The following is a 72,089-nucleotide window of genomic DNA, read 5'->3' on the forward strand; positions in this document are numbered from 1 at the left end:
ATAAATATATATATATATTATAATAATATATGAAATAATTTATATATTATATATGTATGTATATATTACATATATATTATTCCATTATATATATAAACTATATTACTATAATATATATACTAATATTATATAATATAAATTATATTATATTATAATATATATATAATATATATATATATATATATATATCATTCATATCATATCATATCATATCATATCATATGTTATCAAATGTACAAAATTGCGTTAGTCAGTATTTGTCTAATTTTGATCTAACTTTACGTAGATATACCAGTACATGCATACACTTTATGAATGAATGTGTATGCCTCCTTAACTTCAAATTAGGCTACAATGAAATGTGTTGTGTTGAAGATTTTAGTGAATTATAATGATAATTTTTTAAGGAAAGAGGAAAAATATCGAAATCTAATTCTGCATGCAGACTGAAATAATTCGGGCAGACTTCATAAGGTCTCCTAATTGTGCAAGCAATTAGCCTTATAGATTCATGGAACAAAGAAGGAAAAATGATTATAGGCCTGTTAAAGTCAGCTTAAGGTACTCATTTGCGATATCATTAAAGTTGGATATCATCAGTTCGGAAAAGGGTGAGGAATGGTCTTATGTATTTAATGTGGGTTGTTGCATTATTTTGCTGTGAACCGAATTTCGGTTCAAAAGGTTATGAATTTTGTTGTTATTTTTATTGTCATCGATTTTTCTGTGATGCTAAAGATTATGCGTTGTTTCAATTTGGACAAAAAATTTCAATGAATTTAGGTTTCTCCTGAATTATAAGGGTCTTATTCTACGGCCATTAATGATGAAATTCCATTGATATGCTTACAGCTTCGAACCGGTTGGGACTCGAAAGGGAGAAAGAGATTCATTTTTTCTGGCCGACAGAAAATTGAAGACGCAAAGATTCTGAAAACTAAAATGCTTTCAAGATTATTTTATGGAATAAGAAGTTAAAGCTTTTTCTTTTTGTGATAAACGGTTTCATCTCTATCCTTAATAATTCAACACTAGAAATGTCCCTTGTCCTTAAACTTTTTTGCATTTATTTTGAGGGAGCCTTACTCTTTTGCTCTACGGTCACATATAACGTGTTTAGGTTTGCGAACTCAATAGTAAATCAGGCTGAAATACTTGTATTACCAGCAGTAGTTTGAGTTCAGTTTTTTTTTATTTTATTTATTTTTTTTTATTTTTTTTGCCTCTCATTAATGCTATGAATTGAAAAGTGAATTTGATTCTCCTTTTATTCTGTTGCAGAAAAAAAAGTCTTTCTAAAGGGAAAGTATAGAACGCGAAGCCGAAAAGAACCTATAAGTAGTGAACGGAAGCCTTTTCCGGTCCTCATGACTATATAGTAGAAAACATGAAAAATAGTGTATGCTAAGAATCATGTTTTTAAGAGCTGCGCGGAATAAGGGAGCTCGGCCCTAGTGAGATAGCCCAGTGCCTCCATTGAAGGGTAAAATACTGTAATTTTGGAATAACCTGGCGCCTCTCGGGGTAAAAGTTCGGGATGATAAAGAAAAAATAGGGGAAATTTAGCGTAATCTGGGATCGTCATGCATATAGTTATCAGGAAAATAATAATTCACGAATTTTGTGGGTTATCTATGCCATTATTTTATTTCCGGATGGTTACTGGGTACTAGTTACTGGTCATATTTGTCTCGCAAGAATATTTACTTAGTAAATTTACACGAAGGGAAACCTTCTTAAAGCAAAATATCATTTCATGTGGTTCATTATTTTTGCATTTTTTCCCTTTTATTTAAGCCGATTTCAAAGAATGATAATGTGTTGACACGTCTCTTCTTGTTCAGGGGACTATGTCAACAGCCTGTCTAAAATGTTAAACATATTACAGTTATACAGTAATGACCGTGCATTATTATGCATATAGACATTGCTTCTGGGCTAGGTACTCATTTTAACATTTAGTGGGAAATGGAAAATAATTTTTTTTAGTTAAGTGCATTTTGTACGCGTCTGTATGTTTTCCAACGAATGGATCAAATTGACTCTTATAGTAACACTATAATTATCTAAGCGAAAACACACAAACAACTTTAATATCTTAAAACACTTGCAATGATAATTTGGCTAAACGGTTAAAAAAACAAGAACGTCAGTAACATTTGTTTGTCTGTACAACTGATGTAAAAGTAACATTTTTATGATTGTGGATCATTCAGTACAAAATCAGGGTGACAAAGAGCTGGAATCTTAAACGAAAGAATTTTAAATGTCCAATTCTTAACATAAGTGATGTAAAATATGCAGATACTTTATCCAGTTAGTTTACTTAATTGATGACAGACATAAATATGTAACTGAATGACCTTTTGGCTCTCAGCCGTTGATGACAACGTGAGTTTTTGATAAACAGAATTTCTGTTGTATCTCTACATGAACCGTTAATACCTTAGATTGTAAGAGAATGATGATTTTTTTATGGAAACTTTGTAGCCCTATTTCATTTTCAAAGTTGTAATATATGTATCATGCTTATTCAGCATGTACTATATATATATATATATATATATATATATATATATATATATATATATATATATATACATAATATTATATATATAAAATATTTTATAAATATATATATCTATATATATATATAATATATATTATATATATATATAATATAAATATATTAAATATATATATATATGTGTGTGTGTGTGTGTGTGTGTGTGTGTGTACGCGCACTCGCTCTTGGAAGAGATTTGAAATCTTCGGAAAATTTGATGCATATATGCAAATGTACCACAGGGGTTTATCCACGTCCACGCAGTGCTTTCACATTGATTTCGTGATACAGATAATGTATGTGTTATATATATATATATATATATATATATATATATAATATATATATATATATATATATATATATTAATATATATATATATATATATACACACATGTTTATATAATGAATTTTTATCATATTGCCGTGACTAACATTAAGCTGCAAATGTCGTTTAACATTCAATTCGCGCTACTTCGGGAATATCACCGGAGGGAAATTATAAGCAATTAATGATTTGTTACTTAAGTGACTCTACCACCGGACACTACCAGTCAACGGCCAGTAGTCGACGAATGTAGACCAATGAGGTAGAACGTCGGCTGTAGGTCGTTGACTGGTACTGCTGGGTGGTCGAGTCACTTGGGCATCAAATCATTTATCACTTAGAATCCCCTTCGGTGATATTCCCAAGTAGCGCTAATTAGATTTTAACGACATTTGTAGCTTATAATGTTTATATATATTATGATGTATGTATGTATGTATGTATGTGTGTGTATATGTATTATTATAGAATATCTAATATATATATTATTATATTATATATATATATATATATATATAATATATATCATATATATTTGAAAGACTTCGGCGTGAACGTGGACACAGACTTATATATATATATATATATATATATATATATATATATATATATATATATATATATATATATAAAAGTCTGTGTCCACGTTCACGCCGAAGTCTTTCACAGTGACAATTAGTGATATACAACAATTGCTTGTGATTAGATATTATTGAAAGCTTTATTTCTAGAGAACTGGATGATATTATTGGCCATTGTATTAGTAAAGCCTCCGTCACACCAAACTAGATCTTAGAACGTCTTACCCCGTCCTAAAAAAATTGTGAAACAGGTTGCGGTCGGGATAGAACGTGCAAAAATAGGCCAAAATTACACGTTCTACCCTGACCGCAACCCATTTTACGATTTTTTTAGTACGGGGTAAGACGTTCTTAGAACTAACTAGTTTGGTGTGATGGGGGCTGTACTGCTCATGGGCGCCCGACTTCATCACATCGTAACACGTCCCTTACAGGATCAAAGTACGGCAGTTCCGTTAGTAGTACGTCCATCTCGCTTTAAGTACTTTGTCACTCCGTCTAATTACAGGACGGGATGGACGACCAAAAAAATTTTGAGCAGGCTCAAACTTCTGGAGCACCCTTTCCGCCCCAGCCCGGTACAATCACATTAACCATGCATCTGATGTCCAGGCCCATTCCTTACGACTCTCCTGATTGGCTGTTGATAAGCCAGTGACAAGGCTGGAAAGTTTCAGTCTCTCTTGAGAGTTCACATAGGCAGGATGTATGTTCCACCTCTCCTGAGGGATAATTTTGTAAGATTATCTCTCAGGAGAGATGGAACATACATCCTGCCTATATGAACTTTCGAGAGAGACAGAGTTTCTAGCCCTGTCATTGGCTTATCAACAACCAATCAGGAGCGTTGTAAGGGACTGGCCTAGGCATCAGATGCACAGTTGATGTGGATCTACTATAGCCCTACCATTACTCTCGTGAACTTTGCTAACTAAACGTTAAATCCAAGGCATAAACATATTCAATCCGTTAAGTTCCAAAGGAAGGTGCGTCGTCGTATTCGCACAACTATCGCTCTATTAGTATTTTCAGAAATTCTGTAGCTTAATGGTACTTAATAGTAACCGTATGAAATACTCAAAGGAACGAACTTTTCTGGTAATTCCTCCAAGGAGCTATAGGAATTCATGAATTTGAGCTTTTGACAAGTCCAAGAACTCTTTAGAAAATTCATGATTTGGCTTATATGAGTTCGGTGTCTGTATTATTTTATTGAACTAAATTCTACCCTTGACGATGCCCAGTTGTATTTCACAGTTCTGGACTCTCCTCTGCTGTATTGCTGCTTTGACTTGCCACGCCCCACTTGTTTCTGCCAGTCATCTGTTCACCTTGACATTTTACTTTCCGTTTCGTCCTCCCGTATTTCTTTATCTTTTAATTCTTCCTCACTTGAGCAAACGCATGATAATTTTATTTACGTAAAATAAAAGGGTTTATAATCATAATATTTACTATTGTTTTACCGTGAGTATAATTTGGTAGTACTAATAACAATATCAACGTCTGCTGACTTTCACGAAATTCCTTCTGGGGAACGTATCTGATTCGTCTATTTCACGAATGAGAATTTTTAAACCTATACGATATTTTTGTTGAAAAAGTGTTGATATCTTCCTCAGCGTTTTTATATTTATCTTCGATGGGGCATGTGTTTTATTAATTCATTTTGTTGTGTTATAATTCAGGCCTTTTTAAATGATCAAGGGGAAAATTTATGTATTTGGATAAATATGAAGTAACTAAGGTGAAGGCATCGTTATGACTAGCCGTTATGTCGAATCTCTCTGTGTAATATAGGTTTGCCAGTCTTTCAGATCATCAACTCTAGTTATAGAATTTTCATTATCTAACCTGCCACGCTTTATAGATGGGTCTGCAATGAGCTTACATTTTGATATCATAATTTGCAGAGATAAACAAATAAATAGATGATTACCTTAACTGAAATAAGAAAAATCCTTTTGTGAAACAGAAAGAGGAGTCAAGATACATTGAAAGTCCAGTTTATAATAACTGTTGTTTAAAAGCAAGAGACAAATTACCATAATTTCTCTCTGCATCCTGTGCCTGTTTCACGATACCATTTACATCATTATGCGGTAGGTTGAAAGATCCAGTTTAGTTAGCTAGAGTGATATACTTCATTAATGTAGCTTACTCGTTTATGCAGATTTATTTGGTGTATTTTGTTTTCTATTGAACTCGATTTATAGAGCCATTGAAAAGCAAGTCGTATATATAGAATTGCAAGGATTTACTAGTTATTAATGATGCTGTAATAATGCTGTAAGCATCGTTTTCGAATGAAAGTTATTTTTCATGAATCGTTGATAAATGAAATAGAGTGTTACCATTATTTGATCTGCTAATCACTCACATACGACTTTTAACATAAAATATTTCTTGCGGATAATGATTGATTTCACAAACATAGGTTATGTATATTTATTATTGCCCTTTCCGTTGCAGGTTATTCGTTACAATTGATATGAGTGGCTGTGCTGTAAAATTATTTGGGTTCTGTAATTTCAAAAAATGAGAAATAATTCTTTGAGTATGATATCTCATTATTGTCTGTATAAAGTTCGGCATTTCCAAATTTAATTTTGTAAGAGACTTCGGGAATAATATAAGAAGGATCGGAATTGGTATAGTTACTCAAATAGAATTAGTTTTGTATGTTCCCTTGATTACATTTAGTTATGTATTCAACAACGGAAACTGTTTGTTAAACCTTTGCTGCATTTCATGCCATATATGTGTGTGTTCAGGTTACCACAATGCACATTGAAACCTAAAAAAATGTATAGCTTACTGAATGAAATTGTTCGGCTTACTTGCGTTTTCCTGTTGTTACAGATTCATAAAGTGAGAACTTCAAATTGGTATTGTAACATTATAACTCGGAGCATATTTAAGTTCTTGTCCATCAGGGAGAGACACAAGCCCCTGATAGTATTCATGATCACATATTGAAATTCACTTCTTAAACCTTGGGCAGACACCATTTGATTAAACTAGCTGTAAACTGGTTGATATTTCAGATACTTGCCATAGACATTTTAGGAAAGAACTCCACTTTCCAATTTTAAATATTGTTTTCGGTATCTAAGTTGTATCAAATGTAATGAAAAATTTGAATAAGGGGAAATTCGTTGTAAATTTTCCAAAATAACTCTTAAATTAATTTGTAAATTCAAAAAAGTTTTAGCCGTCTTGACAGTATATGCTTGTTGTCCATTTTTATTACATCATTCAAACTGTTAACGTAGTAAAATAAGTATAGCATGAAATCCTGAAGACAGAGAAAGAAAAGTAGACATAAAAAAATTGAAAACATTGGAAATGAACTACAAATCTTTCACCTCCCCCTTTTTATTATAAGATCTGGGAATAATGTTAGAAAAGAATAATTTTCCAATGTTTTCGATGGTTTTAAAATCATATAAGCTGGGAGCAATCAAGGCTCAAAATGACGTGAACTTGAGATAATCTTTGAAATAACTGCTGATAACGCTACGCGAATCTGAAGTCAAGCTAGTAGTTCCAAAGTCATTTGAAGTAAGATTCGTCATGTTCGCCTTTTTGTGTGTGGTTACAGAATGCATGTTGATGTGATGCCTGCATCACTTCTTATGCTTGAAAATTGGTAGAAAAACGTTTGGAACCTGAAGGAAGTAAAAGAGGATTCCAAAACTTGGCTGTGGAAGAAAAGAAACTTGTCATGCCTTCACCGTTTTCGCTACATGAATCGATTGATTTCGTTATAGAAAATTTAATGGACAAAACGAGAGAGGGACGTGAGAGTCGTTGGTATTTATGTATGGGTCGCAAGACTTGAAAATGTGTATGATTTTCTGTATCCCTATATTTTGCCCAATACGAAGTCATCTTATTGATGTCATTAGCGTAACATTGTTCTGTTGTATTTATTGTGAATATATTCATAGAGTACATTTTATATTTCTTTTTCTGGTTAATCTGTTTATCACGTACCTGAGCCTGAAATTGTAAGTTGAAAGTAACCATTATAGCAAAATGGGCCGGAAAAAAATAAATTTCCGTTTAAAACATATAAAAATTAATTTACTGACCTTTTGAAGTATGTTGTGGAGCATTGTAAGTCGTCAGTAAGAGGCTTTTACTCCTTACCTTGGGCGAAGTGTTGTCGATTAAAGATACAAATAACCTGATGGATACAGAGCGTTTTATAATATCAGTATACCACTTGGTAGACATGATTTAGTAATCAGAGCTAAATCAGGAAGGGACTCTTGTTTGTGAAGGTGGCAGTGACTGCTGTGTCTGTATTTTCCCTGTGCGTTTCTCTTGTATATCAAACAGTGTTTGGATGTAGCCATATCTTATGATCTGAAGAGAGCTTCTTAAGACGTCATCATTTCGTAAGGCCCATTAACTTCTCAGTGACTATATAACATTTTCAAAAGAATTAAGTCTTTGGTGAATAAATCACATCACGATTTCAGTGATACATTTTAGGGAATCATCATTTATCATTTAATTGTTTGATAAGTTGAGTCGATAGGTCACCCGTGCCATGTTGTGTTGCAAAACTTGAAATTGCAAAACGTGAAGTGAAGGATATTTTGATGGCCAAGCATCTCGAGAAGCCACATATAGTTTATTTTTATAAATAATCGAGAAAATCCTACAGTTATACTGTGATTGTAATTGCAATTTATTATAGACAGCTCCATATACTGTATTCATGTTTTCATTCCCCAGGTTTTAGTAGATTTTCATTAAGAATATTGCTTTCATGCTTCAGCTAAGAATCCATTCTAAAGTAATTATGAACTAGCGATATAAAAAGTCATTTTGAATATTGAGGATCGAGTTCATCGGCAGGTAAGGTGAATATATAATTTTTCCGTACTAGTAAAGTTTAATATTTTCCAAGATCTCTCTCTGAATTAGCTGGTTAGCAGGCAACATGTTATTTATGTGACCTAAATCACACTTCACAGCGTTACGTTCTGTGATATTTGGACATGGAATTTCTTCTTTCGGAAATCGTTTCTGTACCCAGATCGTGTACATGTGATAATTCAGTCATTCTATGAATTTCAGGAAAGACGTATTTTCACGGCAATACTTAGAAATATTTGGCTTAAGTTAGGATGCCTTTCATCTCGTAATTGAAGATGAAATGCTTATGCAAAATGCAGATTATTGTAATTTATTGTTACGATATAACTAAATTAAATGACAGACAAGAAATAAACAAAAAACTGTAACTCATGTTAGCCTGTTCAGCATAAAAGTATCTATATACCAAGTTTGAACTTAAAAGGTTCCAAGGTTTAACTACAGTGTGAGGAACATCATTTCATAAGTTTGTCACAAGGGGAAACTTGAAATAAAGTGCATATCTTGGAATGCAAAGAATGATCACAATTATGAAATATCTTATACAAAACCCCCATTGAGTGAGCCAAGTGAATAACAGTTCCAGAGAATGATATGTAGATCAGGGTTACAAAGTTTAATGAAACTTACATTTTGTCTAACAGTTTAAAATGCGAGTCAGATGCGGAAGACCAAACGGGAAAAATATAAAAACGTGGAAGAATAAATGAATGTAAAAATTTCTGGGAATAGGCAGGTCTCCAAAATCTTGGAAGACTTTCTCAGCATACCAGTTTTAGCACAGGTGAAGAAATATAGGCTGTGTATGTGAAATGAAGTTACCTTAGTCTTCCAGAATTCTAAATGAGTTCCTTCTAGTTAAAGAAACACTGTCTTCGAAAAGATTTGATTGTGGAGCTTGGGGCGAATTTAATGCCCTAGACATGTTAACGTTTGTACTTTCAACATATGCACATTTCTGCAAATTGAAATTAAAGAAGATTTCCTTGCAGACCAGTTTTTTTTCTGTTAATCCAAACATTAACACTGTTAATTAGATACATGTTAGTCAAGCATGATGAAGTGATAAGCAGTGCGAAATCCTTTGCTAATTACATCAGAATTTATGGAACAAGGGACCAGTCGTCATAAATTCAACCTTATTTGAGGGATTACCATTTATAATGATTCTCTCTCTCTCTCTCTCTCTCTCTCTCTCTCTCTCTCTCTCTCTCTCTCTCTTCCGAACTGGCTTCGAAATTTTTAAATTTTGACACAATGTTGCCCTCGTGTCTCTGCCATTATAAATTATGCTACGTGCGTTCAAATACCGTAGAACAAACGTTCATAAAACTAGACAAAATTACTTGGTTTTGAAAGTCTTTTTGTGAAGAGTGATCCCTATTTTTTTATATCCTGTTTTTAATGTAAGAAGATAAAATAAACGTTTTCCATATTCATAACATATTGAAGACGTTGTTTATTTAATTTCCTCTAACTTAGTGCAAAGGTATAAACGATACACCCAAAACATTTCGGAATAATAAGAGGTATTTGCATTAATATATTTCCGATACCTCTTAGCATTATGAAGTTATAACAGCTTACGCAACTTTTGATTTAGAACTTGTCAACTTTATGGAGGGGAATGCAATTCAATCAGCGTCCGACAATCAGCGTAAAATTGCTCCGCCTGATCAAAAACTCCCGAGAACCCAGTTTATGACTATGAATAAATTCAGAATAATAGCAGTACCCAGGGTTTCCTTTTATATAATCATATTTCAGTCTTCTTCGGCTCTCTCTCTCTCTCTCTCTCTCTCTCTCTCTCTCTCTCTCTCACACACATGATTCATTTATTTATTTTATTTGTTCTATTTCCTCCTATCTCCTCCTCTCTTCTGTCTCTCTCGCCTCTCTATCTCTCTCTCTCTGTGTGTCTGGTCTCTTCCTCTCTCTCTCTCTCTCTCTCTCTCTCTCTGTGTTGTAGTAGTATGATACACAGTCTGATTATATCAGGCACTTGAAACTAAAGAATCCCGGGGGGAGTTACGAAGTAATATCGTAAGTTGATTCGAATTACATAAAGTCGAGAGAGTAATTGAATAGCCATCTTGTAATTCTCTGTTTCCAAGAAAACCAGAACACCTTGTGGATATTTAGGATGGAGTTGTTGAATGAAACGATTCTTCTCATTTGTTTTTAATAAGAAATAAAAACCGGAACATTTCTGACGTTCCTCCTGATCATGTTTCTTCGTATCTTGGCGAACGATGCATCATATCAAAGAGGTGGTGGCGAACAAAGCGGAGAGCGTAATGAGGACGGGAATGAAAACATCCTCAGATTTATGCTTTTTACCATTTCAGAGTAAAACCGTTTTCCGACAGGCGTTCGTTATTTTTCGTCTCTCTTCCCCCAGACAACATCTGTATATACAGTACAGCCTTTTCTTTGAGAGGAAGCCGTCGAGAGTGCACGTAAACCTTGTTAATACAGAACTTTTAATTGCTCTCAACTTTTCTTTAAGAGCGAAATAAATGTTTCCGCCTTTAATTCTCCCTGATATGATTCTCAAAATCCAAGTCGTCATTTTTATGATTCGGAGAAATTTTTGAACTGCTATTGTCAGCTTGTATCGCTTGCTAGGCTAGTTATATTCTATGCTTTTAGGTCTTACAAGGATTTAATGAAATCGATGCATCTTAATCTGGTAACTACTGTGTAGAATTACTCATGTTTTCTTAGTGATTTTTAAGGTGAGTAACATATCATTATCCGAATACATGAGACAAATATCCATTCTTTTATTTGTAGAGTAGATCTAACAAGGTAAATATTGACCTCGCCGGCTTACTTTTCTTAGGTTTAGAGTGTAAGCTCCTTTCACAAATTTTCAGTCATTTCTTTAATCCGAAATCATATTTTCTTTTATATTAAAGGATTAAGCTTGACAATTTTGGATAATTTTAAGATAACCTTTTTCATTTTTTTTTCTTCTTTTTTGAGCAAACGAGTGTTCTTTTGCCATATGACTATTCTTATTTGCTGGAGGTTTGGTGAGTGATACTTTTTCATATTGTGCTCGATTATTTTCTTCCATCTACAACCGTTTCCAATTGCGTGAATGTAAGCGCAGTTAAGCAGTTTTGACACATTGGCTTTCGCTGTAGTTTGAATGTAGCTTTTCCTCATGTACTGCCGGTTATGGGGTCTATTTTGTAATATTTATATTTTCTAACACAGATGTCAACAAATCTTATTCATTCACAGTTAAAGTATGGTTACCATCAAGCATTCTCTCTCTGGTTACTTTTAAGCTCTCTCTCTCTCTCATCTCTCTCTCTCTTCTCTCTCTCTCTCTCTATCTCTCTCTCTTCTCTTCTCTCTCTCTCATGTAAAGATTTGTGCATATATATATATATATATATATATATATATATATATATATATATATATATATATATATATAGTATTAACACAAACACATATATTTATTTGTAGGTGTAAAACACAGACAGGTTAAACAATGACGTATTTATGACTTAATTAGATTTGTATAACATTCTTTAGTATTTAAATTAGAAAAGGTAAATATTTCAATAACGAACACGTAGTAAATACATAGTTGTAATTCATTAATTAGACTTCATCATTTCTTCTTAAATCTTCTGTGATTTCTGTATTCAAGTGGACGCTCAAATGCAGATGATATCTGCTGAGATGTTGAAGGCAATACATTTCTTTAACAAAGGACTGCTTGAGTACATTCCTGCGACGTTGCGAGCGTTTGCTAGAATGTAATTATGCGAAATTAACCTAATGAGGTGTTGTTTAGGAATGAACTTTCTTTGAAATAATTGAAAATCACGAAGTGTTCCGGTTTCTCAGAGGAAAAGATGGAAATCGGAAATGTTTCAAGTAATTGTGACGATAGATTCACTGTGCAGTTTTGGAAGCGAATGCCAACCGTAAGAATACAGTAGAATTTTTCGGCATAACACTTCTGAGGAAGACTACTGAACGTAATTGATACGAAATCATATACCTAAAATGAATGCATGAAGCTATATTTTCCTGAACATTTTTCTGTACTGTCAAATAATATGAGAGAGATCCCTGTTAATTGCATTTATTTAAATATTATTCCAGTGGGATTGTACTTGACTTTACACTGAAGTATTTACTTACGTGTTTTTCATTGTATACTAATTAGAAATGAGTGTCCAACTTATAAATATATTTATGATATTAGCACAGGCAATGGCAATTACGCGCCCTTTTTGTTAATGTTATGCAAAGCTTTTACGTAGAAATGGAATGTGTCCAGCGAAGTCTTTCCTCAGTCTAGTAGGGTTTTTGACCCAATGCTTGAGTAGATCATTGTGGCATTCCATGAATCATTTTTCGGTAATGTCAGTTATTACTAGCTTTATGTAGCCCCCTTTTTTTTTTTTTTTTTTTTTTTTTTTTTTTTTTTTTTTTTTATTAAAACGCAGCTTGCTTAGAAAACAGACGACGCTCTCCTGTTCTTTTGTAACCTTAGCATTGGCAAAGTTCCTGAATATTTTTTTTACCAGTCATTCTTTATTATCTATTTAATCACCAGCACCGCTATATGGATATCCAAAGATTGCCTCTTGGTTTTCTATAATTTCCGTTGACACTTTCTGGAGAACCACGTATTTTTTTTGTAAAACTTCCTTATTTTACTTTAATTCACGAACTCCTGTCGTCTGTTTATATATATATATATATATATATATATATATATATATATCTATATATATATATATATATATATATACACACACACACGCACACACACATATATATATATATATATATATGTATATATATATATATATATATATATATATATATATATATATATACTGTATATATATATACACATATATATATACATATATCTATATATATATAATATATATTATATATATATATATATATATTCAAAGTATTTTGCAGTTTATTTGTTTTTCTCTTTTGGCCTTGAAGATGTAACCATGTTGTTACGAAACGCATCGTCTAATAAATGTCGCCAATTGATCGCCTTGTTCTATTATTATATATATATATATATATATATATATATATATATATATATATATATATATATATATATATATATATATATATATACATATATATATATATATATATATATATATATATATATATATATATATTATATATATACATATATATATATATATATATATATATATATATCTATATATATAATATATATATATATATATATATATATATATATATATATATATATATATATATATAAATAATCAGAACAAGGCGATCAATAGGCGACATTTATTAGACGATGCGTTTCGTAACAACATGGTTATATCTTCAAGGCCAAAAGAGAAAAACAAACAAACTGAAAATACTTTGAATAAAAATAAGGACTATAAGTCTTAACAAAATACAAATACAATAAAACAAGAAAATTCCAACTAACACCTGCTATATTAAAAGTTGAAAACTGAATGACGTGAAAGGGAGAGGAAAATATCATATATCACTAAGTGGCTAAGGACCTGCTCGGTGGAAATCTATGCCGATGACCCTTACAATCTGCCTCCAAATGGGCTTGCTGACCTGAGCCTGCCTGTGGTGTACCACATGGGAGAAAATGCCTTCCAAACAGCAAAATCCTTCTCAGAAATAATTGGAAAAACTCTGAAAAAATCGAGGAGACATGATAAATTTTCAAGAGTCTGGGATGTGATTAAAGGACTACAGGAATCCCTAGACAATCTTAAAACTGTGGAAACAAATAGTCTCACACGGATCTGGGATACGATCAAAGGAGTGCAGGAATCTCTAGATAAACGCACAGATAGCCAATCCTCTGAATACGGCATCCAGGTTTTCCTTGCCTCCCAGCAACACGGAAGAAATGAGGTTGCAACACGAAGTCGAGATGGCCATATCCACCCAGGTGCCAACTGGCCTCTCTCCCTCGGTCGAAGTGCCCACATCATGTATAGACTGTTCTGAGGGGACCGTTGGTCTTCCAACCTCTTCTCTGTCCCAGTGCCACCAGTGGAAGATAGATCTCCAGTGATGATCACCAGTCCTCATGATTCTCCCGACCCTATCTTTTCCCCCTAAACCCCCGATCGTGGATGTGGATGAGAGTGATCATGAGTGGTCTGGTGGCTGGCAGATACAAACAAGCTGAAAGAAAAGAAGAACCTCTCGTTTGGCCGCTGGACCGGTGTCCAACATTTGTGTCTCACCTCGCCCGAAACTTGAGAAGAGATGTCACGTAGTAATTCACAACCTGCGCTCATCGGTGACGCTAGATGCCATAGTGGAGAGAGTAAAGCTTCTCATGGGCTCCGACCCACTTATCTCTCACGAACCCTCCATGCAAAAGTAAACGTAAAGGGGCTTACAGGATTGCCTGCCTATGTTCTTAAAGGCGAGAATTTTGGTCCCAATATAATAGTTTTAAGATATAACTTAATCCATGACCAACCCCCCCAGGGTAACTTACTGACACCCCAACCAGGGTCACTTCCACTGCAAGTGCCAGCCAACCGCCCACTGCAAGGGACTGCACACTCCTGCTGGCTAACCTCTCATCCACCCAAATGATCAGCGCATTTATCTCCCATCTTCGTGAGTAGCCATGGATACATTATACATAATCTCTTGGAATATTTTTGGCCTCAAAAGGAACATTTCTCTCCTAAACATGTTCTGCAAAAACTTCATTGCATTGCAAGAAATGCTCCTCTGGCCACATGACCTTGTCATTTGTGATTCAATACATGAAGACTTCAGAACCTTCTTGACTTCATAGATGCAAGTTACAGATCAAATCATAGCCAGTCGCCCAAAAGGGGGCCTTTCTTTCCTGTGGCACAAATCTTTAGACCACATGGTAAATGTGAAGACCTACAGGAGTGACAGATTGCTTGGGCTTCAGGTGACATTAGGGGTGACTGAAATCCTAATAATTAATGTTTATATCCCTTGGAAAATAACAATAATTTTTATCAATACAGCATGATCCTAGGTGAGTTACACTATTATTCACGATTCTCCTGCTGATCATACTTGTATAATCGGGGACCTTAATTTTCATCCCAAAAAACAATTTTATAATGAACTTACCCACGTCTGTCAAAATCATGCTTTCCATATTAACAATGTATGCTCCTCTCTCCCTCCTCCTATTCATATGTACAAAATAGAGTGAACACAATTACAACCTCCTGGCTGGACTATTGCATCACATCTCCACAACTTCATGATTCTATTGTCACCTGCAATATTCGCTACAATCTTGCAACGGGCTATGATCAGATCCCATTACAGGTGTTATTCAGTACCCCATCCCTCCCTACCATGAACCCCCTAACTGACCACCCACCAGCTGTAAACTGGGATTTTAAAAACCAACAGAAGACCAGATACTTTAGTAGTGGGGCAGATAAGAGTAATTTTTCAGAAGAATTGTGCAAAGGATGATACAAATATCAAATTTGGCACAATGTTCTCCAAGGGATACTAATCAAATCTGCCTGATTGGCCAATTGAAAATTCAAAATGGCGGCCATTTTTTAAGATGGCCGCCAAAATAACCACCCAAAGTTGATGTTTTGCTTAGAAATATTTGTAGTTGTCCGAATTGCATGATCTAAGTGTGGATCCCTATGTTTTAAAGCCTGCTGATGTATATTTTCTAGTTTATACCATGGTTAAGGCACTATATTAAAGGAGTGATTGTCGGGCACTACCATACCAAGGCACATTGGTGTCATCACTGCTGTGAAACTCAGCATGGTGTTCAGTGTCAGCCAAGCAGGAAATTTATGTTGGCATCATACTGCAACAACCTACTAGTATCCCAAATGCTGCCTAATCAACCCCAAATCAGTTAGGCAGCTGCACCTGAATGGACAGGATGTGCCAGCGCAGGAGAGCCGAACCAAGGATAACTGGGTTTTAGTTATCTGGATGGTGTTCAGATTGCACGGGACTTATGACACCGGATGAATGATCGGACTAGGTATATGGCACAGTGCAAGAACCTAGTTGTATCCCATACAGGAAAGCGCCTATTGTATATTACAAGGATATATTACAAGGAAGGAACGGATGTCCACAGGCATTCCAAGGACCGGGAGCCACATTTTGCAGTCTACATGGGCCTGTATGTGTTTGCCAAGATGAGGAAGAGACAAATAATTGAAATGCTCCTTGAGAATGGGCTCAGCATATCATATGACCGAGTCCTAGAAATCTCAGCACAGTTAAGAGAATCAGTTGTTGCACAGATGTGGAAGATGGAGTAATCTGTCCCCCAGTCTTGAGAAAGAATTTGTTCGCAACTGGAGCAATTAACAACATAGATCATAATCCGACTGTGACCACAGCTGAAACATCTTTACACTGTACAAGTGTGTCCATTTTCCAGCATCCAAACACAGGAAATCCTGGTGATGAACGTGAGCCACTCAAACTAGATATAGAGTCAAAAATGAAGGTTAAAAAAGTTCCAGAGCTTCCAGAAGCATACACAAATATTCGACCAGCATACATTACCAAAAACCCCAATCCTCCTCCAGTTGCAAGCCAATCTTTACCAGCACCAGAGTCGATCAGGTCACATTTGAAAGAAGAATATTCTTGGTTTGAGGAAGTCTTCCTAACTGAGAATGTGGCTGATGCAGTCAGCATCACATGGTCAGCATATTATGCAACACAGAAAAGGAGCCGTCCATTTGAAGTGAGCATATCGGCAATGATGCCTATGTGACGAGACCAGGCACACTGTTGCAACTATCAAGCATGCCATGGAGAAGGTCCGTTATACAGTGGTTTTTTTGAACCCACAGCAGACACCTGTAATTGTTGCTGACCAACCGTTGTATGCTCTGGTGAAACAAATACAGTGGAAGTGGCAAGAATATGGAGAGGACAAGTTTGTTGTCATGTTAGGAGGCCTTCATATAGAAATGGCTTCACTGAGATCGATAGGAACAAGACAAGACAAGCACACCAGATTACAGCATGCAGCTTGTACAAACTGATGAAGAAGGCATATCATGACTTCTGCTCTGAAGAGGCTAGCACATCAGAAATAACCTTTGAGGATTGGTGTGAAAAACGGAAGAAAGAGAATCCGCAGTTCCAATTCTTTAAATCCCAAAATTAAAAGCTGTCACAGAGAGTAGAGGAAGCAGTCAGTGATGAGGCTATCGCAGAGCCTATTATGCCAGTTAACATCAGCGATGCCATAAACAGCTTACCTAATAATAAATCAACCAGCTGTGATGGTCTTCCATTCTGCCATCCGATAATCTACATTTTGCTAGCTGCCCTATTCAACGCTTGCATAATTCTCCAATTTCTTCCAGACTCCCTACTCTTAGTTTATTTGATCATTAATCAAAAACAAGCTAAACGATGCACCTGACCATAGCAATTATCGGCCGATTGCAATCTCAATGATCACGTCGAAGATACTTGAGTTGGTTCTTCTTGTGAGACTTCTCCCCTTTCTACACACCACTGACAACCAGTTTGCATTTAAAGCAAACCACTCAACTGACACCTGCATCTACATACTGAAAGAATTGCTGAACTATTACCTATCATCAGCCTCTCCTGTTTTAATATTGTTTTGTGGACGTGAGAAAAGCATTTGACAGAGTAAACTACCTGAAGCTCTTCCTGAAGCTGCATAAAAGAAGAAACCCCTATATTTAATTGGCATTTTGTATTGCTGGTTCTCCACACAGCAATTCTGTGTCAAATGGGGTAACGTATTGTCACACACCTTCGGCTCCCTAAACGAGGTTCAGCAAGGGAGCATTCTTTCTCCATACCTGTTTAATATGTACACAGATGCGATGCCTTCAATGTCAAACTGAACTCATTCCCAATCGGATGCTCTGTCAATAAAACAACTGCAAACAACCTCTGTTACGCTAACGATATGGTTCTGATTTCCACATCAGTGCAAGGTCTCCAACGACTCATCGACACTTGCCGCCAATATGCAGAGGAATATGATGTCCTATACAACGAAACCAAGACCCAGTGCATGTCGCTGCTCCGAGATCGCTTTAGCGAATTGCAGAACCACAATTTTCCTTGGAAATCATCGGCTGGAATTCGTGCAAGAATTTCCGTATTTGGGTCACATTATCACGGACGACCTAAAAGATACGACAGACATAGAACAGAGGCGTCGTAAACTATGTGCAACTGGCAACATGATTGCAAGGAGGTTTGCCTTCTGTCAGCGAGACGTGAAACTGCCGCTCTTCCGCTCGTATTGCTACAGCACCCATGGGTGTACCCTGTGGAGGAACTACACCAAGGAGACCATGAGCCTTATCACTGTTGTTCACAATGACATTTTGAGACGCCTCACAAACGCTCCTCGCTACCACTCCACCACGCAGATGTTCACAGAAAACCACCTGGACAATTTAAAAATCATTGTAAGGCGAACAATGTCTAGTCTGATCACCCAACTGCGAAACAGCTGCAATTCACTCATACAAAGCATCCTAAGTAGTGAGGCAAGAAGATCTAAATTGTGGGGAAGATGGGGAAATGAGGCGTTTGTTCCCTAAATGACTTAATCTCTGTTTTTGCAAAATATCATCTGCAGAATCTGTCATTATTATTGTATTGCTATGATTATTGTCATTACTGGTATTTTCCTTTTTTCATTATTACTGTGATTATAATCAATATAACTTTTCCATTCACTTTTTTAACTATTCTCAATGTTAGTACGGTCATGACCATTATTTTGACTACCATCTTTTCTACTACCTCAGCAAATATGGTTATTGCCGATTAATCTTTGTTTTTTTTATCATGTTATCTTATGTGTCTAGACTGTGTGTTATTGTCTATTCTTTATATATTCCATGTATATGGCCTTGAGCTCAAAATAAAAATTATTATTATATTAATTATTTTTTTTTTTTTTTTTTTTTTTTTGCTCTATCACAGTCCTCCAATTCGACTGGGTGGTATTTATAGTGTGGGGTTCCGGGTTGCATCCTGCCTCCTTAGGAGTCCATCACTTTTCTTACTATGTTTGCCGTTTCTAGGATACCACTCTTCTGCATGAGGCCCGGAGCTACTTCAGCCTCTAGTTTTTCCAGATTCCTTTTCAGGGATCTTGGGATCGTGCCTAGTGCTCCTATGATTATGGGTACGATTTCCTCACTGCCATATCCCATATCCTTCTTATTTCTATTTTCAGATCTTGATACTTATCCATTTTTTCCCTCTCTTTCTCTTCAACTCTGGTGTCCCATGGTATTGCGACATCAATGAGTGATACTTTCTTCTTGACTTTGTCAATCTACGTCACGTCTGGTCTGTTTGCACGTATCACCCTATCTGTCTGATACCATAGTCCAGAGGATCTTTGCCTGATCGTTTTCTATCACTCCTTCAGGTTGGTGCTCGTACCACTTATTACTGCAAGTAGCTGATGTTTCTTGCACAGGCTCCAGTGGAGGGCTTTTGCCACTGAATCATGCCTCTTTTTGTACTGGTTCTGTGCAAGTGCCGGGCATTCACTTGCTATGTGGTTTATGGTTTCATTTTTCGTATTGCACTTCCTACATATGGAGAGATGTTATTTCCGTCTATCATACTTTGAACATATCTGGTTCTTAGGGCCTGATCTTGTTGCCGCTTGTTATCATTCCTTCAGTTTCCTTCTTTAGCTCTCCCCTCTGTAGCCATTGCCAATTGTCATTGCTGGCTAGTTCTTTAGTCTGTCTCATGTATTGTCCGTGCATTGGTTTTTTGTTGGTCCAGTCCTCTGTTCTGTCTGTCTTTCTCCTGTCCCTGTATATTTCTGGGTCTTCGTCTACTTTTATTAGTCCTTCTTCCCATGCACTCTTTAGCCACTCGTCTTCACTGGTTTTCAGATATTGCCCCAGTGCTCTGTTTTCGATGTTGACACAGTCCTCTATACTTAGTAGTCCTCTCCCTCCTTCCTTTCGTGTTATGTATCGTCTGTCCGTATTTGCTCTTGGGTGTAGTGCTTTTTGTATTTTGTCATTTGTTTCCTGGTTTTCTGATCTATGCTGCGGAGTTCTGCCTTCGTCCATTCCACTGTTCCTGCGCTGTATCTGATTACTGGCACTGCCCATGTGTTTATGGCTTTTATCATATTTCCGGCGTTGAGTTTTGACTTGAGTATCGCCTTGAGTCTCTGCATATATTCTTTCCTGATCGTGTCCTTCATCTCTTGGTGTTTTATATCTCCTCCTTCCATTATTCCCAGGTATTTGTATCCTGTCTCATCTATGTGTTTGATGTTGCTCCCATCTGGTAGCTTTATCCCTTCAGTTCTCGTTACTTTGCCTTTTTGTATGTTGACTAAGGCGCATTTTTTCTATTCCAAACTCCATCCTGATGTCCCAGATACAATCCTTACAGTCTGGATTTAGGGTATCTATTTCCTTGATGCTCTTACCATACAGCTTGATGTAGTCTATGAACATCAGATGGTTGATTTTGTTGCCTCTTTTCTTGAGTTGGTACCTGGCATCCATCTTCTGTAGTACTTTTGTCATGGGAATCATGGCTACTACGAAGAGTAGTGGGGACAGTGAGTCGCCCTGGAAGATCCCTCTCCTGATATTAACCTCTGCTAGTCTTATTCCAGAGCTTGTAAGTATTGTATCCAGTTGCGCATTGTATTTTGAGGAAAGCTGATGGTATTTTCCTCTGCCCCATATATTTTCAGGCATTCTATTAGCCATGTGTGTGGTATCATGTCGAAGGCTTTCTTATAGTCTATCCATGCCATGCTTAGGTTGGTTTTCCTTCCTCCTACTGTCCTTCATTACCATTTTGTCTATCAGGAGCTGGTCTTTTGTGCCCCTACACTTCCTTCTGCAGCCTTTCTGTTGGTGGGGGATGGTGTTTGTCTCTAGGTAGTTGTATAGCCTTTCACTGATGATACCTGTTAGTAACTTCCACATTATTGGTAGGCAGGTGATAGGCCTGTAGCTACTGGCTATATTTCCTTTACTCTTGTCTTTTTGTACTAAGGATGTTCTTCCTGTGGTCATCCATTTGGGTGCATGGTGATTGAGATACAATGCTGGAGTTGTTCTGCTATTCGTGGGTGTAGGGCCTTGAAGTTTTGAGCCAGTATCCATGGGACTTCATCGGGACCTGCGGGCTTTCCAGTTTGGCATTTTCTTTAGTTGTGTCTGACTGTGTCTGTCGTGATGTCTGGTAATCTTTGTTTTATTCTCCCTGTTTCTTCTTCCTTGACTTCCTGGAGCCATGTTGCATGTTTGTTGTGTGATACCGGATTGCTCCATATGTTTTCCCAGAGTCTCTTACTTGGTTCGGCTTCAGGAATTTCTGGGTGGTTGTCTTCCCCTCTTAGTTGGCTGTATAGTCTTTTCTGGTTGGTTCCGAATAGTTTGTTCTGTTGGTATCCCTTATTCCTGTTCATGTACCGTTGGATCTTGTGTGCTTTGGCCTTAAGCCTCTGTTTTACATCTTCTATTGTGTTGTTTAGTCCCCTCTCTTGTACTTTGTATTTCTGTTGAGTTCCTCCCTTGTTTTCTTGCTTCTTAGCCTTTTTTTCTGCCATCTCTTTCAGTTTACTCAAGTCAGATCTCATCACCATGATTTGCTTTTCCAGGCGCCTTTTCCAAGGAGGTTGCTGTTTTGGTTTCTGTTGGGTTGGTTGTGACGGTGGTGTTGGTGTTCGAATCCCCATCAGTTCTGCTACTAATCTTGCTCCTGCATATGTCAAGTTATTTGTTTCTGTGATACTGGTGGTGTGTATTAGGCCCATTATTATTATTTCTTCAAGATACAAACAATTGGACGGAGGAGATGTGTGAGTTCAATTTGTGAACTACTATGAGACTCAGAGCTGGTGTCCCAGTGTTTTTCCGGAATAGATTTTTATCAGCGTATCTGACAAAGAGGACACTATGTCACAGGGTATCTTACATCCCTACCAATTTTTTTTACTGTATTCTGTATTACGACTTCTTGTAGACAACGCCAACAAACTCAGAGGAATGTCTTTCGAAGATAAAATTACGTAACTTATGATGTCATTAACTTGCCTCTTCCTCGATGGATGATTGGCTAATCCTGAAAAAGTCTCAACCTCTGGCAACTATGAAATACAACCAATACTCCTTGTTTACACTTTGTAGTAGTAGTAGTAGTATATAGGATTTATGCCATGAGGTCGAGTGCTAGAATCCTTGAAGAAAAGGGTTTCCACAAGTAATCTGAGTTTACTTTCTATCACTTTGTCCATTGAAAAATTATATAATTGAAAATCAATTAACAAAGTGAATAAAACTTTGGCATTCCTTGTAACTCCTTTGATATTTTTCCTATGGGACAGTGACGATCATTGTAATATATAGACAGTTGCATAGGATTAGAGTGGATTACAGAATTTAGACTTGAAGCCATGCATTGGGACCTATAGAGGCCATTCAGTGATGTACTATAACCCATGACTTTTTTTTTTTTTTTTTTTTTTTTTTTTTTTTTGGTTTTTTTTTTTTTTTTTTTTTTTTTTGGCAAAGCAAGTTTTAATGTTGTTCTGCAAGTTATATTTTACTAAAAAATCAACAACTATTTCTTTACAGAACATATATAATTATCTTTTTGCACCTTATGAAAGTTAACAAATGACGAAAACTTGGTAGCCTTGGATGTCCGGGTGTACTCCTTACCCAAAAAGGGCCCTATTATTCATTTACTTGTTCAAAGCTTACGTAGGATTTGCCACGGTCCTCCTCATTCTTAACAGTTGTGCAAGTCGAATCACAAAAGCTGTCCTGCAACCACGGGGACAATGACTTATAATGTTTTCATTATATCCATGATGACATATCTAAAGGTAATTTTAAGTTTGTAGTAGAACACATGTTTACTTGCTACAAGCGATTTAATCCTCCCAAAAAAAAACCCACACAAGGGGGTGGGCGTTATTTAAATTCAAAGACAGAATCTGCCCACTTATGCAATCCTCATTTGTGTATTAACGTACTTGTCCTAAATGTAAATTAGGGACTTACGTTGGCTCTGCAAAACTATTGCTTAAGGTCAGAGCTGATTACGTTTGATCAACAAAACGATTGCTCAAGGTCAGAGCTGATTCTCATAAAAGTGTTAGTCATCGTACAGTTTGCAGATTGTCCAACCCAGAACTTTCTAATATTAGAAATCACTCAAAAATTCGTAATACGAATATCAATTATAAAGATTTCTCTGCTTTGGGCCAAACTAGCTGTTTACACGAACTGCCCATTTTAGAATAATTATTTATGAAGCAGCTAGTTCCCAAATTGAAATCGCACACTTCCTTCGCCCAATTGCAACTACTATCTTGAAATGTGTTCTTCGCTGTTTTCCTTTCCCTTTTACGTCATTCCGTTTCAAATTTTATTTTAGGGGGTGCTTAGTTGGAATTGTCTTGTTTTATTGTATAATTTTTGGATTGTTAAGACTTTTGTAGTCATTTTTATTCCATGTATTTTTAATTTGTCAGTTTTTCTCTTTTAGCCTTGAAGATGTAACCATGTTGTTACGAAACGCGTCGGCTAATAAATGTCGCCTATTGACAACCGGCTATCTTCTGATGTATACTTTGGCTTGCTTGCGTATCTTTCTTTACTATAGTTTTTGCATCAATAACTTCTTGTCATTCAGAATTCTTTCACCGTCTTCAGGTTTACGTACTGCATGTTTTATCTCTTGGTTTTGTATCGCATGTTTTTATAAATAACTTTTGTGATTGGGCAAATATCCCAAAATGTATTATAGATTTATATGTTTGGTTATTACCTATTAATAATTGTAAAGAAAGTTTCAACAAAATATATATTCTAATAGGAAGAGATCTAGAAAACACACGTTGAAGTTTATTATATACAACACTTTCTTTATTTCAGTTTTTTTCTTATCTAAGATATTTTTGGTTTTCTTTTTCTTCACGTGTGATTCTGTTTGATATAATATGTAAATGCTAATTTTTGTCATTTTGGTTGAAAAATTCTGGTGAGTTCTGTTGAATTTTGTGTCCATAAGGATTTCGTATTCCGTTATATCATTGTATAGGGTTTGATTTTAGTCTTCTTTTATCCATAGTTTTTAAAGAATATTTCAGTTCTTGGCATTGATGACAATTTTTAGTGTAGGATCAGTTTATATATAAATTGTTTTCAGTTTTATAGTTCAACCTTACGATAGAATGCAGGTGCGTTTTGTTAGCATTATGTTTGGAAGTATGTGCAGAAATTCACTTGTCTGTAATGTTTTATTGTTTTAAGCTTATTTTCAACGGTAGTGCAGTAACGCCTGGATGTTGCATGCACAGAAAGTTGTAACTACCTCTTCTCTGTTTTATAAATCTGGAGCAAACAAGAGAGGAGAATATTGAATCTTATGCTTTCGAGAGGTAACAGGAGTTGGAGTGTTCGCTTTTCTGCGAGGAATTCCGTTTATTGGTTAAATAATAGTGAGATTTAGATTGTCTTCACAGCACACCACCTCCGAGTGTGGAAGTTGCTTTAGGGATTTTATGCGCAAATAAGAGTGTAATTTACCACTGCGAGAAATGTGCTCACACACTCGTCTGAACTGACAGTTAAATGTAAAGAGTCTAATTAGTGAACAAAATAGGAATGTAAATTCTTTGTTTCATTAATTTGTGTGGGTTTTAGTACAGAACAAGAGAAACTGCTGGGTTATGAAACAATTAAACCTACCGTCTGAAGGAGAAAGGAAGTTTAGACCCCAACTCATGTAGCTGTCATTCCGATTCATCTGGGGATCGGTGGCATCTGGTGGGCAAACCTCTAAAATCAATTTTGATTTAGTGTCTGTGAAAAATATATCACCCATACGGTCCAGTAGAACCATCCTTTTGTATGGGCAGGTACTCTTAAATATAGAATTCCTACAAGCGTTGTTCTGACACTTTTTCTTTTGTTATTCCAAATCATGAGGGAAAATTTTGAAACATGAGGGAGAATTTTGAAACATAAGGGAAATTCAAAGAAATAAATTAACTGCTTCATGTAAAACTTAGGAGAAAAGCAAAACCTTGTTGTATTATTTTTGAGATCCATGTAAAATTTTTACTTGGCTTTTGTACTATTGTTTTCATAACGATGTCTCGAAGACGAAAACGTGAAATGTCATTTTAATGCCATGTCAACAGTGATTTATTGCATGTCATACCCTCGTCACAATCAAGACGCCGGCTTTAAGCACATAATGACCTAAGATATGAGGAGAAGCAGAACACTTAAGGGACTACCACCCCCTTCCGCCATTGTGTTTTGGTCCCTAGACTAACTTCATGAGAGTCATTGAAAGGGATCAGCCTCCTAGTTCGTTAGAATTCTCACCCTCTCATGTGTGATCCATCTGACCTGACTTCTCACCCTGTCTTGTTTGTCACAGTGTCCCGCACCTGCGTCTCTGTCCCCTTGCTCTTGCATCTCCTCATACCAACCCAACTCTCTCGATCAGTTAACACCTCATTGTATCCTTTCCTTCCATACCCTTCTCTGCTGGCATTCAATGACCTTTCCAGGTACCTGTGAGGATTAGCAGCAGAGATGAAGGGACCGAAAGAGATTGCCTCAGTTTTGACAGATGTCAGAAAGGACATTTCTGGTGACTCCTGAAAACCACGTATAAATATGGGCTGGTATTTTGCTGTAGCCTGTACAAGTAGCATTGCGTCCCAACGAAGCAGTGTCATGCCCGAGTCCAATGACCCGACAAACTACTCCAGTATGCCTAAGTCTTGGCGGTAACCAATGGCTAGCTTCCTCTGCTACTACACTGTCTGGAAGCCGGACTCTGTCTCAACATCTGACCCAACATCCCACTTGAAGCCATCACACCCTGAAGTACCTGGGTACTGTCTGATAAGGAGCACTCTTTCTGTTATTCCCTGTTGAAGAACTGCAAGCAACCAAAGTCCTTCTGCTGACTGCCTGACACTATATATGCATGTCTCATCCACAGACAAAGGTAACTGAATTGGAAGTTGATTTGTCGGTCCTTCACCTACTATTCCTTGCACTCATTCCTTGTTCCAACTGTTATCCTATTACCATGCTCCTATTATCCTCTTTCCTTCAGAGACTCTTGTGTTTTAGTCTGTGCAATTGTGATACTTTAGTGAAATCATTGTGGAAGTGTTATTAGATCTTTGATACTCTTGCTAACAGTAATTTCCTTGGGGAAACGTCTCTTTTAACATTTGATATATTAGTGGGGGATAACAGAAAAATCGTGCAAATGATTATACAAGCATCAAATTTGGCACAAGTGTCCTCCAAGGTATACTAATCAAATCTGCCTGATTGGCCAATTGAAAATCCAAGATGGCGACCATTTTCAAGATGGCCGCCAAAATAACACCCAAAGGAGATGGTTTGCTTAGAAATATTTGTAGTTGTCTGATTAGCATGATCTGAGTATGGATTCCTATGTTTTGAAGCCTGCTGAACTATATTTTCCTGTATAAAAAGCACTCTGAGACATATTTCTCAAGATGAACACCAAGATGTATGTCTTTCTTTACATAAGTTTTGTCCCAGCTAGTACATTTTCAAAGTTATGCATACTGTGCTGCTATTTCTCGATCTGCTACAGTTCACATATGCAGCTGCAGAATGATGTGCAGGGAAGCTCTGCCTGAGAGCACTTGCATCTTCCTTTGCAAAGCAGGAGCACTTTGTCAGTTCTTGACAGCTTGCTGCAATTGGTGTTAGTGTTGTCCAATGTATCTGCCATGCTTCTGTGTCCACCCCCATTCAGCTGGACTGCTCATGTGTGGATTACAGTGGGTTGCCTGGCCCCAGATGATCCCAGCCTGGTAGGTTGCACGCTTTGCATGTTCTCTGAGGGCTGCTTGTGTTGGTGGAATTGAGTTGCAGGTAAACAGATCTAGTCTTGCTTCGTCCACACCAGTAGCTGCTTGTACATGAGGACAACGAATCTTTCCAGCCTCTGCATGTCAAGATCACGAATCAATGTTGGATGCTGGCTGAGATTGACTAATGTTTCAGTAATATCATCAAATAAATTCTAAGTCTGCCAGGCAGATTTTGTTCACTTTCCCACGGAAGGCAGACACAATGTCACATCCAGTGAATGCGTGAAAGTAGGAGATCCCTCTAGCTTTCTCAAGCCCAATTGCAAGGAACTACCTCATAAATTGGAATCCATCGCATATGGGCACCTTGGGCAAAGGCAATCCACATTTCCTGAAGACCTAGTTTCTAGAAGGATGGCAGTACAGATATTGCTATGACTAGCACATCTGTGTCATTAGCTTGATGATTATAGACTTGCTCCTGGCAGTCATTGCATCCCTAGCATGAACAAATATTGTACAGTCAGCTTCTTTGTGACAACATGGGAACACAGCATCCAGAGACTTCACTGTGTTGCTAATGGCATCCTCTCCTTTTGTGACGATGACTGTGCTTGTTGTTTCTGCGTCACACATCTTTTCAGCCAGGAAGTGAAACAGTTCAGTCTTGTTGCAGGGATCACGAAGGAAGCTTTGCCAGTTTCCTGGTGTCTTGCTTATTCCTGTCACTCTTCTTTTGATTCCTTTCACCCTTTTTGACCTCGTCTCTGATTTCAGACTTGATTTCTTGTATACATCAAAGACTATGTCCACCCACTTGTACCGAGCACCATAGGATTCCACCTTTGGGATGATGTCTTCTTTGGCATAGTCATTAAATGTCTTTGAAGTACATGGAGGTGAGGCATTGATAAGTGTTGAGCCATCAATGATGATTGTATCTCCCTTTGGTTCTCCCACTGGGACATTCACTTGCTTTTCAAGAATTCCAACCAGCTGTGACTTCTGACACATATGAAGATTGCCGCTGTCACTGAGAGATGCAGGGTATGACTGATTCTCGTGCTTGAAGAATTCTTGCAAGTCACACTGTCTGTTCTGGCTTGAGATGAACAGTCACTAGAATAACTGACAGTCATCTTTTAGGACATTCTCCTTAGAAATTCCCTCAGCCTGTTCTTGTTTGAGGAATGAAACAGAGTTCTTGATTGGGTGATAGAAAAGACTTTCAACTTCATCCTCTAGCTCACGTTCATCACCAGGATTTCCTGTGTTTGGATGCTGGAAAATGGACACACTTGTACTGTGTAAAGATGTTTCAGCTGTGGTTGCAGTCAGATTATGATCTATGTTGTCAACTGCTCCAGTTGTGAACAAATTCTTTCTCAAGACTGGGGGACAGATTACTCCATCTTCCACATACTGTGCAACAACTGCTTCTCCTATCTGTGCTGAGATTTCTAGGACTCAGTCATATATGCTGAGCCCATTCTCAAGGAGCATTTCAATTATTTTTCTCTTCCTTGTTTTGGCAAACACAAACAGGCCCATGCAGACTGCAAAATGTGGCTCCCTGGTGAAGCAGTCGTACTGTAGAAGTTGTGATGTAGCAAAGTCTGATTTTGCCGCTCCATGATGGAGTTGGGACTTGATGTCTGCACCATGTTCAATCATGCATACAAACTGAAGCAGTGATGTTGGCACAGCCTGTTCTACGTCTTTCTCATGAAAATAGCTGCTGAAATTCGACTTCTGACGGAGCATGTCTTGTCTTATTATCCCAGTGGCTTTTGCTAGATGGATCGCTTCGCCATAATGGGATGCCTCTGATAGGATTGAACCTACATCAGTTTCAACAGCCAACGGAACTTCTCGCCCTTGGCGATTAGCTTGCAGCTGTGGAATGTGCAAAAGCAGCTGATCCTTGAGTCGAGTAGGATGAACATCAGGCTAGTCAACACCAAGCTGTTCCAGCCTCTGCTTGTATAGCTTGGTCAAATCAGGAAACGTTGACAATGAAAATTGGTGGTCTCTCACTGGCAATTTTCATTTCGCAGATGTAGGTGACTAGTTCAGAGAAAGCAATTGGATATGCATCCTTCCAGTGTTCCTGTGCTTTTTTTTGCTTCCGCACCTTTAGGTATGCCCGTTCTCGGTTATACAATGCCACCAAACAGCCAGGGTGATATTGCACTTCTTGGGCTACGACATCTCCCACACTTAGTTTGGCGAGAAGTTTTGTATCACTGAGTGTTTTGGCACATTCATTTTTTCTCCTATTCACTTGCATTGTCATTGTTTCTCTAAGCTCCTCTCCTTCAGTTTCGCAGAAGAAGCATTCTTTTGTTTTAGTTTCTTGGAACTTTCGTGGAATCTTAGTTCTACTGCCCTCATCACTAGTACCTACATGACTTGCTCTTTTTTCAGCTCGGTGTAACTTTGTGTTGTTGAACAGAAGCCTGCAACTTTCATGATATTGTGCCTTATTTTTTCTCAACGTTTCCTGTATCCCAGAACCTTTGTCAAGTCTTGCAGTCTAGCTTGATTGGTAGAGCATTGAGTGAGTGAAACAGAGGAATATTCTTTGCCAGTTTTGTATATCCATCATCCCCTCTTCTGGCAGGATTGGCCTGGGGAGATTTTAGATCTTCTTTCTTAACCTCCTGACATAGACAACACTTGGTCCAGTCTTTTTCCATGATCATCCAGTCGAGTTCGCATCCATGATTACGATGACATTCAGGGTCAAGTGTTTATCCTTTTACCACCCTGTACATGTAATAGTATAATAGGCCTCTTATGTCCTGTAATATACGATAGGCGCTTTCCTGTATGGGATACACTAGGTTCTTGTACTGTGCCATACACCTAGTCCGATCGTTCATCCAATGTCATAAGTCCCGTGCGATCTGTACACCATCCAGATAACTAAAACCCTGTTATCCTTGGTTCGGCTCTCCCACGCTGGCACGTCCTGTCCATTCAGGTGCGGTTGCCTAACTGATTTGGGGTTGATTAGGCAGCATTTGGGATACTAGTAGGTTGTTGTAGTATGATTCCAACATAAATTTCATACTTAGCTGACACTGAACCCCATGCTGAGTTTCACACAGTGATGTCACCAATGTGCCTTGTTAGTGCCCGACAATCACTCCTTTATACCGTGCATTAACTATGTTATAAACTAGAAAATATACATCAGCAAGCTTAAAAACTTAGGAATCCACACTTAATCATGGAATTTGATGCTTGTATCATCATTTGCACGATTCTTCTAAAATATTACTCTTATCTGCCCCACTATATCTCGTGTTTTGCATAGCTTCTCTTTTGCACTGATCATTTTACATAAGTTTACCGCTGTTAGTAATTGTGTTACAACATTACCTGCTTTGCAGATCCATGTACACTTCCCTCCCATTGTGTGTCGTCTTTTGTAGTTGCGCAGTGCCACTCAGCATTTACTGCCAGTGCCATTCTTGGGATACTATTCCTGAGACTCCAGTGGGAGCAAACCTTGCATACAGTGCTCCACCCCTATGTTGTGTTTTATACTAGCATTCATAAGAGTTTGATCCGTGTAATTGTGCATAAGTTCCAGTAGTGATTCAGTGCCACGGAGCCAGTGAGAGCTCCTTGTAAAATGGTTCTTCTGATTACCTTATAGAATTATATTTGTAAGTAGACAGATTACGTTTACCTTCAATCCTTTTGAAAGTAGTTTTAGATGTTTATATTAAGGTATTTATTTTATTCATTGTTTTGATCACTAGTGGCGGGCCACCCCCAGTCAACTTTGTCGTTTCTAAAAAGGCATTTTTGAGTAGAGCCAGTCCTTTGCTAGGTTTTCCCAAAGGAAAATTCATACAACCCGGCCTGCCATTTGAATACATACATACACACACACACACACACACACACACACATATATATATATATATATATATATATATTATATATATAGTATATATATATATATTATATATATATATACATATATATATATATATATATATATATATACATATATATATATATATATATATATAAAGCAGTAAGCTACACTGGAGAGAAAAGTTCCATTGAATGGTTTTAGGAAAATAAACCAACATGTCTTCAGTGTTAGTTGACAATTCCGTTGTAAATGCAAAAAGCACTCCGTCTAGTGTGGCATCGCTCTTAGTTCTTATTTTAACTCACTGTTTCATAATTCTACTTAAGGAAGTATCAAATTCTCACTCTACTCAAGTGGCGGAAATATAGTAAAAGGAATGCATTCTAAACAGCGACTTCAGGATTAGGTAAATTAATCGTAATTCTATGGCCCTTACGCAGCTCGAGTTATGCATTGTGCAGCTAAGTAGCTTTTATAAACGTTATTCTTTAACCAGCTTATTAGCTTTTTTATATATATTTACGGATATGCTAGTTCAAAATCTTAGCTCTAAAACTTGCCAGTGCCAGTTAATGTGCCATTTAAGCATTATTTAAGTACTGTTATGAATACTAATATTATGTTTCGTGTGTGCCTTAAAAAGGAAGAAAATAAAGCTGTCAATCTTCTGGGTTTCCCTTTTCTCCTTTCTCGGTTCTTGTCCTAAATCCCGAAGCGTCATTTTCAAGCGGATTTATATCGTGGTGGAGAGCAGGTCACTCCTTTTGTCCTGGACTGTCTACATCTTTGATATATTATATTTCTCAGGTCTACATTCAGGAGTTCCCTTTTTTTGCTTCGTACCCAGGCATGGTTGGGATTTTTTTTCTTATATACAGTAGGTAGTTTACGAGTTTTCCTCCTTTCAGAAATATGGTAATCGTTAGTTAAAAAAGTGGCAATTTTGTATAAATGTCTTATCTTGCTACCAGTAATAATTTCCCTTTTGTAGTCATTAATATAGGTATTTCAGTTAAGTTTGAAATTGAATGAATACTTGCTGTACTAAATTTATCGCTTTTTGAAATATTTTTTCTCCTCCAATCTCGCTTACAATATTCATAACCTTCCTTCTCATAGAGGTGTCTGAGTTTTTAATAGGGTTTAATTAGAGATCCCATTTTCTGAGGCGTTCAAGGAAATTTCTTCACTTGTTTTCTATAACTTGGACGCATCAGGGCATTTGGTTAGCCGGTTCATAAAATCGTGGAAGGCGTTAAAATATAAAAACTTGTATGTATACGGAACCAATAATTGTGGATTAAATAACAGAACTGCATTTTAGTGTCTAAAAAAATAGGATATATATTGCGAAGTGACTCGTACTGGAATTTATTTTTTTTCCAGAATTGTAATTTGCTTTAATTTTAATTGTCCCATCTGAAATACAGGTATCCTTCTGTGTGCATGAATACACACAGACGCACACACATACACATATCTATCTGTTTATGTTGTTATTTGTCATGGTTAAGTACAGTGGACCCAATTATAAAATGCGGTAAATGATTTGTTTGGTGTATTTTATCACTCTGAAACCTAAAATATTGATTTCAAAGAAGCTCTGTAGGATACGTCATCCATATACCAGTGATAAAAGTATACCGGCTTGATTTATAATAGCTATAATCTCTACATATCTGTTTTTGTGCATATGTATGTTTTTATATATATATATATATTTATATATATATAGTATATATATATATATCTATATATATATATCTATATATAACGTCATACGGTCTTTTCTTTATTAGGAAAGGATGGCGCCAGGATTGAACAGGTTAACCCAGGAGCCTTGCTTGACTCCGACACATGCACCCATTTACAGTTGGATGGACTGATGGGGTGAGGTTAGTAGCAACTTGTTAACTTGGCAAACGTGAGCCAATTGGGCGTCTACCTTGGTGGGGGTGGGGGGGGGGTTGCAAGGCAGCCCAACTCAGTGCTGGGCCCAACCCCGAATAAACCGGAAGCTATGGAAATAGGAAAGGCATTAGCCAGTAAAGCGTGTACCAAAATCAAATATGAAATGAGGCTTTCAAAATGGAGAAATGCTGTTTGTGTATATATGCTGGGTCCAAGGGTTAAGGTTTCAATTGATTGACTAGGTCAATGACTTGGCTCAATTAGGTTGCCCTTGCAACAGGATAACTTAGTCAGTTACTACGTAGGACGAAAAAGGGGTTACTACGTAGGACGAAAAAGGGAGGCAGTGAACAGAAAATAGTCAAGTGATCACTGTGAAACTTATGCTAAACTACCAAAGTTGGTTCAAAAGAAAACACTATGCATCACTAAAATTAAGTATAATTTCACTAAAATGCAAGGGATATTACAAGAGTTGCCTATGGCACTGTAGGCTATTTTAAACAGTTACAAACCGTAATTAGTTCCACACTAGGTACAATGTAGATGTAACTTAATCAGCTAGAACTAATTCTAAAGTTAACACGTAAAAGTAAAACACGATTTCCGTCGATGGGCCTGAAAAAGAACAACAGGAGTAAAAAGCACCAGTCAAAAATAGCGTCCATGATCACTTAGAATGTGTAATTTGCAATTGTTTCTGTGTAACACCGTTGCTTGACACACAGGCAGTTATTAAATTTCATTATGTTTCAAGCAAAATATTTACTTGAAGCTTGTTGCCAGAATATAACTAAATCACTTAGTTAAAATATGACTATAACACCTCATGAAATAATTGTCACTCTTATAGGTCACATAGGTCACGAATGGGAATTTGGGGAAACAAATTCAAAAGGAGATTGAGGATTGAGGCATGGGAATGGAGAAGTTGGTTAGGAATGGGAACTGGAGTTACAGACACTGGATCAAAACAAAAATACAGTTCGCTCAGCACATTACCTGATTTGTTCGTTGTAGAATGAGCCAGTGGGATGATGGTCAAGGAAGCTTTTATCTTCTTGCTGCCAGTGAAGGGAGTAAGTAGGTTGCAATTGGAATTGCTGATCGCACAAGGCTGTTGTATGAGTTTGGGTATGTTGGAGAGTTAGGAATCATTCGTCTTGAGTATTAGTCCAGTTGGAAGGGCTCGTAGGCTTCAAGCTTAAGACAAGGCATTGGGATGGATGAGTCTCTCTCAAGTCTATATGGACAGCTGGGTTTGGTGATATTATGGTCTTAGGACTATCATGACTAGAGCCTTCTACGTTACTGTAGGTCCCTACTTGACTGGAACCACCTACTTAACTAACTTGTAAGGGCAATCTCGGGCCTTTATATCCCCATCTGCAGCGCTGCCATTTTGGATGTTTTCCGATTGGCGGCTTCCATTGTGTCTTCACCAAAGGAGGACCTTCCAAATCCCCAGCAGTGCTGGAAGAGGACAATATTTCGACAGAGCGAGTGTCGCATATGGATACAATAATGGAAGGGACATAGCAGAGGAGTGAGAGGTTGAGAATAGGCGGAGTTACTAGGTGCAAAAGGGTTAGGGTTAGGTCAAAACTCAATGACCGTGACAGGGTTGAGTGGGTTTGGTCACTGGGGCGGAGGTGTTAACAAAGGTATCGTGACCCTAGGGAAATTGATACAATAGGAGGTGTGGTGTAAAAATAGAATTTGTCCCCTTTCCCATGATGTTGTGACTGAATGAAGGTGGCCTGTTAGCTGATTGAATTATAACTTTATAATGACAGCTGGAGGTCATTTAAGGTGATTATATGGAATTGGATACGGAATTTGACAATGGACTTAAGGGACTGTCATCGCCGTGGATCGTCTGAAGGACTCGTTAAGGGCGATGCAGGTGTTCTCAAAGAGGTGTCGCGGACTGCGCCGCTGCTTAGCTGTGGTTTTCGAGCTATTGCTTTCGCTATGACTTGAAAGGAACTTTTAAGGTTGCAGATGGTATGTCAAGCGAGACAAAGCTAGACTGATCTTATTATGACACTATGCTGGTTTATCGTGACATTAAGATATCACAGGCGAGACGAATCGAACTGATTTCCTTGGCACTCTTTTGTTCTGCTTTTATCTAAAGGTAGAAAACAGCCTTGGGCAAATCACTAGGGTTTCTGAACTGAAAGCTACTCACGTTTTCGCTTTCTTTTACATTACGCGTTATTTCTATTGGAGAAAATTTAATTTGTCGAAAAAATGCAGGGAAGCGTCATGCAATGACGCATGCGACAACATGCATACATAAATATATACACAAATACATGTACGCATATATACATATGTATATGTAATATATATATATATATATATATATATTATATAATATATATATATATATATAATAGACTATTTTTGCATTTCCTTGTAATTTCTCTTACATCCTAATGGGCACCATTTTCTTTGGGGCTTGTTCCATATGAATATTGTTCATCCTCTGAATAATAATAATAATAATAATAATAATAATAATAATAATATACACAGACACTATGACATTTTCTTTACTGAAGTAGCGGTACGGGATGTCGCGTGGATAACCGTTGGTCATGCACATGAATTCATCATGTTCAGTCTGAGGGAGTTGCACATTCCGGGAATGTTTGCCGTTGTATCTGTTGTTGCACTGCCATCTTTATTTTCAGGGTGAGCGTTGTTGCCTCAAATATTGTCCGTATTTTTATTATTGTTTTATTATCATAATTGTTACTGCTGTTCTATTTTTATTATGTTCGCAAGGTTGATTATTTATGTCATTTTGTTTGAATGTATTTTTTTTTCAGGATTAAAATATCTTTGATAATATGTGGTGTATCCTTTGTTATTCTTTGGATATCTATATTTACAAGGAAAGGGGGTGAAGAATTGGTAATTGAGGTGAAATGATATGGTAGCCCTGTCTAAGAAGTATGATACATTTTGCTTTGTTAGAAAGGAAGACTAAATGGGAGTATTCGTGTATTAATTGAATGCTATACGACACACAAGGGAAATATTAACAGTGTTCACTGAATTTATTAGCGTTAACTGGTTTTGCAGTTATGATGGTCATCGACGAAGATTTTTAAGAGACTTCCATTCACATGGAAGCCTCGCCTTGTGCCAAAGGAGTGACGCCGATTTCTGTACTTGGGGAAGCAGAACCCGCCAGGTGTGTTAATGATTTGAACTAATGCCACCTTCGTATTCGTCTGGGTCGTTTATGGATCGCGTGGCAAAGCATGAGGATCATGGAATGAAATGGATGTCAGAGGAACAGGAAGTATTGGAAAACAAGGGTTAAAGGTGAGATGCTGGAAAAAAAATTCTATGAGAGAATTTTTCGTCTGTAAGACTGGGAAGGAAGCTGTAAAGAGAAGAGAGAGAGAGAGAAAACAGTGAGAGGAAGAGTATAGAAAATAAGCCATGAACGATCTGGTGTCGTGTCTGAATCACCTCAAGAATCTAACCAGCGGAGGACGAAGGATAAAAAAAAAATAAAATGAAAAGTGATTCGATAATACAGCTCCGCAAATAACTAGGAGTAATGGAATGTGGGAAAGCTCTTGGGTAGAGCAAGAGTGAATGTGAAGGAAAGGAGGTCAAGGAGATGCGTTTTCAAAGACAGGAAAGGGAGATAGTAGACAGGACATGAAGAGGGAGCGAGAGCTATCGTAGGTCAACAGATGCAAGGTGAGTCAGATAAGAGAACCACAGCTAGTTAATAGGTAAGATTATAGAAAATAATGTTAATTAATCAACTACTTTTTATTTATTTAAGAAAAATAATAAGTGCAATTAAAAAGTCGACTCGATATAAAACTCGAGATATAGACTGATTATAAACGATCACGCAAATCAGTGGAACAGAACGATAATAACCATCACGAAATGGAGGGGGAAGAGAAAGCGAGAGATAACTACAAGAGCCTGGCAGCAGACACCGTCTCTCGTGTTGCTAATTGCATTTCTCCGTGTCATACGTTGTGTCATATGCGGTGTCGTAGGCTGGCCAGCAAACGACAACAAGAGCGGTTGGGTTGTGGCACCTGATCCACCGCTTTACCTTTATATACAGAGGGAACATTTGATATTCCTGTCTGGCATTGCATCCTAATTCATATGTTTTTGGTGGCGTGATTCCGTGTTTGCGGCGCTGACAGCTCCTCGCTGCTTAGTCTGTGTTTGTGATCCTGTAGCCGCGCCTATGTATTGTTTGATGGTAATGAAACTTTCAGTTAATTTGAATTTGTACCTTTCTCAGATTCGGAGTGGCAATAAAGACTAGTTTTTGCTTTTATGCTTTTATGAAGGACTGTGAATGCTTTTTTATCTATAGATATTCGAAGGATGCTTGTATTTGTGGTGTATTTTCTATTCTGTAGTTACGGATTTTATTATTTATTTATTTTCTTTAACTCAGCAAATAAGTATCTGACAATGGTATCTGAAGCAAAGATGCCAAGCCAGGACCATACGTGCGATTTTCGTCACTATCCGCAGAATATTCCTCCTTGGAACAGTATTTTTCATATGAATGTTTTTTGAAAGATATAAAGAAGAGTCAGTTTATATTCTACAGTTCAGCAGCAATTTCTCTCATGCTAAAGTTGACATTATTTATTTAACAGTATTAAGAAGCTTTTCTTCCCAAGTGCCACCGTGGGCGTAGTCCTTCCGCGACATGCCAAAGGGTTGCACATCCCTGACGGTGGGTTTGGAGAGCGAGGAGTGAAAATAGAAGCCTAAATGTCCCCCGAAAGCTAAATAGTTTGTGGTGTAGTGTCAATATATCCTTCAATGTCGGAGGCAAGTAGTGTGGCGGCCACATGATCTGGCCGAACGGGAGACATATTTATCCCTCAGTTGAATGGACCTAATGGAACATTTTTCTCTTTAATGTCTCCTATCTAGGGCTTAAAAGGTTTTATAGTAGTATTTACTGCTCGTGCGAGATGAGGTAGAGAAGGATAATGGGTGAACCAAAGAGGTTCCTGCCTGGATGCTGGTGCTGCTGCCGCCCTTGCTGCCTCCGAGGAGGGAGACGAGGCCGAGGAGGAAACGCAGCTTAAGGAAAGGAAAGGATATTTGGAGGGATAAAGGAACAGAGCAGCGGTGGAAAAGGGCGAAGGAGGAACAGGAGGAGGAAGGCGAAAAGGAAAGGCAGAGGACAAGATCGAGATAAGAAGAGTCATATGGGATGCTAATGAGATTGAAGAGAATATTGGGTAGGGTAAAGGGTTTCGGAAAGCCCAGAATATTAAAAAAGAAGACGAAGAAGAAGAAGAAAAAATGGTGAAAGAAGCACCAGGGCAAAGGAATATAAAAAAATGACAGGGGAGAAAAATATGAAGAGTTGGAAAAAAGCTGAAGGAAATATAAGATAAAAAAAAAATGGATGAAGGATGGTTGCGTTTAGGAGTATGGGAATGAAGATTGAGTGATTTATAGAAATAATAAATTGATGTCAGTATGAACTAAGAGGTTATGCAAAAAAGGATTATCGCGGAAGAAGACTATTGGCTGCCATAAAGAAAAGAAGAGAAAGGAAAAAGGGAAAATGATATAGAGTTAAGGCTATATTTTACAAGACGGGGTAAAGCAAAGTAGAAAGTTAAGGAGTAAGCAGTCGGAAGGAATGAACAGCTCGGAAAAGGAGAGGAAATATTGATCATCGCATGACACACAGGAGAATAAGAAGCGCGGCGCTACCCAGGAAGAAGAAAAAGAGCGCCGTGTTAATGAGTACAGAGAAAGAAAAATTACTATCTGAATCCTATTTGTGGAGGGGAGGTAAGAGCGAATGTGAGGAAGATTCGACAATGAATAGAATGCGTAAATGAGGTAGCAATGAAAGGGAAACCATCTGCGTGGATTGGAGCGAAAGAAGCGCACTAGTAATGGAAGAACTGAAATGGGAAATGTGATAGATGTTAGAACTGTAACAGCAGATGTCGAAGGAAATGATATACATGAGGATGCGACCAGGCCGACTTCGAATAATTTAGAGGGGTATTAGATACATGGGTGGGGAGGGAGAAGCAGGTACAAAGAAGAGAGAGAGAGAGAGAGGAGACGAGAGAGAGAGAGAGAGAGAGAGAATATTTGATTTAAATCACGATCTCTGTTGCATCCAGTTTCCTATTCTACTTAACCATGTGAACTTCCTCCTCCTCCTCCTCCTCCTCCTCCTCCTCCTCCTCATTCCTCTTCATTCTCCTCCCCGCCCCCCATTCGTCCTTTACCTGCTGCTGCAGTTGGCAGCAGGTGACGCTAACACACAAACACCAACAACACCTCACAACTGCAACAACAACATAATGTACTGACTGTGAGATGATGATGCTGCTTCATCTCACATGGAGAGATGCTCTGCGTGCATTCAGGATCTTTAAAAAAACTTTTGCTATGATATAGGGTTGTTTAAAAACTGTCTTCATCATCCTTGATATGGGCGCTGGAAGATATTTATCATTAGATTATACAGTACGACCGGGAAAGTGAGAGTACTTTAGATGACTTGACTATAACGCCAAGATGTTTTATAACTAACGTATAACCTTGCGGATTGATGCAGATTTTTTTCATTATTCGAGATGGCAAAGATTTTTAGGAAAATCTTCACTGTATTTTCTGAAAAAAATTGAACTTGTACTAAAAACGAGAAAAATACTGCTTGTTCTTCCACTTTTTGAATGCTTGTTTGTTTCACATAATCTGTTTAAATTACATTTGGATTAAAGGCAAACATTTATTTACATTTTCACTAGTCTGGCTTTCTTACCCTTTAGTTGTTTGGTATTTATTATTACGGCACAGAAAAAAAATTGGCTTTAGTTTAAACTTTTTTTTTCCGTAACATTTAGGAAAAATTCTTCTCTCCTCATGTGAAAGTTTAGCTCAGCAGCCCTTTTTTGACTCATTTATTCAGTACCACAATCGTTTGAATGTTTCACTGTCAGTTTTCATAGAAATACTTCAAGACGCTATCCAGACTTCCCTCTCCTCAAAATAACTGTACTCCCGATTGCTTGTAGTTCTCTGTTTGAGGCAGCCATCTGGTGTTATTTTCACATAAACTGCATAATGACCAGTTGTACTTGAATCAGTTCTCTTCTTACCAATACATCTTTCAGCATCATTCCCGATGTAATTTGTAACGAGACTTAGTCTTGCACATTCTTTTCTCGGATACTTCATTTTTCTAAAGCAGTTTATACGAAAATTATACGGTGAAAATGTTTTCTGCAGTGAAACCCCTTGCACGGCATATCTTACTAAAACCTCTTTAAATTTGTTTTACCCCAGGTTCCGAAATGTTTAGCTCAATTCTTGCACAGTTACAAGTTCTCCTTTATCAAGATCTTCCCCGAAACTCATCTATACCAGCTCAAAATTACTGATGTTATACATAAACAATTAGGCAATCAGTTAAGCATTTGTTATAAGTTTTTTATTTACAAGTATAATGCGTAGTTCAGGCAAGTTTTATAAGCTTATCTTTGCTTTGGCTCAAATATAATTACTTATTGTAGCATTTAAACTGTCAAGTGTAATCACTCTTCCACCTTTTTGGGACTTATCAGAAATTCGCCAGGAAATATTTGTCGCAAGCTTTTATTCAATTTTCAGACCAAACAAGCTCTGCACTCCAGCAGTGTAAATGTCGAGTTCCACCACCGTACGGAAACACCGGATTTCAAAAGGGTTTGGCATCTATTGGTTCACAACTATTTCACTCGTTTCTCCTGTTGTCCTGTATATTTCGTAGACTTGTTAGTATGCAGTATGTTTTTGGGTGGCGTTTATGTACGGCTATGCGTGACATACAAATGCAGCTTATATAAACTCCTATAACTGGAAGAGACAGCTGTTAGCGTCTAACTATTGGTTTCTTGTATTGCTTCATGTCTTGGCAAAATTTGGGAAAAGAGGGGATATATAATTCATGTGGCATAACCACTATATTTCCCTAGTTGGTCTTCAAAAACATCCGCTCTATCAGAGCTGAGTTAGTTTATGTGGAATGTTCTAACTTACTCTTTAGCCATACTACAATATGCTGAACGTATCGTATTTAAGAAATACAAATGGCTCTGTTTAGAGACACGCAATTGACTGCCGAGTTTAGAAACCCCATTCTGCATTGACAATTTGAGCTTGGTTTGCGAGAGCAGTTTCAAGGATCCCCTGTAGGCATGTAATAGCATCAGTGTGCCTCACGCGGTGCAGTGTAAGCATCACTCAAGGTATTTTGCGCGTCCCTTCGACCCCTGGCTCCAATTCCTTTCATTCCTTTTACAGTACTTGCGTTCATATCCCTTTTCTGTCATCTTGCTTTCCACCCTTTCCTAACAATTTCCCTTTCAGTGTTGAATGACTTAGGTCGCACTTCTTGGCCTTTGGTCTAAATTATGTATTTCATTCCATTCTATATTAAGAAGGAGTTTCTAAAGGCAGAGGAATAAGCATTATTCTCTGTAAATTTGCCATTACTGGCGTTCTAAAGATTTTCAGGACGATTTAGTGAACACTTTATTTGTTGATACCCGTTTATTCTGCTTGATAGATGGTGGTGGCTGAGCAAAAGGCTTCAGCTCTCTTTTGATAAAATTTCAAGTGGGTAGATGTGCATGGTCTTTAAGTTCTGTATGCCAACAACGATGATAATCCTTTTTATGTATAAAACCCAGTCTTATACACCAATGGATGAACAATAATTCCGTGTGTGGCAATTTTACTCGAGTTAATACTTGTCAGGGCATATTAACTCACTTCACTGGTTTCAAGCCCGAATGTGCAGAGAGCACGGATTTCTTAAAGTTCTTTTCCACACAACCTGGAGTACTGATACCAGACAATTGCTAGGGTAGCAGTAAAAGCTTTAATTCGGTCAAAGCTGACCAATGGCTATGATGGGTATACATCTGTGCCCTCATTGAATCTAAACACCGAATGTTGTCGAAAATGCCAGAATATGGATAATCATGGGTACATCCAAGTATGTGATCGAAGGTATGTGGATGGATGCTGGCATATCCCTGTTTAACTGCATTTCCAGACTGTTGGTTTTAAATATCCCGAAGTTCCAGAGGCTCACAGACTCCCTAACTAGTCTTGTTATAGACCCTGCCGTCACAACCCACTACTTTTATCTTTTAGATTAAAAAAGATAATATTTGAGACAATAATATGCCTTATAAATATTTCGGAATGTACCTTTGTAGTGACTGGTGATAAAAAATCTGTAAATATTTTAATAGAGATAAGAGAGGTATTTCAGAAGAATTAATATGTCACATTCTGGTTGCATGTTTATATGAATGAAATTGTACATGGATGTACCAGTGCTTTTGATTTAATTGTAGCACTGTGTTGAGCTATGTTTCTTTGTGCTGAGTGCAATGGCTCTTTAAGCAACATTCCTATGACTTTTGCATCTGAAAGTATATGCCATCTTAGAGATACTGAAGAGATTTTCAAGTTATCCTGAAAAACTATAATTTCCAGTGATTCGTAAACTGCATACAAACCCTGCGAATTTTGGTAAGCAAATGAATGTATCATGAAGCTATCAAATTGTGTATCTCCTACAAAAACTTATACTATATACAAATTATTGGATATAGATTTTTTATCCATTTATGATAAAAGTAGGTTTAGAGTTTGCATCATCTGAATATTATTACATCTTCAAATTTCTTTTTACATTATTCGTTCAGGTTCCCTTGACAGAAAGTGTTCACATTTTTAGTACTGCACTATTAATTTCCTGTAGTTGTAAGATTTGGTGGAAAATAGTTATGTATGATTTTCTGTAGAACTTGTGCAGTGTTCTGTTTCATATCACACACATGAGTACTATATATATATATTATTACGTTTGTGGTTTCTCTGCAATTGCAACGGATCTGAGATGCGATTATGTAAAGGCTAAATTAACTGTAGGGACCATAACGTAAATGGAAAAATTAAAAATAACGGCCTAGGTCCAACTTCAGAATAAAAGAATTTAGTTATATATGTAATTAACCCTGGATAGGTTTCGCTATATTTGTACCCCGTTGAAGGTGCGTGTGGGTCGAGCTCGACCTAAGTGCCCAGAAAAATTTGTGAAAATTTAAAAACTGTAGCTATGCTGTACATTTTAATTTCTAAAATCAATTTCACCATTGCCGAACACTACGGAAAAGATAAATTATACCCATCTACAAATTAAATATTTATTACAAATATATTAAACAAATTATTGTACACAAAAAATTATTTACGAAAATATTAAAAAAAAATACAAAATATGCTATATACACACAGAAATTTAGGGAATCCTTCCTAAACTACTATTTACAATATGTGACTGCCAGAAAAGGTGTCGGACCCATAGAGGTCAAAATCTGAAAAGAGAAAAAAGGGTAAGTTGTTTGAAAAAAAAAAAAAATCAAATTTTTTTTGGGTACCGAGGAAGTGACTAACTTTTTTGTAGAATAAACTCATATTATTCTAAAAAGGAATTATGTAAAAAGATCTGCACTAAGATGTAATTTAATATTATATCGGGCAAAATCTAAAGGTAATTTTTAGACCTCCTAGGTTCACCATGAAAATTTCTTTTAAACATCATTGTAACTATTGAAAAATATGATATTTATGCATGAAAATATACCAACATATCACCAATTCTATAGAAAGCAAGAATATATAGAGATATGCCAACTCACCTTTCGGGTATGTAAACAAAATGGCCACAATCCACACCAACTTAGACTGCCAAATCTGCCACCTGAACTATCTGACTTGCACTAACAAAACTATAAATTGAATTTGCTATGGTGAACCTATTGCTCTTTTATTTTAATTAATGATATATGAGGGTGTAAAGCCATTGTTGCAGTTAGGAAGATTTGTCATAAGATAAACCTCAGAAATGTTTCTCTCTCTCTCTCTCTTCATACAGTGTGTCAATGGTTTATTGACATAAGCTGATGTAATCTGTCACCAGAAAAGGCACAGACCCACTATTCACCTGTCTCACCCTCTCATTTCATAATTATTTCAAGGTCATCTGCTTCGCCTCCAACCCTTTATCAAACACATGAGATTTTTGCCATAGAGGTGTCAGCAACCTCTGAATTATCATCAACATCACTTTCTAATTCCATTAGAAGTAAGTTGATGACATCCATGCCCAGAGAATACTGCCTGCTGGCCCTTGTTGATGAGATCTGTAAAAAAATGCAAAAACAGAAATTGGCATTCAAAGGAACTTGGACAAAATGGCAATATAAGGCATCTCATCCACAACCAATGGCATGCATATGGTACACACACCATCCACCCACAGTTTCCAACAATACAAAACATACCAGTATCAACAGTGATAGACAGGACATCACTACTTAACAACTTTGCCTTTCGATCCCCCACACGTTAAAGGTGTGTGGGGGTCAAGGTCGACCCAGGCAATTCTCACAAAAGGGGGAAAGACAAAGGCAAGGCGAACACAGGTTCTGACATGATTGTAGTGTGTTCTGCTGGCCTGTTGCAGGGTGATCACATCCAGATTCTAGATAGACGATGATTTATAGGTAAAAACATGTGTTTTGAAACACTCCTCGGGTCGTGCGCGACCTGTTGCACCTATCCACGGTTTAGCTTAATTACAAATATTTTACTACTTTACTAGAGTTACTCCTGGTTACACCTGAGGGGTGTTAAAGAACACTCGGGTTCGTCAGTAAGAGGAATGCAGCGAGGCTATACTCACTACTGCAGAACTTGGAAGGCCGGAAATGTTTGGTCTTGATGAAAAAGAACAGCGGAGGTTTGATGAATCCCTGAGACACACACCACAAGAGTCCACTTCCCACAACAAGGCAGGTGAAAGCAATTGTAGCAATGAAATGGAAATCACAGTAGTAGAAATAGAATAGATTGACTGCCTTGAACCATCACTTCACACATTACTTTATAACTGGATTCGTCCTTCTTCAGTGGTGGCAGTGACCGAGGGCACACAGTGGAAAGTAAAATAACACGTGTCTTCGTCCTGAGGAATTAAGGGTGGGGGAAGGGGCCCCTGCCAGGTGCCCCTGCCGTTGCAATCCCTCCCATTACCTCGGCTAGGTAGAAGCCAGGTGTACATCTGGGGTCTTTCCCTTCTCAGTTCCCATATTGGCATTGTTTCCATGTGGTCAAGATGGCGGCTGCTTAATCCTCTGCCATTCAGGTAGGTCGGTGCCTGTGGAAGCAGTAGGTAATGGCTGTCTATAGGGAAGGAATAGCTGTGAGTCATAGCGAGAGCAAATCATAGAGGTAGTGGAAGGGGACTCGAGTGGTTCCTGGTTATGGATTTTCAATTAAAATAACTAAATTGTTAGTTATTTGAGCTTTGTGTGTTGTAATTTAGATATATATATATATATATATATATCTATATATATATATATATATATTATATATATATATATATAATATATATATATATATATATATATTATATATATATATATATATATTATATATATATATAAATAGTATATATATCATCATCATCAGCCGTCACTAGTCCACTGCAGGACAAAGGCCTCAGACAAGTCCTTCACTCCCTCCAGTTTATGGTCTTTCTACGCCATTTTATAGCATATATATATATATATATATATATATATATATATATATATATATATATATATATTATATATATGTATATATACATATATATACATACATAATATATATATATATATATATATATATATAATTTGGTGGATAATAGTTATGTATGTTTTTCTGACTTTGTGGTATGGGTGTAAGAATACTGTCACGGTAGGTAGTGCATATCGTAGAAGCTGACTAAAAGGACAGCTTCTTGCTTACAGTCGTAATTTTGAGTAAAAGGCTAGGCCCACCGTCAATAACTGTGGAAACCGCTGCCCTGCAGGTGGACTTTTTAGTCAAAAAAAGGCGAGGTCCATCGCCAATAACTGTTGATGACAGCAAAGGCATGCGGTCATAAAGACCCCTTTGCCAGACAATAAACCATGGCTGGTGTTGTAAGGAATATGGTATGGAGAGAAGAGGCTGGTGGAGGATGATGCCTTTGATAGAAGGCAGTGGAGAAGGCGTATCAGGCAACCGACCCTTTAATGTAGGGATAACTTTGGGAAAGAAGAAGAGTTATATATGATTTGCTTTAGGATTTGTGCATTCTTCTGCTTCATATCACACACACACACACACACACACACACACACACACCACACATATATATATATATATATTATATATATATATATATATATATATATATATATATATATATTAATTTGCAACTGGTTGAGATTTATTTAGACAATTTGAAACAGTCTTATCAAACCTTACGATTTTTATGTTGGTAAAATTTTATTTTTAGCAGAACTCACAGGTAATTTTATGCAAAATTGTTTTTGAATAAAGAAAAATACACTTGCTTGTGTTCAGTTATTTTTAATGACATAGAGTGTTCTATTTATTGTTCTCCACGACTGTTAGGTTATATTTTTAAATGATTTGTCATGAGATAAATACATTCTTTGTATTGTTACAAGTGTGTGTACACACACACACACACACACACACACACACACACACACACACACATATATATATATATATATATATATATATATATATATATATATATATATAATATATATATATATACAAGTATATATTTGTTTCTGTATTTTATAAGATAAGTTCGTATCATATTCACCTTCCTTCAGCGTGGTGCTCTTGCAGAAATATGTGTTACAAACAGCGTAAAAATGAACTTTTTAACCGTAAAAAATAGAGAAAAAATTTCTTGCATACTTCTTCCCAAATATATGCAAATTACACTCCTTATTTTATAAAGTACATAATATATTACATATTCCTTACTTTGTGTTATACATAATTCTATTAAGCCGTCGCTGGAGAATGCCTCGGAAACGTATGTGTGTTTCTGGGTCGGTGGGTCCTTCAACAGCAATAACCATCCCGGCTTTTATCTGGTTTTAATACTTTTTTCTTTTCTTTTCTGTCTGTCAGGGTTGTGCGGTGGTCTTTCATAGTTAAAGCTCTCTCTCTCTCTCTCTCTCTCTCTCTCTATCTCTCTCTCTCTCTCTCTCTCTTCCTCTTTTAGTTATATATATATATATATATTATATATTTTATATCTATATATATATATATATATATATACATATAAAGGTTTATTTATTTTTTATTTATATACGTTTATATGCATGTGTTTATGATCCTTGATACCAAAAGAAAGCAGTGCAAGATAAATGTTTATATTAATTCAGATAAATGAGGCTTCAGCTAGACTGCTTTTATTAATGGTTAGCTTTAAAATTCTGAAATTTAAGCGGGGAGTCTTTACCGAAAGCCTCTATTTCCATGATTGTGTATTATTCGGAAATGTTTATGAGTTTTAGAATTAAGAGAAATAGAATGGAAAGGAAAATTGTTACCTTAGAACATCAAAAAATAGTAAATAGAATTCACATAGTTCATTTATTTAATAGTTTATTATAACCACTGATAACCGTATTATTCTAGAAAGAGTTATTTTGACGATTAGTCTGTGATTGTCTAATATTATAGGGATTAAATTATGGCTTTATTAAACATGAAAAAGTAACAGTTAGGGCTATTTTGGGTTGCTTTAGCAGAAGCTGTTTTCATTCTCATATAAAAATGTATGCCTCATTAAGTGTCCTCGAAAAGCTGTTGGAAGGTGTGTGTGCTTCCTTCTGATGCTCTTGCTATATTTTCTCTTTTCAAAGTAACCAGTATTATTTAATGGTGGCTTACACGTGTATTCCAGTTAATTTGCCATCATTTTATGCAACCAGCGTTTAGGGATACTTATTATTTCTCATAAAAGGTGAGTATTATCTTTTGTGATTGAACTAATAATTTAGGATTACGTCTATATCGCTGTATTGTTTAAAACTGATGTGGCTTTTGTATAAGGAAATATCTAATATGTTTATCTTATTTTCTTTACTGATTATCTTCTTTCCTTTACTGAATCTGTGTTGTGCAATGTTATAATATTTGTTTTGCAATGACTGTATAAATACGTTCAGTCATCTATATTATATATTTACTAGTTCTTAAATATTAAACCCACTCCATTCAATAATGTTATCTTACGATACACCTATGTCCTATAGAATGGCACACAAAATCGTCATGACCGTCTCTTAATGTGTAGTGCAGAAATGTATTGCTACATTTGGCTGAGAAGAAAGTAGATTCTGTAATTTGATAGGTATTCTCTGTATGGAAGAAGTAACTAATAGTTTGTCAGTGCCAATTCCTATTAGACGCAATTAATATGTTGCCTATGCTAGTTCCAAGTTTATAAATTTTTGGACAGGGCTACATGCTTTTGTAAGATCAAGGTCACTTTTTCATGCGATATGTACGAATGTTGTAACTGACCATTAAAGGAGAGACTTGAACCTAAGTTCTATAGCAGGGTTTGAGCTGATATCTCCCGAGGTGCTAGTTTTCTTGTCCTGTACAGAGGTCAGTGACTTATTTATGCCAACACGCTGTTTTGCCTCAAGTATACTTACCTCCATGGAAAACTCTCTTGCGCGTCAGTATTGGCGACATTAGTCAATTTTCATGTAGTGGGGTTGGTAAAACCGTTGGATTGTAACTCGTAAAGCGCTGAAGTTTAGTTCAGTTCAATTCTTTTCATTTGATTGTAAGTCGCAGAATACTGTTGTAATTGAACTTCGAACGGAAGTTTTGTTTTATTTGATCTTCCAATGATGACTTTGGATACAAAGACTATGCAATGTGTATTAATTTCTGTATCTTAACAGAGTTGCCTGGTTTTTCATATAATTAAACTGCATATTAAATTTTCTTGCATTGCCAAGCATCTTATAAGCATGCTTCTTAAAGCTGTAACGCTTTGTGTAAACCAAGCGATGTCTTCAGAAGTATAAGTGCAAGCACATGAACAAATTCTCACTACGAAACATGTGACACTTTGCTCTTCGTTTATCGGAAGCAAGTTAATTATCCATATACTCGAAACATGAAATAGAACTCTAAGCATGATAATATATCCTTCCCACAGCCCAGTTCTATGAAATTATTTCGAAAATTTCCTGTCAAATCGAACGTTTTATTATTTTTTATGATAAAGATTAAGAAGTAGCCTACACATTATCGATATATTTTTATAGATATATTTTTCGTAACTTATACAGACAAAAGCTTTTCTTACTTCTAAGGGCAAACCACATGATTCGTTATTTTTCCTTCAAATAATAATGATACTGGGTTACGAATTTGATCACGAACATCGATACCCAGTACCTTTGGAAAGAACGCTTCTTTTGTCAAAACAACGTCTAGTTTATAAAACTAGAAACTGAAAGACTTGGTACTATGAATTTAAGGCACGCTGAATTTTGAATATAAATTTTGGATGTTAGTTTCTACCGCATTTGTTCCTAAATTCTTAGGGTTCATGAGCATTTGAAATAACTTTGTTAAGATAATTATGTCAAGATCTTGATTAAGTTTACCTCAAAGATACTGGGCCTTCTTTCTGGATGCCACTAGCATTATTTTGACAAGCTCATCCAAGTATGTACATTGCTTCTTCGTTATTTTGATGGACCCTGGTCTCATATGTCATGAGGTTCTTTCTACAGATATGAACAAAGGTTATTGTCAGGGTTGCATTTCATAGCCTGTTTACAGATATTGTGCTGGAGTATTTTCGTAAACTTCTTTATAGTCAACCTTCGTTTCTGTATATATATATATATATATATATATATATATATATATATATATATATAGATAATATATAATATAGAAACGAAGGTTGACTATAAAGAAGTTTACGAAAATGTTCCAGCACAATACCTGTAAACAGGCTATGAAATGCAACCCTGACAATAACCTTTGTTCATATCTGTAGAAAGAACCTCATGACATATGAGACCAGGGTCCATCAAAATAACGAAGAAGCAATGTACATTACTTGGATGAGCTTGTCAAAATAATATATATATATATATATATATATATATGATATATATATATATATTATATGTATATAATATGTATATGTATTATATATATATATATATATATATATATGTGTGTGTGTGTGTGTGATAGTATATATATATATATATATATATATATATATATATATATATATATATATATATATATATATATATATATATATTATATATTTGTCTGTGTGTGTGTGTGTGTGTGTGTGTGTGTGTGTGTAAAGACCCCCACACATGTTAAAAGTACACCATATTTTCACAGTTTCGAAACATCACGTTTCCTCTATGTGAGTATATATTCAGCATTGAAGAGACTTACTGTCTCGACACTGCGTTTATAAACTGTATTCCATGAAGCAGTGTTGGCTTTAAATATCCTTTTCAGTTCGATATGTGTAAGCGAATGTGTAAGCGAACCTTCATTCCCGACCAGCTTGTGATTATGTAAGTTAATTTTAAGCTAATTTCACGAGTCCTTCTTCGTCTATAGTTGAGAAATATGGATCTCTGCCTTTTGAATTGTTCTCAAACCCTGTAATATGCACCATGTACAGAAAAACTAGTGTTGCAATTTTATGCGATTAGACGTTTTTTGACAACCTTTTGTCTGAAGAATTTTGTAATATGTACTATATTATCATGACTGAGGATTTTGAAATGTGTTGATTTTTAGCTGTTTATTTGTATAATAATCTGTATAAAGGATCAGTTAACTAGAACTTAGTCAAAATAAAAGGCACCTTTTATCCTGAGATTGTTTAGGGAAGATGTGATGGTTTCGGATGAATTAACAAATGAAATTTGAAAGTCAAATGTCAGAAGTCATTCCCAGTGATATTTGTAGCTGTGATTTTATCCGACAGGCATTCATTTTTTTTATCGTACCTTTCAAGGTTATTTACATGACCGGAGTCATCAAACCTGTTGCTTTGCTTTCTCACGTTTCCATAATTTTTCTTTTCCTTGTTATCGTTGTGCTCTTTTATTAGTTTCGTATGCAGTTCGTAATAAACACTTCTTTAGCCAACTCCTCCTTTTCTGTGAAATTACTCTCTTCTTTATGATATTCACACTTTTGACTGCTGATCAAAAACGATTTGATGGTTAAATGGTATAGACGTGCAGTGTTTACAAGCCATTTCATCTCACAAGAATCGTTTACTTAGACATACTTCAGTAACAAGTCTTTTTCTCTGTTATTGCTTTTGTTTTTTCCTGTAGATAGTGATATTTATGTTTGTGTCCTAGAGCAAAGTGTCATAGTTCCTTCTGTTATCAAAATTAAATGGTTAGAAAAGAGCAGTATTACGGTTTTCGCCAGTGTTTCCAGTGGACTGGTCACTACCGTTTCTTAATCTTTACCTTAAATATACATTGCAACAAACGTTAGTGTACACGTTTTATGGAGTTTCAATCGGTAAATACGATAGAGAACAGGTAAATCTACAGTGAAAAAGTCAGGTATGTGTAGGTTTGATTGTTGGGGCTGTATTTATTTCATGTATTGCAGTACGTCTGGTTAGTAAGAAATGCGTGCACCTCCTGTCGTCATTACCATAAGAAGCGGAAACGCTGATAACAGTTAGAATAATCGTAGTAATAGTAATTGGAAATTATTATTACCAACTTCCACAAATTTTTAGAAACCTATAGCATGTATAGTTATAATGACAAAAGGAGAAAAAACTTGAGATATTCTGTTCCAATATTTTATCTTACTACTTTTGATATATGATAGAAAATCACTATAAATCCGAAACCATTCATTCCTGAACACACAACTATGAAAAATTTTGGCTCATTAGCATATGTTCGGTGTTTTGTCATTTTGATCAAGCATTATTGAGGCTTTATTTTTTTTTTTGCATGCTTGTGTGTGGTGGGTGGACAGGAGCCTGACTGAAAGTAGAACATTATTGTCATTTCGTAGTAGGACACCAGTAACCACTTAAAAATTGTGAAATAATTGCCCCTTCAACCTTGCAGAACAATTCATGTTGAAGTTTAGCATATTTGCAAAAAGAAAAAGGATGTCTGATACTTACAAAAGTTAGCAGCAGTCACTCAAATTAAGGTAAAGTTATTAATTCATTAAGGTAATAACTACTGAAGGTATTAACTACTCATCAAGTAACCAAGATTTCACAGCAAACTGCGGAAGAAGAAATACAAGCATAAGTCTTTCAGTTATTTAAAATTACGTTTACCCATACCTGTTATCTATCTTCTTGTATTATAATAATAAAATCCGAGTGGAGACATGACACAGCCAGCCACCCCCTGCAAACCGGTTTGTCCGCTGCAGGTGGAGATGGGTAGGTAGGGGACGGGAGGGTAAGGGAGACATCCACCATCCACCTGCAAACCTGTTTGTTCTCCCCGGGTGGCGGCAGGGTAGGTAGGGAATCGGTGGGGGGGGGGGGGGGGCGGGGGGGGGAGGGGGGGGAGACAGCAGTCCCTGGTTCCAGTGCACGTAGAGCTCGTCAGTAAACTTTTATAGAACTGATACTTAAAATCTCATGTACTTGTAACTGTTAGGAATATGCATTTTAGACCTTCATAAAGATCAGCAAGTTGCTCTTTTTCCAGAAGTATTGCTATTGGAATTCAGATCGGTAACATGCAGCTTTATAATCAGCTGCTCGAGAATATTACAGCGTGGCCGAATGCAGCTTCTAGTTGACTTAAATCGAAATTTAGATTTCTAAGTTGTAGGTTTTTATTTCCCTTTATTTATATTGCAGGTTAGATGCATTAGTCAGCACACTTAGCCCTACGCAGACATAGCTAAACTTGTTTACACTATTTTGCCTAATACCTCGGAATTTGTTTTTCACGTCTGCTTCATTATGTTCATTAGTTACAGCAATGCCTTTTCAGTATAAAATGGCTCAGTTTTCCGTGTTTAATTCTTTTTAAGTTGTATGACTCATCATTTATGATGGGTGTGTATACCCAAAACATTCATCCAACTTTCCATTGGGGCATTTTTAAGTTTTATTTTGTAACTACTGGAACTATAATTTATTTATGGGATATTTCCAGTGGCAAGGTTATTAATTGACTGCAAAATAATGACACTTTGTTCCACGAGGAACTCATGATTTTGTCTCCTGAATGTTCCGTACCTATCATTGATAGCAAGAACTTTGAAGAAGATATTAACAAAACAAAGATTTTTTAATTTAAGAACATATTCTTTTACCTTTGCCGAACAGAATTGTAATTCCGCAACAGACTTGAGCTGCAAATGGCGAAAACCTTTGAGTTACATTGAAAAGCAGGAGGCATTGATGACGTATGGTTCAAGTTTTAAAAGACAGATTTAGAAGCACCGAAATTTTGATTTCACAATGCATTTTAAAAAGTTGGAAGTTATTAGATAAACTATGAATACGTCTCTCTCTCTCTCTCTCTCTCTCTCTCTCTCTCTCTGCCACGAATCCTGTTGTTTTGATATGACCTCCACTACCTACGGTATGCCAGTCGTATCTGATTACATTACATTTTATTGTTTTTACTGTTGATTGGGTTTTTAATCAAATCAGTTCGTAGATGATGAAGTCAGTGTGACAGAATTACAGCATTCACAATGTGGCATCGAGTGCTAAATGATGCCTCAACTGCTTCTAAATTGGGTGGGCACTTTGTGTAAAGCCTTAGCTTACGCCTTCTCCTGAGGGACGGACGATGTGGGCTAATATCGACTTGTGCAAGTTCTCAGCGCCAGATTTTTATGTGTATCGAAAGCAGAATCAAATATGCATAGTTAAGCAAAACCTCTGTAAACTCACAGCGGCTTATGTCATTTCTAAAACTCTGCCCAATAAAGGTGAACCGAGAACACCAATATATAACTTTACGTTATTTTTGCTTATAAGTCTCGTAATCCCATACGGAAACAGGCAAGACGAAATCTTTGTGAAATGGTCCCATAAACTTCATAATGGCGTATGATCTCCCGAAAAAATTCATACCGATGAGGAGGAGGGGCAGGACAGCCGGGCTGGGTGGGTGGCAGGGAGGCTGGAGTCTTCATATTAATCCATCGATCCCTGAGCTGGTTTCTATATACCGATTACGAAAGTTTCCAAACGAGTTTCAGCATCGATTTATGGAAGGAATATTCCCTGCTCCAGACAGTGTTACCACGTCACCTTTTCTCCCTTAATGAATTTGAGATAAGTTCCAAATAACCGCCAGCGAAGGATTCTTTACGATATGAAACGTACAAGTCACTTTGCATTGACTTTAGGAAGGTCAGGCAGTTCATACAGCGTCAGTGGGCGAAAAAAATAAGCAGAGCTTAATTGTTGTCGTACAAGAGAAACGCTTAAGAAGAAAGAGATAGGTGTTGGTAACAATGGTCTCCGGCCCCGTGTTTGGAGCCCAGATCTTAGAAGACGTCTCATTGTTCCCGGATGGAAGTTTTCATGGGTGCAGGCAATATAATTTTCTGTATAATTTTGGTGCTGAGGTGAGATTTTTTTCCCTCTGAAACTCTCGGGCCAATTTTGCGATAATTTTATTCTCTTGTTAGGGTCTACATAAGGGAGCGATTGCCCGGGCCCCTTCTCAAAGGCCACGGGAACTATTCTAGAGCTCTAGGGGCGCCCTCCTTACGTTCCCCTCTACATTGTTCGAGTATATTACTATTAAATGGTTTTATTTATGTAAAGAGCTTATTGAATTTTAGGAGAGGTGGGAAAGAAGGAAGGAGGGTCGTGTCGAGAGGGAGTTTACTCTGGGACAAAGTTGTAAACAGGATTCATTTCTCTCTCTCTCTCTCTCTCTCTCTCTCTCTCTCTCTCTCTCTCTCTCTCTCTCAATGCGAGACCTGCTCTGAAGGTTTTGAAAGAGCAATTTACTAATATGATTTTTGATCCCCTGGGAATTGTACTTGACTTATTATATTATAAATGTAATATTTGAGTTACACAAACCCTTCCATAGATGTAGCGTGTGTGGACAAGAACTTTATCTCTCATCATAAAAAAATGTCAAATGTACCAATGCACTGCTTTGTATTTCACTGAAATAAGTGAATTTTATGCATGACTTTATTTGCCGTGTTTATCATTTCTCTTCTCACCCCCTCCTTTTTTTCATATTTACTGTGTGCCGATGAGAACAGGCACTGTATTATCAAGCTTAAGCTTGATAATACAGTGCCTGTTCTAAAGAATGGCATATCTGCAGACTGTAGTAGCTATAGGCCAATTTTATTCTCCCTTTGCTCTCCATGGGCGCAGAAAAAACTTCTTTTTAAGCCAATATAAGAGTATGTGGAACCTAAAGGATAGGTTAGCTGATAGTCAGTATGCATATAGGAAGCTGTTAGTTACCAGGGTTGCTCTTTTTAGATTGACATGCCATTTGCACGGGAACCTTGATAACGGTTTTGAGTGTAGATTGATTCAAATAGAACATATTTTAGTGCTGCTTCTATTAAGTAAATCACAGGGCACTTATTTATGAACTTCAGAATCTTGGAGTGGGAGCATATGATTTCGGTTTCCTTCAAGTGATGTTGACCTGTAAAACAATTTTGTTCAGTATGCTGATGATGTATCACCTGTGAGTGTCATAAAGATTCTACTTATGAGAAATGGAGCTGCTCTTATTCTCAATCGGGACATGAACCGGATCAATGAATGGTGTAGTCGGTGGGTTGAGGCTGAACTCCAGTAAAACGAAAGCACTATTGATTAGCAGAACTAGTGCAGATTTTCCACCTCATCCCCGCCTTCAGGTGGTGGGACTCTGTGAATAGGTCTGCATCTTTAACTATTCCAGTTGTAACTTTCAACTCACGGCTTTTGAGAAAGTCCTAATGAAATGGTCAGAAAATGTCCGCACGAAAGTTAGTATTGTACACAAGGCCTCATATACTTATAACAGTGATAAAATCAGTGCAATCTGTTTTAGGTCATTTGCCCTTTCTTTTCTAGAATACTGTTCTCTGGCATGAGTGTCTGCTTCTGCCTGAGTGGTTCGTGGTGGTGGGTTTCTGTTTCGTAATATTAGTTATGGCTTGGACCACCGACGGATGGTCTCTTGTTTATCTTTCACATTCACAACTGATCCCTGATCCCCTTTTCGAAACTGCCGAGAGTGAACAGTCGCTTAACAGCAATTATGCAGTATGCAATTAATGTCCCTTGCTGTCGAACTTCTCAGTTCCAGAGTAACCTTATACCTTACCCCGTTGACTGTAGAACAGTCTCTCCCCGAGGATGTCGTGCAATTTGAACTTCAAAAGTTCAAGCAAAGGTGCAGTTCTCCATGTATTTTAGTAATTTACTTAAGAGCTTTAGCTATTAATAATTAATTTATTAAATTATTTTTTTTTACTAAGTGATCACTTCTTTCTTTCTGTATTTCCCATTACTTTCCGTTACTTCTTAATGAGCACCATATTCTTTGAAAGCTTAAATTTCAAGTCACTGGTCCCATTGAGCTTGTTCCATATGAATAGGGTTCATCATTTGAATAATAATAATAATAATAATAATAATAATAATAATAATAATAAAAATGTAAATTGTTTTGTTAATCATTACATAGAGGATTAAATTGTTGGATATACTGGCCAAAAGAGTTGTGAGAACTAATCATGTTGGCCCCAGATCGTTTTTGGTTCTTAGTATTTTGGTTACTATGTAAAGTGAAGTTAGGCTAAGTTAAGTAGGTCCCAAATAAATCACACTAAGGAGTTTTGACTAGAATTCAGGGTTCCTCAGAACTAGAATAGCTGCTTCTCAGCCTTGAAATATTAAACATAAGATTCCATTCCCAAGCCCTTGGCATAACTTATACAGCAATGTTCCTTCCATTATTCTATCTAATTAACCCTGTAATAGGACGTCAATTTTAAGTTTAATAACCTGCAAATTCCTTGCACAGGGACTTCGTTCTTGATTCCTGTTATGATCATATATAAATAAATCTATATATATATATATATATATATATATCTATATATATATATATATAATATATAAGCGAATACCACAGGAAAAATAATAGTCAGAAATCCAAGCGCTTTCGTCTTTACTCAGACGATGTCTGAGTAAAGACGAAAGCGCTTGGATTTCTGACTATTATTTTCCTGTGGCATTCGCTTATTTATGAAATCACGTGCATCTACAGTGATTTTTTAAGCACATAACATATATATATATATATATATATATATATTATATATATATATATATATATTATATATATTGTGTGGAATAAAATTCTACAGTAATAGGATTTGTTTTGGAAAATATATATATATATATATATATATATATATATATTATATATATGTATAATATAATGTATGTATATATACACATATACATTTACATATACATATATATTTTTAGAAAGTAACCTTTTGCTAGTCACTTCCAGCTTTATCAAACAAAAATAAAAGGTACTATGGACTGTAGAGGTATGTTCTAATGCCAGCAAGCAGTCGTTGAGATTTGATTGTTTTGATTGCCAAAACGCTAGTTAAAAGGAACAGCTATAAACAGATCATGAATAGGCACGTGTCGAAGGACGAACACGTCTATTAACCAATTAGCTAACAGTTTGTTAGGTCGTCGTCGAAGTATTGTTGCTGCCTCAACATTCTCAGCATCTGGGGGCTGTGTCAGGAGTGCCAGTATAGGCCAGCACCCATAACACTTGTGAAGATTGTAAATACAACCTTATGGGCATTAGAAATAGTCTAGTAAGAAGTCAGTGCACCCTGTTAAGATGGTGGCAAATCTAATGTAGGTGGACGCATCATTAGAATAGAATAGCATTAGCATTTTTTTTGTAGATAAGGATATAAGTATAGGGAAGTAGCAACACATTTATATGTAGACCGTAGGTTTTTATCAGTGTGCCATAGTTTATAGGTAAAAGAATAGTAGGTGACGGTAAGAATTGGAAGAGGATTTGATGTCGGTATAAAAACACCTTTTGAGAATTGTAAGTTAAGGACTAAGGAAGGCAAATGCACAAATCCTTGAATTTGTAGTTTTACCAGTGCATCAGCCACATTTATTAGTGGTGTCTTTCCTCTCTCTTTACACGTGTCGTTGGTTCTGGCGTATACTGGCACACATGATAATACTGCATGTGTAACAAGATTAATCCCACCTGTGCCCTCGGAAGCTGTGCGTATTGCGATACCAACGTTCCTTAGACGACGCTCTGACAGACTGTTGGGTAATTAGCTGACTGACTCGTTCGCCCTTGGACAAGTGCCTTTTCTTGATTTACTTATAGTTGTCCTTGTTAACTACTGCTTTGCATTTCAAAACAGTCATGCCTCAACAGTTTCTTGTCGGCAACAGAACATAGTTCTACACTCCATAGTATCTTTGTTTTTGTTATGATAACAACGCCCTCAATGGCTAGCAAAACCTTACCTTATATATATTGGAGTTGATTAAGAAAATTAGAGAACTGCGTACGAGAAAAACTGTGCGTTAAAAGTCATGCATCTATCTGACTATCTATCTATATATTTATATCTATGTATCTATCTATCATCTATCTATATTATCTATCTATCTATCTATCTATCTATATAGATAGATAGATAGTAGATAGATAGATGCATGCCTTTTACGCACAATGTGTCTCGTAAGCAGTTCCCTAATTTTCTTAATCTACTCTCGTCCCCAATTCCCAAGGATAGAACCGTGACGGACAAGATGAAAGTTGTTGTTTGTTGTTCCGATTCCATACTCTGCTGCCGACAGCTGCATCATCCATTAACTCATGACCATCATGAAGGTTACAATCAATCTAATAGAGAACAACTACACTTCAATGTATACTAGTTTAATTAGAAAAACTAGATATGAATACAAAACCCAAATGAAAGGAAGAATCAACAAAGACATTTCTTGGATCAGGATTGTTCTCCAAGGAGCTTCACATGACTGATTCCACCAGGTCCAGTGTGAGTCAAGATGGATTGCAGTAAAATTTGCTCCCTGCTTGAGTGAAGAGCATAATCTGGAGACGCTGTGTAGGCTGCTGCAGATCAGTGCTCACTGCTTTAGCGACCACAAGCAGCCCATAGCCATCCTCTTGGTAATTCTTTTTGTCTTGATTGAGGTTGCCTATATCGAGAGGTGTGCATGCTTTTTCTGAACACTTAAATTTATGTACCAAAATGGTCTTCAATTTCTTGGATCCCTCAGAGGTTCTGCTCTCTCAACAAAAGTTTTATTCTTTGATGTTTTAATTTTCTTAACTATACTCCGTTTTTTTTCATCTGTCCATCCGCCGCCTGTGTGGTTTTTGTATGGTAACACTGCGTCCCGGGCTTTAAATAGTTGCGCTACGTGTAAGTTTTAGGTAAATAAAAGGAATATCGGGTGTACATTTGCAACTGAAAAGTGTCTTTTAATAATTTACTGTATGCGAATTACACCATTAATATTCGAAATAGGTTATTGTTATTATTGTTGAATGTAAGCCCTTTTCCCTTTTCGGGGTGGCGAATGGAACAGCCAGACGCAGTGGCGGGAAAATTGCTTCTCTCGCTATTCACTACGGCAAGATGTCAACGTATTACTTCATTATACGTAAGTATATCAGTATGTACTGTTAATTTTTATAAAGTGCGTTTCAGCCAGATACGATATGACGTAACTTGGTTTAGTATCTGTTTGATGAATTTGCGTCTGGCTGTTCCATTCGCCACCCCGAAAAGGTAGCTTACATTCGACAATAATAACAAATATCCTATTTCGAATTATTAACGGTGTAATTCGCATGCAGTAAATTATTAAAACACTTTTATTTTCAGTTGCAAATGTACAACCAGATATCCTTTATTTACCTAAAACTTACACAGCGTAACTATTTCAAGCCCGGGACGCAGTGTTACCATACAAAAAGACCACTGGCGGATGGACAGATGAAAAAAAACAGAGTATAGGATGCTGAAGTGTAGCTGCATTTTTTTTATATATTTTATCTGTGATAATAGCTACAAATTAATGTATGTAACAGTTGTCGGCAGAAGAGAATGTAGCAACACAGCAACAGTTTAAATTTTTTGGCTCAGAGTTTTAGCCTACATAATAAGAGGACTCAGTATGTGTTATCAGAAGGCCTGTCCACACTAGGTAACATTGTTTGCAAACAGTGTTTCCTAGTGTGGACAGGCCTTTAAAAAAGCGGATGCTATACATATGCACTAGCATGCGATAGAAATATTATCTAGTTACCATAATACTAACATCGATAAGATAAATATATACACACATGCATACAACTCACACCTAAGAAACATTGTTTGCTAACACTTTTTTACCCCATATTTGTTTCCCATCTAGAATGGAAAACATTTAGTGTTTCTGTGTGTATATGTATATATACACATGTAAAATGTATGTATGTGTTTATATATACATATGTACACATGCATATATGCATATATACACATGACACGCTCCTTTTTCTAAAAACTTCCTCACCGATCGCTTTTCTTTCCCTTATTATCCCTCCTGGAGTGCATTAAAATGGCCAAGTAGACTACAGAGGCTACTGCACCGACAAGCATCCTGACGATAACTGAGGTCTGGACAGGAAACATGTTTGCAAACAGTTTACAAACAGTTTGCAGACTGTTTGCAAACAGTTTGCAAAACAATGTTTGACAAACTTTGTTTGCAAACAATGTTTCCAAGTGTGGACAGGCCTTTAGAAACAATGATACAGTGGTTTAGATTACTTGGGCGGGTTAAGCCCCTGGCTGTGGTGGTTTCTAAACCAGCCGTCGGTTCAGTCCTACGGGAGACGAAGCACTTATCAGTCATACGTAATTCCCCTTTTGGTGTAAATCATAATTTCCATTTTCTGCTTATTTACATTTACCTGTATCGATAATAATTACTGTAAGTGCTCTCATAAAGTGAAAAATTACGTTAATATAAACGAGGGTCGAAAATGTCAAGTCCGTACAAGTGTAAATGTGGTTTTTATTGCCCGTTGACTAGCATTTTATCGTTGTTACACACGTAGCAGTTTATTATACAGTACTGTGAAAATGATTTTGGTCATATTTTCATCTTTTTGTCAGCTCTCTTACTTTTTCCTTTTGCATGTAGATTCCTTGCTTTTAAATTTCGTGCACAGATTTTTAGCAGTGTCGCTGGAGTCAGCTTTCAAGTTTTGAAAACACCTTTATTGTGACTGATTGAATGACAGGCCATTTCTTTCTCTGGAATTTTTATGAAGTCATGCATATTTATTTCGGAGATGTCGGCATTTTTTGCTCCCTTTTATGGTTATGGGTGTTTCTGTGAATTTCCGGAAATTATTCCTATATTTCGACCGTTTCTACATATCTAACTGAATTACTCGTCATAGGATTGCAGTTGAACCTGTATTTCGTGTAGCGTATTTTGATGCATCGATTACTTTGGAAAATATTTCGATTTATTTTCTTCACTATTCTGCAAAATGGAATGGCAATAATAAATAGTGTTTGGGCGTCTCATACATCATTTACAACACACTGGAAGGTTTTATTAATTCATGTTTCAGTTTGTTCGATGTAAACAAGATTTCATGGTTTAGCATTTTTATGTTCGACTTTTCCTATAGATTTCGATCACATTAGGCAGACAACGACCTAGCTGACCTAATTTATTTGGCCTCACTTTGAATGACGCTGCTCAAATTTCAGTATGACATTAATCTTATATGAAATTTTTTTGTAAATTTGCAAGTCGGCTGACGGTTTTCAAATTCTGAAAATCTTAATATGCTGTATCAGGTAACCTGTCTTGGAAAAATACAATCTGATAAAAATAAGCAAAGGATACTGAACTTTTGTAACGTTCTCAAATTATTTTGAAGCGATGGTTGCAGTTCTTAAAGTTAGCATTTTGCAAAGATATATATATATATATATATATATATATATATATATATATATATATATATATATATATGCGTGTGTGTGTGTGTATCTCCATCCTCTTTTTTTAAAGGCACGGGTACACAAGTATTATCATAATATACATAAAAAGAAAGAACAATTAGAATTTCTATGTCTGAATTTCAATCCGGTTTAAAAGGATATGTGTGTATGTATGTCTGTATATATATGATTATGATTATATATGATATATATATATATATATATATATATATATACACACACATACCATTATGATATATATATATAATATTATATGTATTAATTTTATATTTATGTATTTATTATGTATTTGTTTAAATACATATATTTTTTAAAATCTATACATACATATATTGTATGTATATACATACATAATACATACATACATACATATCCTTTAAAACCGGATTGAAATTCAGACATACAAATTCTAATTGTAGTTTTTTTATTTGTATTATGATAATGCTTGTGTACCCGTAGGGATGTGACGTACCCTTCAGCAGCTCGGACTAGCATATTCTCATTTTGCATAAACTACTTTATAGGGGCGAGTGGTGAGAGAGTTAGACCCGGGGCTGGACGATAGCAAACCGGAACCTGGAATTCATTGGTTATAGTCTGTTGAATTTACGCAGGTGAGAAATAAGTAAATATATGAATCCACTTTGCTTTGTTTTGATTGACCTTGGCTTGACTAGCAAGCTGCCGCAAAACAGCATTCATGTTGACAAGAAAGCAGATTAGGAGAAGAGAAGATGGTGGTCAAACTAAATAGATTCATAGTTAAGGATTAGCAAAAGCATTAATTTGAGGCAGGAGAAAAAATAACCCTAATTACCCATGCCCAAGACCTTATTGTCACTAAAATCACATTTTCCTTTTCTTTCATAATCCTGATAAAAAACGTTTCTCTTGGTATTAGCGTTGCTTTTAATCTTTAACATCAAATTGCTTTGGTTTTATTTCCGAAATTTTTATCTTATCATATAATTTCTGGGTAGGAAGCTCCGAAATATCAACAGATCACAGAGGACCCCACATAATGAAAAGAGTGGAAAAGCCACTTGCTTATTTAAACCGAGGGGCCGTTTATGACAGCGAGAAGTGACTGATCTTTATTTTTCCTCTAAAGAGGTGAAAAAAGGTGCGCCTTAATTCCCAAGAAAACACTCGAAACAAATCGTCGCTTGTGAAAACTTTATAAAATTCAGCTAACCGGCATCATTTATTTTGAGTCTTTTCCAAAGGTGTCGGGAGTAGACACCTGGCCGACGCTTCCGTCATAATAAATTAACACTATCTCTCTATGAGGGAAATGAGACACGACGCTTTTTCTCTAGTTTTTCTCAGACACAATACCACATTTTTCCTCATCCCTCTATGTCTCCTCTCCCCCTCTCCTCCTCCTCCTCCACCTTCTCCTCTCCCTCTGCCTCGGTGTTTCTTTGTCTGTTCATTTATGTTCTTTCTCTCTGTTTCGAAAGGGTCTTTTATTCCTTGTGTTCTGTAGAAATATGATCATTTTGAATTTATTAATGCGAAAAAAGTAAGGTGAATTATATATCTAATCACTTGGTGATGGAATATTGTGTTAATCATAATTAATGTTGGAGTCATTTCCTCTGGGGGGCTGACGTCAGTAGCATGAACTATCAGCCACAGCCAGTGTTCCTCCCCAAGAAATAATTGAGTGAGGAAAGCGCCCGGAGATCACTGAGTAATAACAGATTGACAGTTTCTACCGATTTGATCGAAGATTATGAATTGGATAATCCCTTCTTCGGACTTCTCCAAGTCACTGAGGCTACCAGGTACCAGAGGATGGTACTGATGATTCCATTTAGAGGATTTCGATGACGTCCTCGGCTAACGTCTGTTGTCAGCATTTTAATAAATCACAAAATCAGTGTCATATGTTTATACGGGCAGAAGGGGTAAGCATAGCTATGGTGCATTTAGGGACAAATGTTAAGTCATAGAAGAATAGAGAGGAACAAAAGATATATAATGTTAACATTTTGTTAACATACGTCACATAGGTTTTGCAAGTTCGATGTGTGCTTCTCTGGTGCGTAGCGCATTAACCCTATTCCAGTAAGGTTTAGTATATGATTAGTATTTGAGGAGGCCTCTTTTCCATCTCTTGAACCACTAAGCAGTCGTCATCCTCTCGAAATTTAATAAACGCAGAAATTCCCAGGGTAAAATCACCCTTCTTCTTCAAGTCATTGAAAGTAATGAGTAGACGTTTCCTTTTGCAGCGCCTTTCCTTCCTCTTTTTCTTTTTTTATTTTATTCTCGCCTCGGGTATATTTTGAGAAATCCATTCACCAAAGCAGAGGCTTGATAAAATATTGAAAATGAAGGCAGATCCCTCAATAACCGTTAAAGAGGATGACGGCCTTCTTATCAGACGGGTTTCCGAGAAAGACTGAATTCGTAACACGTTTCATTGAGAAGAAGGACTTCTCACGTTTTTACGGTCCCAGAAATGCTACGTTTTACAAAACTCGTTTGAGGGAATTTATTGATAGGAGAGAGGAGAGAGAGAGAGAGAGAGAGAGAGAGAGAGAGAGAGAGAAATTAAACGCAGAAGAGATGCGTTGTTGCTTCAGCCTCTGAAAACAAGCAAATTGCGCTTTTGGTCTATTGACATAATGTTGCAAAATGGAAGACTCATTATGTCGGAACTGGAAATGCGGTAAAAGCAATTTTAATTAAACACCGGTAAACATGTGTTTCAAGTATATTCCGATGATTATCAGAGAGTTGTTTCTATTCAGACAAAAATTGTTCTGCTTGTCAAATCAGTCGTTCAAATAATAACAACAAATCAAGACCCCCATATTTCAAGAATGATTAACATTTAGTTTTAATGAATAGCCCGCGGGGAGCTTTTATGTTTAGTTATGCCATTTCAGAGGCCGACTGCCGTTTGTCCTCCATCCAGGGAAAGAGATAAATCCCTTGTGGGTTATGGTAATGGGTAAATCTCTTGTACGATTTAGATATCATACGGACGCCCAATAAGTGCTTTATGTTCAGCGATTGAAAAATCGTTTTAAAAAGGAAGAGTTCATGAAATGGCTTAGGCCAAGTTTGATGAACATACTGGAATATAAGCAGAACCAAAAAGTATAATGATGCTAATGTTTCCCTATTGATACAGATAGTCAGTTGATTATAAGATTTTTCAATACCGCAGCTGAGGTGTAATTATAGAGAGTGGAGATGGAGCTCCTTGGATTGAAAGGAAAGAAAGTAACGATTAAAGATCTTCGTTCGAAGTACTGTTTGTTCCGAACAATTGCCATTTTCGTTAAACAGTTATATTCTTTCGGTAAAGTGTAATAGATTCATTATTCATTGCCAGATGGATTAGCTAGCCAAGAAAGAAAGATATGCACATAACAGTTACATGTTTGATGACACTTGGAAGGAATATTTCGATAGCATCGAAGTAATCAATATATTACATCCGAACCCCCTGGTTGCCAACGGATACAAGCTCGGATATGCTACTCTCGAACGTTGAGGCTTCATGTCAGCCTAACAAATGCATTAGTCTATATTAGCTCCGTGGGTATGCATTATCCAGGCTCCGTCTCTGCTGGAGCGTCCAAATATTGCGTTGGGAGATAGAGAAAAAATGAGATCCTGAGGTAGAGAAAAATGAGGTCCTTAAACTCTGTCTTCTTTGTTAAAAGCTGAGATGGTCATTTTTGGGTGAATCCGCTCTAATTATTATTTGCTGTCACTTTCATATTCACATGATTTGACTAAATCTCACTGCTTAAAAAGCCTTGCACCGATTACAACTCTTCAAGTTGTAATCTGTGCAAAATTAGCGGTTAAAGGCTCACGAAATGTGTGGAGCGTGTAGCGACCTTGCTGTATTTGATATATTGATTATTCAACAGACGTTCTCTGAGAAACGTAAAAGATTCGTTTCGAGGTTTTCCTCTGAATTTGCTGAATTCATCATTTCAGTGTGAAAGAAAGTACCATTCAGTGTGCACATAAGGTGATATGCTGTTTCATATTTGTTGTTTGTTACTAACTTGTATTAACATCAAGGAAGGATTCAAATGTACAGAAAAATGCTATGCGGAACTTTCGAACATGTTACGACTTCTCTCAACTGTGTATTTACACATTGTATACGCGTATATGTATGTGTGTGTGTGCGCGCGCGCGCCTGTGTATGTACGTATATGTATACACATATATGAGTATTCCCATTTATTTTGGCATATCGTTTGAAATATTTCCATGAAACCTGAGATCTGAAGTGGACGTATCTTAGCATCACTTAAGTATGGATGGCCTGAAACGCGCAGCCTTATGTTCACTTCGTAGAGGGTACATTGGAACGTTGGTGTTATTCTTGAACACTTGAATTACATTTAGCTGTGGGGATAATCATAATTCTTATTTAATACTTTTGTAGAAGAGATTTTAAACGGGGTAGAATGGATAATGAAAAGATATTTTATGTGAAATTGTAAATGCGATGAATACCGTGAGTAAATATAAAAATGAATCTGTCTTTTCTGCTTTTTATTGGCATTTTTTGACGGTAAATCTCTAGAAACTTAAATAGCTTGCAAGAGAGTAATGGCGAAATTAATTTTAAATTCTCATTTATAAAGCAATATGGGTGTTTGTTCCGGAGACATGTGCACTTTATTTTGGTGTACAGGTCCACATCCAGTTATGAGCCATTTTTTCATCCCTAGGTTTTGTAACATATTAATATTGAATTTTTTTCATTTTAGACCATCGTCCTTAAAAGTAAATACCTTTTGGATGTCAGGGTGTGTATTAAAAACCAATGAAGGACTGATAAATTGGATGAATAAGAGACTTAGGCAGAAACATCAGGGATACCTTAGTCTGATATCAATGATTTATTGAAAGTCTGTCGTATAATATAGTGTTGGAAAAGAGAAGCAATTTTACTCAAGTAAGTAGTGACGCAGTAACTCATTTGCGTGTCAATGTATAACCATTTTTCTTCTTTTGATTTGATAATTTACCTTAAATTGAAATGCTATTTTCTCATATAGACTCATTCCGTGTGGTTTGTGTATAATGGCTACCCAACAGCCCTTTGTTTCAATACTCGTAATTACAAGAAGCTCTAGACAGTGATAGCCTTCCACGTATTTCTCCAGAGGTACATACATGATTTTAGTTGAAAACGAACCACAAATGCATGTTTATCCGCTGGGTTATGAACAAACGCTCCCCTAAATACTTGTTTAAAAGGTCGAATATATACTTACACTTGCTCCCATAAGCAACCCAATACGTGAGATGCAAATATGAACGTAGGTTCTTTAGTTTTCGTTGATGTTTGGGTATAATTTGTAATTAATGCGTTTCTATGATTTTATCTTACGTGATGTGAGGATTAAGTAAGTATCTTGTCTGCTTACATCTTGAATGACATATTTTTCACAAATACTAACTAATTTTGCCTGCTTTATTGTTGAGCACACACACTGAGACACGGTTTTGTGTTTACCTTCCAATATTAGTTAGGTAATTATAAGTTTAAATTTGGTTCTGTTGCTTGCTCTTCTTTTTATTGCCATATCAAGATTTAACCGCTGGATTGTTTAATTAACCTTAATTCTTTATTTACCTTTGTTTTTCCTTTGTTCTTTCCTTCTGTGTTGTTACAAATGTTTGAGAATGTTATGGAAAAAGCAATGGCAGCCTCCCTGCCTGCCTCTCTTCTTGAAGTGACTTTATGACTTCAAAGTTCAGAAAATATATGAAACTGTTTGTGGAGAATAAGATTCGCCTGTTTACAATGTTCCTCTCTGGCTGCTGAAATGAGATGGCAACTTAAGTTCTTCTAATTGTACTTTGAAGGAAAGTTGATTGTTGGAACAGCGTTGTTTATAAATTAATATAAGTTTTTGTAAACTTTCCTAAGATTATATATGGTTTCGGTTTGTGTACCATGTTTGGATTGGATTGCATAGATTTATGTTTGGTCTTTATATATATATATATATATATATATATATATATATATATATATATATATATATATAATATATATAAAATGCAGGAAATTTTAAAAGATATATGGTTCTGAATCAATAGTTGTAGAATTATGTGACGGCGGTAAATACGATGAGACGGAATAACACCCAAGATTTGTCATAGTAATGATTTGTATTCTCTTTGTTTAAATACTAGTGTTTAAACCCTCATATCTATTGATGATAATTTTCTGAGCTACAAAGATCATGAATACAACTGGAGAGACAATGATGAATAAGCCCGAGGGAACAAAAGATAAAATTGTATTAAGGACACTGAAGTGCGTTCAATAAACGCAGGAGATAATCTGGCTTGTGATGGTCAGAGGATACGACGGAAGGGGTAAATTGCCGACTGTGGGGAGACTGTGGCAGCGGTCAACAGCTAAGAGTATTTACCGAGTGTCAATCTGGCAGTTTAAGTATTTTACGCCTGGCAACGCCCCTTTAATTGGGACACTGTTTGAACTCGCCCCCAGCCATCTTAATATCTACGCCAATCAACCCCCAGTCTGCCCAGACACTTAAGGGGAAAGGGCGATAGAAGAGGGGGGGGGGGGGGAGCGGTGAGAGTGAGCGAGAGAAGTAAGGAAGTGAAGTATGAAAGAGAGAGAGAGAGAAGAGAGAGAGAGAGAGAGAGAGAGAGAGAGAGAGAAGGTAATTTTGTCCTAAGAATTCATTGAACATTAATTTTCTGTCATATGGTAATTGTGATAACGCTGTCATGAAGGGTAACATTTAATATGTAGTTGTACATTAGCATGAATTTATCCAATTTTGATATAATACGGAACAGTGAAAAAAACGTTTAATTTAGTAACTAGCCATAATATCACTTACGTCGTTACTGTTCATTAATTGGAACTGTTGACTAATATTTTTCTATATCAATTACGTTTGATGAGTTGCTTTTATAAATGAAGGCCTGGGGGCTGGTCACTCAAATGAAGGAAACGTCATGATAATGGACTCTAAGAGCCCGGGAGGAGTGAATACATTCCTTATTCGTGACTTTTTAATATACGCTGGAATATGCATATGTAATCGGAACTGGCAAGAAACTGATTGTTTTAGTATTGTCTGTCTTTTTAAAAGATGGAAGCTTTTTTTCTATATTTATTTATTTTTTGTTTTCAGACTAAGAAATTACTAGTTGTTTTGCCTCCTCATACTCCGTTGGGTTAGGTCATATCTATTCTACCCGTTGCATGTTGGGAGCTTTGGACTTGTATTTTGCTACCAGTTCATTATGTAGGCAGCATTTGTATTTTTATTGTTTGTCATTGCTCGAAAGGCAGCGTATTGAATATGGCAACACAAGAAAACACCCAAAAAATGTTTCGAATTTTTAGTGTATTGCTTCCGTAGGTCTCAATGTCTGTCCTGTATGCACAAAACTACCTTTGCAAGACAGGAGTTTTCTGTGTACTTTCAGGCTTCAGTTTTCGATATATTGGAAATTGAGCACTACTGTAAGTGTGCTTGCGAAAAATCCATGTCCTTACAATAAGGATTCATATTCGATAAAGTTTTCTTGGTAGTGCCAGCCGAGCCAACTTTGCTCCTCGGCCTAGACTTTCATTTTCATCCATTACTGCAAACGCCAGAAATATATGAATTCTAGATTATCAACACGTATGACCATTTTAATCGAGCATCCCCTCGATCAAATGCAAGCATCTTTGTTTATTGAAAGCTTCGCTACTTATAAATTGCAAGAAATTCATTTGATACTATTTTTTGAGCTGTGAAAGTCAGTTTACACATGCCAAAGTATGAATACGTGTTATAGAGAATTAGATTTATGAGGGTCCTATGTCTAAGAATAGTGCTTTTTTTTTTTTTTTTTTTTTTTTTTTTTTTTTTTTTTTTTTTTTAAGCGAATTTGCTTCTTATTTGTTTTCCGTGACTTTACTGATATCTTTTTGGTATTAACTCTTTAGATATCTCATGCTGCCTGTGATGGCCGATAGTTTGAAAGCCATTCAATTAAAATTAAGACCATTTATATTATGTAGCACCTCCAGGAGCCATAGTTTCAGGTAGATGTCTAATATTGATTGCTCACTTTTACTAATGAAAAAGAATGAATGAATTCATATTCCCCCCCCAAAAAAAAAAAAAAAAAAAAAAAAAAAAAAAAAAAAAAAAAAAAAAAAAAAACATATCACCTCATGGATTAAAACCACGTATTCCCGGATTGAATGAAAATTTTTGGAGGGGGTTGGGGGTGTTAGTGCCATCAGAGCACTGTAGGCAGTACTTAAAGTTCTTTGCAGCGTGTCTTAGGCCCCTAGCTGCAACACCTTTCATTCCTTTGTCTGTACCGCCGTTTATATTCTGTTTCTTATATCTTACTTAACCCCTTGTCCTAACAATTGTTTCTTTGTCCAACTTCGAGGTGTTCCTCCTGTGACACCTTTCAAACCTTTTTACTGTCAATTTCCGTCCTAGCGCTGAATGGCAGAATAGGTCCCAGTGCTTGGCATTTGACCTGAATTCGATATTCTGTTCTGTTTTATTGACTGTGATTTTTGTATGAATAATATGGCATTCATATACGACCATAATTTTTATAACGCTAGTTTTACAGAAAATTACACCATCAACATTTAGCGTAGTGTGTTCATTTAATAATATTTGTACCAAAAGACTCACGAGAGGATTATTGGGAATAACAACAACCCGTTGGTCAGGAAAACCGTAATTTTAATTGTTTTTAATCAAACTAGCTGACTTGTCATTGGAGTAATTTATAACGGATACTATTGAATTCAGAAGAAAGAATAAAGAAATGAATGCTGCAATTGATACTATTAATCATTAAAACAGTAATTATTATGCAGCATGTTTATATCAAATATGTTTAGCTTTCTAATATGGAATAAGCAGAAGTCATTTTAATTGATATTGGTTTCACTGGTAATCGTGGAATATAATTATTATTATTTTTTATAGAGAGAGAAGAGCAATGTCTGCTTCTCTTTGTAGTTACGTATCATGCATAATTTTGTCACGTAGTATATATAATGTATTATTTGAGTTTGCTAACTTTTTTTGTTCTTGTAGATAAATGTAAAAAAGTAAAACCGAATTACAAAAATTTCCCTCTTGTTTTTTTTTAAATTCTTTCTGCCAATAGCTTTCAATTTTTACCAGGTAATTTGTATGCTCCTTTTAATTCAGCCGCAATTGATAAGTATTTTAGGGTTAATTTAATTCTAAAAGTTTAGAATTGGCTCATTTCCCCTGCCACCGCTTATGGAAGGATTATTACGGGAAAATATGATAATTTCTGAATTATGTGATAAAATTCTGAATTATGTGATAAAATTGTCATTGTCTCCATAACGAATAGTTTTTAATGCGAACACTTGGCGGTGGTGGCTACGTTAAGGGCAATTTTAAGAAATATACACAAATAAATATGTCGAAATATTGGCGGCATTATGATTGTTATGTTACTTTTATGTGTATAATATATATATATATATATATATATATATATATATATATATATATGTGTGTGTGTGTGTGTGTGTGTGTGCGTGTGTGTGTGTGTGTATTTCCATAAGAAAGATTTAAAGAATTTGAAGAAATTAAATTCTAGCACACAAAGACATACACACGCATGTGCATGTACAACGTTTACTTGCGTGCGTGTTCGGATGTGAGCCTCCCTCATATCTATTTACTGCATATTGCGTGTTCATTGATTTGTTTATTCCCGTAAGAAGCAATATCCTTAACACATCCAGAGGTGAAGATTCCTGGAGCGCCTCAATAGGCCCCAAGAGGAGAACTTGGCCTCATAGCGTTCCGACATCAACAACAATAATTAGTCTATTAGGGCCACTTTTCACGGAGAGCTCTATTACAATTGCT

The sequence above is a fragment of the Macrobrachium nipponense genome, chromosome 16 (genome assembly GCF_015104395.2).
Source record: "Macrobrachium nipponense isolate FS-2020 chromosome 16, ASM1510439v2, whole genome shotgun sequence".
In the NCBI taxonomy this organism is placed as follows: domain Eukaryota; kingdom Metazoa; phylum Arthropoda; class Malacostraca; order Decapoda; family Palaemonidae; genus Macrobrachium; species Macrobrachium nipponense.